The sequence below is a fragment of the Haliotis rubra genome, unplaced genomic scaffold (assembly GCF_003918875.1).
Source record: "Haliotis rubra isolate DU_JTF1 unplaced genomic scaffold, ASM391887v1 Scf1178, whole genome shotgun sequence".
NCBI lineage: Eukaryota > Metazoa > Mollusca > Gastropoda > Lepetellida > Haliotidae > Haliotis > Haliotis rubra.
The window spans coordinates 185,991-258,079 of record NW_025765090.1 but is presented as its reverse complement, the minus strand read 5'-3'; the positions used below and the strand labels follow the sequence as shown (position 1 = coordinate 258,079).

The 72,089-nt window shown below is 42.2% G+C and overlaps 1 protein-coding gene and 1 long non-coding RNA gene across 2 annotated transcripts; one reads left to right on the top strand and one right to left on the bottom strand.

Moving 5' to 3' along the window:
- The first annotated feature begins 20,505 nt into the window (after window positions 1-20,505).
- LOC124258948 (replication factor C subunit 1-like) lies at window positions 20,506-67,729 on the top strand. Its single transcript, XM_046693020.1, is given in 25 exon segments — window positions 20,506-20,550; window positions 20,752-20,839; window positions 21,658-21,729; window positions 21,884-22,071; window positions 29,669-29,767; window positions 46,270-46,306; window positions 46,606-46,724; window positions 48,321-48,479; window positions 48,852-48,944; window positions 49,832-50,011; window positions 50,284-50,397; window positions 50,933-51,137; window positions 51,140-51,214; window positions 51,490-51,590; window positions 52,059-52,170; window positions 53,160-53,254; window positions 55,777-55,905; window positions 60,258-60,476; window positions 60,976-61,074; window positions 61,498-61,652; window positions 62,095-62,212; window positions 62,386-62,531; window positions 65,907-66,120; window positions 66,617-66,814; window positions 67,556-67,729. Coding segments are annotated over 25 exon segments (3,234 nt in total).
- LOC124258912 lies at window positions 22,389-28,832 on the bottom strand. The gene is made up of 3 exons (XR_006893708.1): window positions 28,716-28,832; window positions 26,974-26,976; window positions 22,389-22,415 (listed from the first exon to the last, which is right to left on the bottom strand). It is a non-coding gene; the product is annotated as an uncharacterized LOC124258912 (long non-coding RNA).
- Window positions 67,730-72,089: the final 4,360 nt, after the last annotated feature.

Genomic DNA, 72,089 nt, shown 5'->3' with positions numbered 1-72,089 from the left:
ATGAATCTATCACGGTGAAAACCCATTTGCTAGCATGATCTTAATATATGATACTATCGCATTGAAAACACATTTGCTAGCATGATCTTAATATATGATACTATCATGAAAAACCCATTTGCTAGCATGATCTTAATATATGATACTATCACATTGAAAACCCATTTGCTAGCATGATCTGAATATATGATACTATCGTGAAAACCCATTACGCTAGCATGATCTTAACATATGATACTATCGTTGAAAACCCATTTGCTAGTATGATCTTAATATATGATACTATCATTGAAAACCCATTAGCTAGCATGATCTTAATATATGATACTATCGTTGAAAACCCATTTGCTAGCATGATCTTAATATATGATACTATCATTGAAAACCCATTTGCTAGCATGATCTTAATATATGATACTATCGTGAAAACCATTAGCTAGCATGATCTTAACATATGATACTATCATTGAAAACCCATTTGCTAGTATGATCTTAATATATGATACTATCATTGAAAACCCATTAGCTAGCATGATCTTAATATATGATACTATACGTGAAAACCATTTGCTAGCATGATCTTAATATATGATACTATCATTGAAAAACCCATTTGCTAGCATGATCTTAATATATGATACTATCATTGTGAAAACCATTAGCTAGCATGATCTTAATATATGATACTATCATTGAAAACCCATTTTGCTAGCATGATCTGAATATATGATACTATCACGTGAAAACCCATTTGCTAGCATGATCTTAATATATGATACTATACGTGAAAACCCATAAGCTAGCATGATCTGAATATATAATACTATCACGTTGAAAACCATTTGCTAGCATCATCTTAATATATGATACTATCGGTGAAAACCATAAGGTAGCATGATCTGAATATATAATACTATCACGTGAAAACCCATTTGCTAGAATCATCTTAATATATGATACTATCACATTGAAAACCATTAGCTAGCATGATCTTAACATATGATACCTTACGTGAAAACCCATTAGCTAGCATGATCTGAATATATGATACTATCGTGAAAACCCATTTGCTAGCATGATCTGAATATATGATACTATGCGTGAAAACCCATTTGCTAGCATGATCTTAATATATGATACTATGCATTGAAAACCATTCGTTAGCATGATCTTAACATATGATACTATCGTGAAAACCCATTTGCTAGTATGATCTTAATATATGATACTATCGTGAAAACCCATTAGCTAGCATGATCTTAATATATGATACTATCGTGAAAACCCATTTGCTAGCATGATCTTAATATATGATACTATACGTGAAAACCCATTTGCTAGCATGATCTTAATATATGATACTATCGTGAAAACCATTAGCTAGCATGATCTTAATATATGATACTATCACGTGAAAACCCATTTGCTAGCATGATCTGAATATATGATACTATCGTGAAAACCCATTTGCTAGCATGATCTTAATATATGATACTATACGTGAAAACCCATTTGCTAGCATGATCTGAATATATAATACTATAATCGTGAAAACCCATTTGCTAGCATCATCTTAATATATGATACTATCGTGAAAACCCATCAGCTAGCATGATCTGAATATATAATACTATCGTGAAAACCCATTTGCTAGAATCATCTTAATATATGATACTATGCGTTGAAAACCATTAGCTAGCATGATCTGAACATATGATACTATCACGTGAAAACCCATTAGCTAGCATGATCTGAATATATATAATACTATCGTGAAAACCCATTTTGCTAGAATCATCTTAATATATGATACTATACATTGAAAACCATTAGCTAGCATGATCTTAACATATGATACTATGCATTGAAACCCATTAGCTAGCATGATCTGAATATATGATACTATACGTGAAAACCGATTTGTTAGCATGATCTTAATATATGAATCTATACGTGAAAACCCATTTGCTAGCATGATCTGAATATATGAATCTATAATGTGAAAACCCATTTGCTAGCATGATCTTAATATATGATACTATCACATTGAAAACACATTTTGCTAGCATGATCTTAATATATGATACTATCACGTTGAAAACCCATTAGCTAGCATGATCTTAACATATGATACTATCGCGTGAAAACCCATTTTGCTAGCATGATCTTAATATATGATACTATCACATTGAAACCCATTTTGCTAGCATGATCTGAATATATGATACTATGCATTGAAAACCCATTAGCTAGCATGATCTTAACATATGATACTATACATTGAAAACCCATTTGCTAGTATGATCTTAATATATGATACTATCGTGAAAACCCATTAGCTAGCATGATCTTAATATATGATACTATCACGTGAAAACCCATTTGCTAGCATGATCTTAATATATGATACTATCACGTGAAAACCCATTTGCTAGCATGATCTGAATATATGATACTATACGTGAAAACCCATTAAGCTAGCATGATCTTAACATATGATACTATCATTGAAAACCCATTTGCTAGTATGATCTTAATATATGATACTATCATTGAAAACCCATTAGCTAGAATCATCTTAATATATGATACTATATCGTGAAAACCCATTTGCTAGCATGATCTTAATATATGATACTATACGTGAAAACCCATTTGCTAGCATGATCTTAATATATGATACTATACGTGAAAACCCATTAGCTAGCATGATCTTAATATATGATACTATACGTGAAAACCCATTTTGCTAGCATGATCTGAATATATGATACTATACGTGAAAACCCATTTGCTAGCATGATCTTAATATATGATACTATCATTGAAAACCCATAAGCTAGCATGATCTGAATATATAATACTATCGTGAAAACCCATTTGCTAGCATCATCTTAATATATGATACTATCGTTGAAAACCCATAAGGTAGCATGATCTGAATATATAATACTACTATCGTGAAAAACCCATTTGCTAGAATCATCTTAATATATGATACTATCATTGAAACCCATTAGCTAGCATGATCTTAACATATGATACTATGCGTGAAAACCATTAGCTAGCATGATCTGAATATATGATACTATCATTGAAACCCATTTGCTAGCATGATCTGAATATATGATACTATCGTGAAAACCCATTTGCTAGCATGATCTTAATATATGATACTATACATTGAAAACCCATTAGCTAGCATGATGTTAACATATGATACTATATGTGAAAACCCATTTGCTAGTATGATCTTAATATATGATACTATCATTGAAAACCATTAGCTAGCATGATCTTAATATATGATACTATCACATTGAAAACCCATTAGCTAGCATGATCTTAACATATGATACTATCGTGAAAACCCATTTTGCTAGTATGATCTTAATATATGATACTATACGTGAAAACCATTTGCTAGCATGATCTTAATACATGATACTATACGTGAAAACCCATTTGCTAGCATGATCTGCACATATGATACTATCACGTGAAAACCATTTTTGCTAGCATCATCTTAATATATGAATCTATCGTGAAAACCCATTGCTAGCATGATCTTAATATATGATACTATACGTGAAAACCCATTTGCTAGCATGATCTTAATATATGAATCTATACGTGAAAACCCATTTGCTAGCATGATCTTAATATATGATACTATCATTGAAAACCCATTTTGCTAGCATGATCTGAATATATGATACTATCACGTGAAAACCCATTTTGCTAGCATGATCTGAATATATGATACTATCACGATGAAAACACATTTGCTAGCATCATCTTAATGTATGATACTATACGTGAAAACCCATTTGCTAGCATGATCTGAATATATGATACTATCATTGAAAACCATTGAGCTAGCATAGATCTGAATATATGATACTATACGTGAAAACCCATTTGCTAGCATGATCTGAATATATGATACTATCACGTGAAAACCCATTTGCTAGCATGATCTTAACATATGATACTATCACGTGAAAACCATTAGCTAGCATGATCTTAACATATGATACTATCACGTAAAAACCCATTTGCTATACGCGATTTTAATATATGATACTATGCGTGAAAACCCATTTGTTAGCATGATCTTAAAATATGATACTATACGTGAAAACACATTTGTTAGCATGATCTTAAAAATGATACTATACGTGAAAACACATTTGCTAGCGTCATCTTAATATATGAATCTATACGTGAAAACCCATTTGCTAGCATGATCTTAATATATGAATCTATCGTGAAAACCCATTTTGCTAGCATGATCTGAATATATGAATCTATACGTGAAAACCCATTTGCTAGCATGATCTTAATATATGATACTATACGTGAAAACACATTTGCTAGCATGATCTTAATATATGATACTATACGTGAAAACCCATTTGCTAGCATGATCTTAATATATGATACTATACGTGAAAACCCATTTGCTAGCATGATCTGAATATATGATACTATACGTGAAAAACCCATTCGCTAGCATGATCTTAACATATGATACTATACGTGAAAACCATTTTGCTAGTATGATCTTAATATATGATACTATACGTGAAAACCCATTAGCTAGCATGATCTTAATATATGATACTATACGTGAAAACCCATTTGCTAGCATGATCTTAATATATGATACTATACGTGAAAATCCATTTGCTAGCATGATCTGAATATATGATACTATACGTGAAACCCATTAGCTAGCATGATCTTAACATATGATACTATCATTGAAAACCCATTTGCTAGTATGATCTTAATATATGATACTATACGTGAAAACCCATTAGCTAGCATGATCTTAATATATGATACTATACGTGAAAACCCATTTGCTAGCATGATCTTAATATATGATACTATACGTGAAAACACATTTGCTAGCATAATCTTAATATATGATACTATACGTGAAAACCCATTAGCTAGCATGATCTGAATATATGATACTATACGTGAAAACCCATTTTGCTAGCATGATCTTAACATATGATACTATACGTGAAAACCCATTTGCTAGTATGATCTTAATATATGATACTATACGTGAAAACCCATTAGCTAGCATGATCTTAATATATGATACTATACGTGAAAACCCATTTGCTAGCATGATCTTAATATATGATACTATACGTGAAAACCCATTTGCTAGCATTATCTTAATATATGATACTATACGTGAAAACCCATAAGCTAGCATGATCTTAATATATGATACTATACGTGAAAACCCATTTGCTAGCATGATCTGAATATATGATACTATACGTGAAAACCCATTTGCTAGCATGATCTTAATATATAATACTATGCGTGAAAACCCATTTGCTAGCATGATCTGAATATATGATATTATACGTGAAAACCCATTTGCTAGTATGATCTTAATATATGATACTATACGTGAAAACCCATTTGCTAGTATGATCTTAATATATGATACTATACGTGAAAACCCATTTGCTAGTATGATCTTAATATATGATACTATACGTGAAAACCCATTTGCTAGCATCATCTTAATATATGATACTACGGTATACGTGAAAACCCATTTGCTAGCATGATCTGAATATATGATATTATACGTGAAAACCCATTTGCTAGTATGATCTTAACATATGATTTTATACGTGAAAACCCATTTGCTAGTATGATCTTAGTACACAGAATTACACCTTGGCAAATGACGTGCAAACGATACATGCAGCCACATCAAAACAATCTACATTCAGTTCTAGAAGTTCCACTTTGGTGGATTCGCATGTATTATGACTGATGTAATTGTCTAACTTGTGCCATTTGTTACCGTGTTTTTCAGTTGAAAAATTGACTAGCCCTTGCGTATGTTTGTGACGGGTGCCACTGGTGGATGATGACTAGGTTTTTCGTGGTTTCTAAACTACCAGAATGTTTCATTGTTTGTATGTAGGCCTGTTACTTCCATGTGCTTTGTTTACGATGTTAACTATGTAAGGTCAATCCGGTAACTCGGGTAACTTTGTCCTGACCTCGCTCGCTCTTGACCTTGGCCTATAAAGTGACCTTGGCCTATGAGGTTTTCTCGTTTAATCCGCGCTTTACATAATCGGTTACAAGGACGATATCCAGCCAAGACATTATGATATACCTACTGGTGTATTTGTTGAAGCAGGTCAACCCCGACTCTCCCAGGTAAAGATGTGTACGTTGTACAGGGTAAACAAAACCTGTGGAATATATAATAACTATGGTGCGTTGTGTGAGTCTCTGGACGAGTGAGTGAGTTAGGCTTAACTCAAGGCCGATTCGAACTTATTTCACTCATCTTACGTCGTGTGTTTAATGTTTAATTTCATGACCATGCCTTCACAGGAAAAGAAATATACTGTCTCCGTCGGAGAAATCTGTATTGCCTTACGACAAATACGTGTAGGTTAATTAGCTTATCTTGTCTCGAACAATTTTAGTTCTGTAAACTGTGACTAGATATACGAGATGCACACAGACATTTATATCTTTAGTTGATAAAGCACCGTTTTAAAGGTGTGTTGTTGAGACAGGTTACATGTGCTTTCCGTATTTTCATGTTCCATAAAACGTATTTTAGTTGTCTTTGTTTCTACACAATGGGAACGTTACACCACCTTGACAAACTGAGGTGCCTTACCGCCCAATAAAGATTCTCAGATTTCAAGACTGTACGAAATGTTACGATGATTTACGACTTCGTATGTACCTGATGGCTGCACAGGCATCTTGAGAACTCAGATAGACAGACATGGGGAACCCGTTCTTGTATACTGAATAGTTATGTGTGTTCTGAGTAGAAAGGAGGCCAGGGCATCACTGTCATCAAAGGCATCGCAATGAACTGAGCAGAGTTGCGTCCCTTGAGCATGCCAGAAACGTATGACGTTGATTCGAATCCAGGTTCGGCCCGATTTTTGTTTCTTGGGTTGTCAGCATCATACCGTGCTCGTGGGTTCCCCAGTGTTGTACATGTCTGAGGACTTCATCACATTAGGAGGTGCTCCATTTGTGATCTGCCGTCACCTGCAGTTACCTACTCTGTCTATGTGGCATCTGCCGTCGTGCCATGACGTCACGTATATAGAGGATACTAAACGATCAGTCGTGTAATACCATTTTTATTAAACGAGTTAATGATTTGGTATCAAACGAGCGAAAGCGAGTTTGATACTAAATCTTTTACGAGTTTAATAAAAATGGTATTTCACTGGAAGCGAGTTTTAGTATTCTGGACCCGGTTGTATCAAACTTTAATGAAGCATTAACGTGCCATTAAACGTTCATTAACTAATGTATCATTAAATTCTGTTGTACTAACGTTTTAATGATGCTCTGTTGTCATTAGTGCGTCATTAACTTAATGAAGGTCCTGGGGTATCATTAGAGCATCATTAAACGTCCTGGAAAAGTGAACATTGCGCCAGAATTTTGTTTGCTCCGCACTGGATCTACCTACAGCTATAAAATTACACAGAAATGTAGAGTATTCAATGTACTATCTCATGGTATAAACTCAGTTTGAAAAGTAGACATTGCTAAATGTTACGCCTAATTTTGTTTTGCGTTAAAAACAGTAAATTTCTCTGCTGTTTATCGTGCACTGATAAAAGTACTGTGCTACTATATTTTCAATTTGGCATCTTTACGGAAAGTGTGAGCGAACAAAATTCTACCTGATACCTGAATGACATAGGTATGTATTGAATTAGTTTGTGTGCTTATGTATAACGTTATACGCTCAATCTTAAAAGTGACTCGCAATATGTGTTGAAAATGGATTTTCCCCTGACGTAAAATGGCTACATAAAGGTCACACGCTTATAAAGATAAAGGGGCCTCACTCCGGTATGCTTAATACTAAGTCATTGTAACTCAGATCACTTGGCGAGAATTTGCTGTGAATAAGGACACAATATTTTCGTGATGTTTTTGTTCACAGAATTATCGAAAACAATGATACTCAAAACATTTGTGACAAAACACGCACCTGGCCAATGATTATACGCCATTGTTTTGTCTATAACACAACATAAACAAATTCAATGAACAAGACATATCCTTTAAAACGTGTGCATCTATATTTCATGAAATAAATAAATCATTTTAATTTATTATGTCAGTTTTACTTAGGTTTAAAATACTAAATGTTGATAATGAAATTAGTTTCATGAAACCATATGTGAACGATACGCAAAGTATACATTAATAATACAAGTGTAATCCGCAGGGCAGTGTGATTGTGTTTACTCTTATTCAACCGACCTTCACCTCAAAGAAATTGCCACATACGTCCAACAATGTTGATGTATGACATCGCTACCGATGACCGATTTCGTGTGAATATAGGAAATTTCAGTATTGTATCTGTTTTAAGTTTTCTAGTTCTTGCTACGATACTCTTTCCGTGCATATTCTAAAAATATTGAGCTCATGCATGCTACGAATAGACGAACTGATGTCTAAAAAATTGAGAAAATGCTGCACAGTATTTATTTTTGCTTTGTTTATATTTCTAGCAAGCGCTGTGTAATGAGCACAACGTCTCGTTTTCACACCCAATATGTTTCGTTTTTTCTTAGACACTTTGTTATAGTGACAAAGACCATTTGGAATTTGATTCTAAAATGTATGAGGAATTCAGCGATGCATTTGTCACAACTGAATATGAAATATACATGATGTAATAGGCGTCCTATGACTGGCCTTAGCGAAACTTGATTTTGTAAACACTATCCAATATGGCGGAAAGCTCACTTCGGCGTTCGTGTTCGTGTATATTCCAAAACATCCCAACCGATTCTAGGTTTATCGGCGACGTTTCAGAATTATTTAGACGTGTTTCTTCACAGCAGTCGAAATGTTTGTTATTGTTCGAGGTTTAGCCCAAAGATGCCATTTTGACAGACGACGGAGAGTAACACTTACATGTTTACAGCACGGAGGTGTGGGAAAATATTAGGGGGAATTCCCAGATTTAATGAAAATATTTACATTAGGACGTCATTAGATAATGATACACTAATAAGTGTTTGATACAACCGTTTTTAATGATGCCATTAACTAATGATGCATTAAGGATTTAATGTATCATTAGGGTTTAATGTTGACATTAGTTAATGAAGCAATGATACAACCGGATCCTGTTTATTACTCTCCAACATGAATTGATAGAAACAGCCTACAGTGTGATGACTCTCAGCTTTCTGTGAGTCAAGCAAGATCTCATACCATTGTGACAGAGGTATTAGCATTGTGACGTCATGACTGTAAATCGTTATGACGTCATGTATATCTTCCACGGGCGAGTTATAACAGGATTTATTACCTACGAGGGCGATCATATCAGGGTTCATATTTTTCAGACTTTGTCATGGTGACGTGACGTCATGAACAATGCTATGACGTCACGTTTCTTCTGTGACGTTGCGTTTTACATGCGGCGACGGCGGGTAGACAGCCTATGTTTGAAAGTAGATTTGGGATATTTTCCTCAATTTCACGACTTCGGTAATAAACAGAATATTATATTCGTGCCCATATCATGCTATGTTTACGACACTCGTGCCTAAATATCGGTATATCACTCGCTCTCGCTCGGGAAATACCAACATTTAGGCACTCGTGTCATCAAACATAAATATTTATGGTCACTCATATAATATCCTCAATATATCTACCGTAACAACGTTATCTATTATATCTACTGTAACGATATATTTTCAACTGTCACCAACCGTATTCTCAGTCTCGACATTAGGCATGTCGTCTAATATAACAACGATTCAGCATCTACGGTAATGATATGATATCCAGGGTTATGATATATCATCTACGGTAACGGCATGACATGTAGCGTAACGACGTGATATCTACTTTTACGACAAAGGGATCCTCTGCAACGGCATAACATCTACTGTCATGATACACCATCTGCTGTCACCATATTACATCTATAGACAGGATGCAAAGGGGACGTTGTAAGTTGTGGCAATATCACAAAGGGGTTTATGAGGGTAAGTGCAGGTTTACGTGTTAGGTCTTACACCACGAGGGTGCGTACTGCCACATATATACCCCGAGTGGAACTGCTGTAACAGATGTGTCATGATCGCATGTTTCACTCTGCAATTATGAAGGATTTCAAACAAACTGAATGGTGTTCGATAGAATTTAGGTTAAATTTATGCTGCGTGACGTTACTTTCGGCGACAAATGTCGCTTACGACCAGGACACTGGGTCTACGTAGACGTTTAAAATGGCGTCGGCATTTCAAAGAAGAGAAGAGGAGATAAGTATTGAATAAATCAATCTGTTTGGATCTAAATTTTAATATAACTGGTCGGTTTGAAGCCACCTTGATATGACACAGATTGCTTTTGTCATGTAGTTCCTAACGTCCCTCACAACACCTAGATACTGCTATTATTAGATATCACATTAGTTTTTACTTTCATCTGCTGCAAAGGTGGTCTCAGCAAGACCAGGAGTCTCCACAAGAGCTATTCACACATGAAAATAGACTTTGAAAACATCTGGTTAAAATATTGATGAGAATGCAGACCAAAATTTCGCCCACAGTTTGTAAAACTTGCAAATTCGTTTGCAAAATTTTTCAATGATTGTGAAATCGCGCCCGGTGATGTTATAATGGTACAGTCACTACAATAATACATGCAGGCACAGAACCTGTAGAGACGTGGGAGGAAATCACACATGACACCTCTAACGCCCTCTATGATATCGTAATGCACATAAATACACTGGTTGAGGAGCCACACCAACTAACCAGAGTAAACTATAACTATCAGATTTGATCGACTGAAAATATTGACAGAAATTGAAAAGTTGATTCCGTGATAAAGGAAACCATGAAATCTTGTGGCCATCTTCGAACCTTTGTATCGCTGCCTAGGAAATTAAGATTTGTACCTTTGGGTGATAAAATATGTCTCTGGGGTTAGATACATATTGCATAATAAACATATACTTACAAATGAGTCTCCAGGAGATCTCCAAAATCAGCCAAGCTCTCTGTTGCCATCATAGCCTGGAGAAGAGAGGCTCTTTAATGACTAGCTTTTAAAAACGAGGGAAAAGAAGATGCTGCAAGTAAGCCCTCCTCATCATCAATTCTATTGGTTTTCAGGCCATGGGCAAACTTCAACATGAGTTCACATCTTTGTGTTACTGTGATGCGTTCCTGTCATGAAAGCTGGACCTATCTTGTTTCTCCTTTGATGATACTTGACAACTCTGTTCACAAGTATTTGTGTGTATTTGGATCAATATGTGAACTGTGACGCACGGTGTATACATATTAAGGCCCGACATTACGTATGTCCTATTACGTGCCGATTATGTTTTGTTGCTTCTGTTTTGAACTGTATGACTAAATGCGTATTAAACGTATTCTATTGCACACAAAAGCAATTTCAAAACGTCATTGTTTATATGATTAATTTAAATCAATAAATTGACAAAGGATTGCTTCAATGAAAGAAAACAGAAACAAAAGAGACGATATGAGGCCTTTGGAGAAATCATACGGTAAAACCTAAATTGTGGATTTTGTCGGTTTTGCTAATTAACAGAAAAAGGAATGACATGTAACCATAACCCAATATCTCATTCAAAATGACTATATATTTCTCTATGACGTTTTAAAACAAATCTTCGTCACAGAGTGATATGAAAAAACATGCTTCCGACATTATCTTGTAGTGAAGTAATATGTGGTTCAAGAATTGTATATATTTGGCGTGTTGTTACCCGTGAACACGAAACTTTGTTGGTTTCACATGCTCAATGTTTTACACCCAATCTGAGCACAGGAATGCTGAGGATTATCACGTAAGGACGTCGGTTATATTAACGTCACTAATGACAAGTATCGGATACCTAACCTTGACGATGACGGTTTACAGATGAGGACAATGCCAAGACAAAGTCTATGGAAGGATGAACAGCGATGGCAGACATAAACTTTCATGACTGTTTTACTGGAACTGGAATAACGCTGGTGAAACACGATACAACTTCAAACGTACGCCACCTTAATGACTTACTGTAGTGGACAGTGTTGTGTGTAGATGTTTATGGTCTTATACGGCAGACAAATAACACGGCACTGAAATAGTTGTGACTTTAAACCTCCCTCAAACTAACCCATCTTTGGTACATCAACACGTGGGCACTGAGAGACAAAGATGTTATACTGCAGTACTGCTTCATATACCACATGGATAGCTTTGTTACGAATATACCATGTTATATACGGGAATAAGAGGAATATTCGTGCCCTGTCGCGTCAAAGAATATGGACATCAGTAGTATATGTCATGTTAAATCACAATGACTACAAATTTAATATATAGCTTAATATATCAATGAATCAGGACAAGTGTAGTATCTGCCACGCTGTATCAATGGATGAAGACGGATTTAGAATATGCCACGCTGTATCAAGAATAAGGACAATTTTAGTATTTGTCATGCAGCATCAATGAATAAGAACCAATTTAGTACGTGCCACGCTGTATCAATGAATAAGCACAAATATAGTATATGCCACGCTATATCATAATGACGAGACATACATGTATACATGTACACACGAATCTTTACAATAGCCGATGCCAGTAACACCAGGAGGATAGCAGAGGCCTATATTTCTCTGTCAGTTACAATGTATTTACCTCAATGAATGATTCCTCTGTCAGTTCTTTAAGGATAGATTTTCTCTCGGAGTCTTCCCAAAGGGAATTTGTTTAACAGTCAACCAGACATTTGGGCCTAATGACAAAAGTACAAATCACTTTACCTTCCAGCTGTAAACAGTACAATATTATTTGAGTGAGTGATTGAGTGGGTTAGTTTTACGCCGATTTTAGCAATATCATCAGCGCGGGGGACCGGAAATGGGGTTCACACAATGTACCCATGTGGGAATCGAACCCGGGTCTTCGGCCTGACGAGCGAACGCTTTAACCACTAGGCTACCCTACCGCCCCTACAATATTAAGTGAATGAAACTCACTAAAACGGCAATGTGACCTGAAAACACGTGTTTTAAATAAACAAGGACACTGGGGAATTTACTTTTCTGCTTTGACTGTGAAATATTTACAAGGTCCTGTTTACATTGATAGTAAGAAGGACAAAACCCTTTCCATATTCATGAGAAATACCGAGTCCATTGTGCAATTTCGACTATAATATGAGCATGCGTTTATGAAAACTATCTAATAACGATTACAACAGGTACCCGTCACGAAAAAGTGGCACCCGTCACAAACACAATAGACAACCGTACACTTGAAAACACTTGAGAACATATGTCAAAAGTCAAAATAGTGTATTGGGACAGCATAGTGGCTCGTCGTCACGCCGAAAACGAAACCTATTTCTCAGTGTCCCCGTCGTGATTTTGCTGGAATATTACTAAAAGCGGTGTAAAACAATAATCACTCAGTACAAGTCAAATCGGAATATGACGTCACTTTTACCACGGATGCTTCTCATCTGGAACTATCTTCCATATCTCTCATGAAAATATGACACATGTAAAACTCATGAGGCCATGAATGATGTAACCTTGATCAAGCAGCATCTTAGCAGGAGTCATTTAACGGTCTCTGAAATCTTGGTGGAAGCAGCTTGCTGTATCTGGTACATATTCGTTTGGTCACAATGTATATCTTTTTAACTTTTAAAAAGAATGTTACATTCATTCTTAATTTCACATCAGTCGATGCCAGTGACACCATGGAATTAATATACTGTCTGATGATGTCTGTTTGTCTCAATGAAAACCTCTATCTCGCGTAACGAGCAGTTTCTCTCGGAGACATGCACCGCAACACAAATATATTTCATAGTATCAATACTAGTATGTTACCATTAAACATAGCAAATGAACTTATCGCTGACGGCCCTTAACGTCATCAATTTGCTGACGTTTTCAGGCCAATGATGGATGACAAACCAACATCTCTTGCAATAGACCTCGATGACATCCCAGCATTCCGCATACCATTACCTTGCCATTATTGTGCAGTTGTCAGTTGAGAAGCAAGCCCCACATTTGCTTATCAACGACGAAATCAACTGATTTTCTATGTTATCGATCTGTGAGAACAGTTTACTGAAACTTGATATTGGCATAATGAAGGGTAGACTATTGCACGCGACGCTCGCCTTTGATCGTAGCATGTGCATATCTAAAAGCAATGTATGGTGCCCCGAAGGGTCATAATAACCTAACAAACAAACATAATTATGACATGAATATATGTGTCTATATGGGGTTTAAAAATTAGGGCTGTAACGATACATCGAACTATCGATGGGTTGCAATTGTTGAGTCTCCGATAGCAATTAATCGATGGTAGAAACGAAAACTATCGATGCATCGACAGTATGTGTGACTATCGATAGTTTAATAATTGACTTCCGTTGATAAATTCTCAATCCAAATGGGTATTTGGATGGTTATTTATTTTATTAAATATTTATGTTTTTTCGTATTTTTTTTTAATGTTTGGGTGCAGACTTGCATCTTCATTGAGTTTATGTCTTAAAGGTCACATGCAACGTAAAACACAACTTTGCAGATTCTGATACCTTTCGGTATGGACTTACCGAAACAAATCGTCAAAAATGCAAATTCAACTTATAAAGTTGAAAAATAACGCGATGAAAAAAAACGCGCGAAATCGGAGTTCAAACGTTTCACTAATTTTCCCCAGACTTTTCTGGGGAAAACGGTTTTCAACAGCTGGGCTGCGCTTATAGCACGTGCGCAGTGAAGTAGGTTCGCGCAGCTTGGAAGCGGTTGTCCGGTGAATACTCGGTGAAGGCTTTGGTGTGAGCTATTTTTCTAATGTTTTGTTGATATCTCACAGGCGCGAGCTTTTTATATGTTATGAAAGTAAATTAACTGTTTATATAATTTCATTTTGTCTATTTCACCACACGTTCTTCTTACCGAGTCACTTTCTCAGTTCGATACTTAAAAGCAATGCCATTATTTGGCGTTAACAGAATTTCCAACTGTGATATAGATATGTCGTTGTCACAGACTAAACTCAATGTCTTGTTTTATTGACACCTGTGTGTCTGCCTGCCTGTCTGCTAATGACAATATTCAATACACAGCTGCTATCACTGACCACATGCAATTTGAACTTAACACCAATCAGGCTATACACCATAAACAAAATGCATTGATTTATGGCCCGAGTTCGGTCTCTGTCACATTATGTAATTACACAGACAGGCAGGTGTGATACTTGAACACATGACATGTTATGATGTCTGTTGATTGCAAAATGTTATACACAAAAAATGAGCATGTATTTACAAAACCCAACATCTCTATATATACACACACAATCAGCAGTGAGAGCATCTGCAAATGAACCAGCCGTTACACTTGAGTGCACACCCACCCGCTCTGACTGGGTTCGGTATCCCGGCTGCTTCGTTTCTTGGGAAGTAAACCCAAAGTACACAATATTGCACTTTTGATTTGCGATTGTACGCTTATAATTTTGTTTATATGTTTTTTCATAACCAGCAATGTATATTATATGTCATGAATAAGTGATAATTGTGTTTTAATTATGTTTGATTTTTTGGTTGCATGTGACCTTTAACTGTTTACTTGCTCTGGGTTTCAAGAAAAATATTGCAATAGTATAGTATTGTAATGGTTGGTCGCAATAGACTATCGATATCGCAATAGTATGTTGCAATAGACTATCGATATTGCAAAGTTGTTTCCCCCTCAATAGTCACTCCTATTAAAAATTATAGGTGTTGCGAAACATTTTTCCAATATACGTTCCCATGTTAGCTCAAAATTGCGACGCGACGTTCGGCGTAGATCATCATACCGCAGTTAAACAACTCAAGAGAAGACCTCCTGAATACTCTACTGGACAACAGTCACATCTGTTTAAAAATCAGCTGTCTGTATACTATTAGCCTCATCTGGGAAATGCCAGATAGGAATCTCAGTGAACTACTGATCCCACACAAACCGACGCGCTGCTATTTCTGCTAGCCACGGGCCAAAGGACCAAAAGTTGGGTCGTCTACTTCCGTTCACATTGTCGACGCGTATGGAATCCAGGAGTGGTGTCAGCGATGTGAGTGCACGCCTATCTTGATGGAGGTGAGTGAAGTGCTCGTAATATATGCCATGCTGCTGCAGTAAATCTTCATTGAATAGGAAAGGTCAGTTGCCATTCATATTCATGGGAGAGTAACTACAATAATTGTCCAAGAGATCTAGACATGTCCACAGGGGCGTGTCACGCTTAGAAACAGCGTTAGAAAGACATATAGGTATATAGACCCTACCCTAGTACTATATAAAAGGAAAAGGATGTAACGACGGAACCACCCCCTCCTCAATCTAAGTTAGATTTCACCACGTAAACTATTTTTAAGGCCCCGTCGAGGCCTTCGGATCAAAAGCGAGATGATTTCCCTACAAAATGAGCTATAAATGGTCACAATCGGATCATTATTTCAAAAGTTCTACGCCACGACTCACCGAAAACAGCTACCTCCGCAATTCCAAGCCAAAATCATGGATCACCCAAGACAGCGAAAACTCACCTTTAAATTCGTTTATTAATTCCAGCCACGTTGACAGCACCTATGTAGGGCTAGATTCGATCGGCAGCGGCATTCCACGGGTCAAAAACTTATTGCAACATCTACAAATCATTTCCTCGACAGTAAGCAGGCATTTTCTCCAAAACCATCGGCAATCATATACACTTGTCGGCCTTAAGCTGTTAGCTGTTTAGGGGACTGAAGACGTTATGGAGTGCATGTAAACTACATACACAGTCGGGCTCCTAATCTTGAGACGGCCACAAACTCAAAGCCGCAGGAGTACCACAATAGCGAATCATGTACTCCCGAGTTGGAAAAGATAAGCAAAGTTTCCTTGAACGTATACGACGATGGCTGTTTTTAAACAAGTTACGTTTATTTTGAGTTCCGTCAAAACACATTTCACACAATATTTCATGAGTGTGGCATTTATTAGAGTCGATGATACAGATTTCTCAAGAACACATCAGAACAATCACACACATCAGACATACAGGAGTGTGTCAGTGAGTTTGGTTTTATACCGCTTTTAGCAATATTCCAGCCATATAACGGCGGGGGAAACCAGAAATGGGACTCACACATTGCACCAATGTGGGGAATCGAACCCGTGTCTTCGGCGTGACGAGCGAGCGCCTTAACCACTAGGCTACCCCACCGCCTCAGACTCAGGAGAAAGGTCTGGCAGAGAGTTCGGTGTATTACAATTTCTAGTATGGTCAGTGATACAAAGTAAACTGTCTCTGGTGATGCATGAACACACAGATTCCCCTTGCGTTATTCAGGAAGTAGTGTATATATGCGCGTCTGGACCTCTGGAAAGTCTGAACGGTTCAGTAAAATGTTAAAGCGGGAACTCTTTGGTGTGCGTGAAGTTTTGTGTCAGGTTTATCATGGCCTGATCGCTTGCTTTGTGGAAAGTCCAGGCTAGGTGGGTTGTTTTGTTTTTTGTTTCGTTTTTGTTAGTGTGGTTTTTTCTGGTACTACTGTGGTTTGCAGGATTACAAAATACCAATGAGGAAAATCTGGTATACTTTTAAGAAAACGAAACACATTGATCAACTGGTCTGTAGGTTCAGTTTGGGTTGAAAATTCCTGGCCCTCCAGAATATTCTACTGGACAACAGTGATATCTATTTAAAAATCAATATACCTTTCTATCACCATACCATATCCTTATATGTGAAATGGCAGATATGAATATCTATAAACTACTGCGACCCTACAAGGGTGTGAATATTGAATTCTGCTTGGCCGACCAGACCATTGCCTGCATACTACAGCAGGTCCCCGGAATAGAAGCAACGTGCGTTAATGTCTGTTCACAATGTGTCTTGGGGGAAATCTGAAATTGGCGTGATCGAGGGGAGGGCACTCTTGTCCCCATGTCCGTCACCCTCTTGTCAATGGAAACGAATAAAGCGCCCGTAATATATCACATACGGCAACACTTTTAGGTGTTCCTCCAAAGAAGAGTGACTTGAGTTTTACGCCGCACTCAGCAATATTCCAGCTATATGGCGGCAGTCTGTAAATAATCGGGTCAGGACCAGACAATCAACAGCATGAACATCGATTTACGCAATTGGGATGGCGCTTATAGTCACTGAATATATTATTTTGATAGAAACAAATAATTGTGTGTTAATTTTAAATAAGCTCTAATGAGAAGGCAGATTTAGAACCCAAACCTCAGGAAATCTGTTTCGTTTAGGGCTTTAGTATTGCAGAAAGGACTAGGTAGAAGGGGAAATAATGAGGTTCTGCGACCGTGACTGTGTGAGACAGAAACACAGACCCGTGGTTTATCTAGGGTTTATCTAACGTCACCACAAGATTTTAGAAGGTCCCCGGCTGTAAAGTAGGGTCATGTCTGGACTGTCGGACCCAGCCACGGTTCTCGGTCAGTCGGTCCAGACTGAGCTACCTACTGGCCGCACTCCTTGAACAATAATATTTCTGAGTTTGGAGCCCAACAACACAAAAATCTTGCTTTGCTAAAAAACAACACAACCCTTTGGGGGCCTCTTACATGGACTTCCGGGTCCGGGGCATGCGTAGATCACAATTTGGCGCGAATGGCTGTGTACATGAAAACAAACTGATGCCTTGACAGTCATCATTCACATCAAATAATGGTACATTTACTAATTTGATTATAGAGCCAACAAGTTAGGTGTTGAATACTTTCACGGCTCACTGGTCAGACCGTGTCTCGTTAGGAAAGACGGCTTTATGCCTTGCTTAGATTTTCCGACGGTAATTGGTAATGTCTTACAGTTTTCGTTCATACTTTTGCTTCATGTCGAAGTGTTTATTCATGATCGACTGTGGTTAAAACAACGATCAAACTTAAAGGGAAGCTGCATATGATGAAACAGAACTATTTCGGCAGTGTGGTTGAATATACAGCAGCTTCGAGACTCCAGTCCGAGAAATGTTGTTTTGGTAATTTTGCCAGGCTTGTATTCTAGTAAAATATACTTTACCGAGATGTGTTCAGGAGTCTGTTGCAGGTGAATATATGAATGAGTTTTGATCTTTTAAAGCACAATGGTAACCATGATTAAATGCTTTCTAAAATCAGCAAAATACAATGTGTAATAGCAGGGAGACTATATGTTGTAGATTATCCCTGGTAATAGTCACTAGATTGTCTGGTCAAGACTTGATTGTTTACTGACTTCAATCATGTAACTGGATTATTGGTGTTTAACTGACAAAGACATTAGACAAAATCACTCGGGCTAATGCCAGATTCTGTACCTGATAATGAAGTTTTCTCCCTATCACGACAGTGTGTATTGAATGGTAGACCTAATGCCTGTGGTTATTAAAATTGTGATCACTCGACAATGTGAGATACTAACTGATTGTCAGTGATGATTAAAGATCAGATAGAGCTAGAATGAGGAAATATGATGGATAGTATATCATAGTAATACTTTTTCTTTCACATTGGAACATCTTCAGACTTCATTCACCTTGTTTATTTGAAACCATGAAATGTTTGAATAATATATTTAATTATTACGCAAAAATGATTGCCAGTGAGGTTAGTTTTACCCTGCACTCATCAATATTCCAGCTTTATGGCAGCGGTCTGTAAATAAAGTGTGGGCCAGACAATCCAGTGATCAAGAACATGAGCATCGATCTACACAATTGGGATAAGATGACATGTGTCAACCAAGTCAGCGAGTCTGACCACCCGATCCCAACTCTTACGACAAGCATGAGTTACTGAAGATCAATTCTAACCCCTCCAAAATTTAGGTGTAGTAAGGAATCATATTGCAGGATGACTGAAAGATGATATCTACTTGCCCTAGAGGACAAGTTGTCTAGTTGAGGAATTTTGAAGTATGCAAACTCAGGATATACCATGTGTACAGGACTAGTGGCTACATGCTACAGAAGAGGATGATTGGACAAGTTGGTTTCTGGTAAAACATGCTACCTGTATTTCTACTTTTGATGATATTTTCTGTTCAGGATATAAGGAATTTCTTTGGCCCAGTCGGGGTAAAGAGAGGCAAAGACACTGGTAATGATGAAAAGAAGAAACATTTGTCAGAGTCCAACAGGAAAGGCTCAAGGAAAACGTCTACAGAAAGAAACTCCAGAAAAAGACAGTGGAGACTCCCATAAAACTGACACAAAAACAAGAAAGGAAAAAGAGGTAACAAGTTTATCTTATAATATGATAGAATATATGATGATATGATGATATGATACAACATATTGTAACATCTTAACACCAGCCTGTAAGCTATGGCAAATAATCCCCAGGACTAGATGAACCAGTGGTCAGTAGTATCAACATGAAGATATCAGTGTTGTTTGATGTCCCAAGATATATCACAGCAGTCAGTGTCACACAATGTAACACAAGGCAGCCTTGTTGAGTTTCCTTGGCAGTTAACAATTCAGTACTTTGTCAGAGTTACTTTGGATGCCCAGATTAATGCCTGCTTCCTGAGATGGCACTTTCATGAGTTAGTAAAATGGTTATTCTTTTTGCACGCGATACAAGAACAAAGTCGTCATTGTGTATATTGTCATTGTAGAGCACGACTGAAGAGGAGGCTGATGCCGAGGATGTTGTACACAAGAAGGGAAAACCGAGATCCAAGAAAACACAAAGAATAGAATCAGGTGAGTGTGATCTGAATCTTTCGATGTTGTCGTGGTAACTCTATTTTCATGCCTTGATGCAGCATATGTGCTAACAGCATATGAAAATGACCACTGTAATTGAGAAGTCCTGAGATGTGTAATCCCAAATATAGTGTATGCTAGATACTACTAAACATCTGAGATAAATTCATTTTAGAATTGTCTCTCAACGGGGGCTATTTCAACTATATTCCGTCATGATGAAACTACTCCTTCGGTACCTATGGCCTTACTTCAGTTTGAAAAATGTTTTGAAATACAGTGGAAACCGCCTAAGTAAAGACCACTTAACTAAACAGACCCGATAAGTAAACACTTTTCTTTGGTCCCGGCAAATTTCTTCATTAATTATCACTATTAGAGTCCTGTTAACTAAACTCAGATAAGTAAACAATACCGCTTAACTAAACATCTTCTCACGGTCCCTGGAAGTAGATTACTTAACAAAAGAGACCGGATAACTAAATTAGTGATTACCACATAATCTGACATGAGAGGCACGTGTCAGTCTCCAGTTAAACAAACATCCTACTTACAGCTCGCTGGCGTCATGCAGTTGACAGTACACTGACAACTGGAGGCCAGCCCTGATAAGTTGTTCATTGTTACATATGCATACATATATACATGCATATGGTTGTCATTAGCTGGTTTTTATAAGTTTGAATAAGTAAAATACCTGATAAGTAAACAATTATGGCGAGTCCCTTGAAATTTGACTTATCAGGTTTCCACTGTACTTAGCATAGCAAGGGTACTGATCCTGAATACATGTCTGATCTGTTTCACTTTTTCAGATTCGGATGAGGAGCCAATTCCAAAGAAAAACAAAAAGAAGAAGGAAGCTGTTGTATTCATTGATGATTCTGGTAAGACCGATAACTTGAGATCTGAATATGGATTTGTCCAAGGACACAGTACTAACAGCTTTATTTCTGGTGTTATGCTATCATTTCCACAAATTATCCAGCAAGAAAGTCATTTAAAAATGGCAAAAAATACAGAACATTTCTGTATTTACAGATGAGGAAACTGATAGACCCAAGAAGAGATCATCATTAGATGGCTTTGTGACAGTAACACCACCCAAACCTAAGCAATCTAGTGCTAAAACTCCTGAGGCAAAGACACCAATCTCTGCCTCGGATTTCTTCGGAAGTAGTTCTGTGCAGAGGAGTGATCGCAAAATAGCAGCAGCAAAGAGGAAACAGGTGGGTTTTCATTATCAAAATATAATAATGATATTATATACAGACAGAAAGTGTGGCCCCTACAGCAACAAAGAGAGTGATACTTACTGCAACATCCAAAGTGTTCACAAAACAAAACAGACCAATCACCATCAGTTTTACAAAACATTTCATTGTTTCTCATTACTGCGATTTGTAGGCTTTGCACTGTCATTCGTACCAGTCGTAGCCAGCCTAATGTTGAAATTGATGTGCTGAAAGAAGGTTCGATTCCCCACATGCACTATGTTTTAAGCATTTCTGGTGTCCTACTGATATTGCTGGAATATTGCTAAAGCGCGTAAAACTAAACTCAGTCAGTCAGTCTAGCATAAACAATGTTGAAATTGATGTGCTGAGCAAAGGTAGCACTATGTTTTGTAACAAAACCTACTGAGTTTGGAATTCAATCCCACATGGGTACAATGTGTGAAGCCCATTTCTGGTGTCCCCACCGTGAATTGAAGGAATATGCTAGTTTGGTTTAAACCAAACTCAGTCAGTCAGTCAGTCCAGCTACATGGTGGCGGTCTCTAAATAATCGAGTCTGGACCAGACAGTCTAGTGATCAACAGTCTTGTGACAGTCTAGTGAGTCCATCGATCTGCGCAATTAAGGTACAATGACATGTGTAAACCTAGTCAGCGAGCCTGACCACCTGATCCCGCTAGTCGCCTATTACGACAAGCATTGGTTACTGCAGATCAATTCTAAGCCGGATCTTCATGGGTCAAGCATAACCAAACTCTTAATGCTCTTCAGATCTATCGTTTTTGAAAGCATCAACATGAGCCGCCATTGCAGTGCCCTATGTTCAATGTTGCTTTAGTTGTAAAATCTGGAGATGCGGTTCAGGAAATACGCTTTTGGTACATCTAATTCAAGGGAGGTAACTCTCATTTGGATTTATTACTAAATTCTGTTTGCTGAATTTCGGAGGTTGATCATATAAAGATAATTGCTTCCAGACAGCAACACCTTTGAAATAATGACTAAATGATGTCAGGTACCTTTTTTTCATTTTCACAATGCTGATAAGTATTTATTTTTCCTTATCCTGACTCATGCTTATTGCTTGTCTCCTTCCTCTTGCGAACGTTAGTGGAACACTTGTATCTTCTATTGAAGCTCCCTTCAATAAAAACATACGTAAAATCACTACTTACCATGAGTTATCCGTCTGGCCGTTTTGGCGGGAAAAGTGGCGCCACCGCTTCCACATGCTTCACTCTCTTCTTCTTCGCCCTAGTGGACAGTTGGGAAAGCGCCTGTGTCTTCTATACGGCACTATATCCTTTCATTTATTAGTTATTACCCTATACATTACCTTTATAGGGGTTTAGGGAGTATCCTTCAACAATATGGTTTGAAATTAATTAAGTAAATTTCACTGTTTATTCAACGGTTTTGTCCGTGTTTGTTCAGTTGTTTACATTTCATGAAAACCTGTTCGTTGTGAGTTTAGGTTAAGCTACTGCAGACCCGCATTTATTGTGCCCTAGCTGCACAACACCATGTACTTCCAGCTCTGCTGCAACCTTTGTCAGCATTTAACCAATTTTGAATTTAATAAATATATTTTTGCGTGCCAGAGGTGCAAAGACAGATCCAGGAGACTTGTTCAAGTCATGGATAAGCCCGGCTGAATCCCTCACGTGTCAACTGATGTCAGATGACCCTCTTCCCTCCAGTGATCCGCCCGGGATGTCCTCGGAGGATGAAGTGGGGCGTTGTCCGCCACCTGCGCCAGAAGAGGGCTGCCGCCGAACATCCCTTCATAGCGAGCGAAGAAGAAGAAGCCATCCTCGCCAGAGGCGGCCGCGCACCCTAAGGCGACGAGCAGCTCCGCGGGAGGTCTGCGCGACAGCTAGGACTTTCGGCCGAGAATGTTCCGATGGAGGAAAGAACTCTATGATGGCGGCCGCTCCTCATCCCGGATACATCACCCCAAGAAGAAGCAGGCCTCAGCAGCGGTAACATCAAGCGCCAGTTATCACGCGCAGTCGAGGTATCTACACTGGCGGCAGATGGCGATCACTGGACCATATAAGCTACCAGCGCCCAGAGGTCAGCTCATCTATCACCGCGAACATTCAACCCGGAGCCTTCATGCAGCGAGTTCTCACAACAGATCATGGAAATGATGGAGAAACTTCCGCAGGAAAGAGATCGACAACCAGCCTTGGACACCACTGCGCAGGGGAGGACCGGACCTGCACAAGGACCCCGCCGGCGGCGCGTGGAGAGGCATTCCATGGGCAGCGCAGATGAACAGCCTTGGCGAAGGTCTTGGAGACAGCCTCAGGGCGTCATCAACATCTCACAGATCGTCGAGGATTAGCGAGGGCCTTCCACGAACCAAAGAGCGGCTCACCTCCGCTCTGATAGGCCCTACAGGCACAGCTCTACAGGCTCATCTCCCGCGAAGGTCTCCGCACGAGGTCTCCACACAGATCCCCAGCGGAGGATGTTCAACGATCTCCGATCAAGCGCCCTTAAACAGAGGAGGATGGCGGTATTATCTTCTCCGGCGCGAGATCAGATACTGGATGGCCAGCGGACTGGAGTTAGCGTCACCCTCTAAGGAAGAATGCAGCACTCCGCGTTACCTGATGAAAGGCGATGATGTAGAGACACAATCACTCTACCGCCAATTGATCCCATCTTGGAGGTTCCAGAAGAACGGGCGCCTTCCACAGAGGCAGCGAAATCCCAGGCGCCGAATATTCCACAGTTCAATGCTAAGAAGTTCTCTCTGCACAATATGGACCCCTTCATGGCGCAGGACATCGATGATAACTACAAGGTCATCAAAAGCGCCGCCCGGACCAAGTCTTACAAGATTGACGACAAAAGCTGGCGCCAGATAGAGACTATGACCAGAAGGATGTTCTTCGGCCTGAATAGATCCAGGGCAGTGAGCGAGGCGTTCATCGCCATGAAGTTCAAGGACTCTACGCAGAGGGAGGACGGATGATCTACTCTGCTCTACTCATGCAGAAGAAGGACCAGCAGTTTATGACGGACCATCTATCATCCATCTCAGCAGGGTTGACATTGGCGAGGCGGCAAGGTCTACTAGCATCCTGCAACTGGAGTGAACGCTTCACAAAGTCGATGTACACAGCCCCATGGTCGACGCCATCCATCTTCGTAGGGGAGATTGACAACGTCGCCAAAGAAGTTACCAAAGACTCCAGAGAGGTCCTCATGATAAAGTCCATCGATACCCTAGCCAGTGTCATCAGGCAGACGTCCCAGCGCTACTCGGGAAAACTGGGGAATTCTTCAAGATCCTTTTGTATCCAGCATCCTAAGAGACGGATATCGCATACAACTTCAAGCAACTCCGCCATTGACAGACGAACCCCAGAAGTTCAACTTCACGACCCATCGGACAGAGAGGCTACGACAAGCGGTCACATCTCTACTAGAGAAGGAAGCCATAGAAGTGGTGGACCAGGACCAGCTCTCACCAGGATTCTACTCCCCAGTTTTCCTAGTACCAAAGAAAAACTCCAAAGAAAAGTTCCGACTCATCTACAACATGAGGGCCTTCAACAAAGATTATCTACGCAGACCACCAAAGTTCAGCATGATACATCTACCACAACACCTCGTCCGTCCGATGGACTACATGGCCAGCATAGATCTACAGGGCGCCTACCTGCATATTCCTGTACATCGGACTCAAGGAAGTACCTGAGGTTTATACTGGGCCGGGCTGACACTACCAATGGAAGGTCCTGCCATTTGGAATATCATCAGCCCCTGGTTGTTTACAAGGGTGGCCGAAGCCCATAGTCGCATACCTACCTGCATCATCGAGGTCTCACGCCAATGCATTCTACCTAGGCGGCGGGATTCAAGTACATCAAGATCCCAAGCATCTAAGACTTCAACTGGACTTCACCATCAGACTGCTTACACAACTGGGGTGGCTAGTGAATCTCCTCAAGTCGGACCTAGAACCTACACAGGACCTACAGTTCCTAGGAATCCGGTTCATCACAACACAGAACCGCATAGTGGTACCAGAGGACCCGATGGCTCAAGATACAACAGATGATCTGCATAGGTTCTACTCTCTCCGTGGCCACTACGACAATGGCAGAGTCTGTTGGGTCTCCTCACATCAGCGCAAGACATGACAGTCAGAGGGAGACTACAACTACGCCCTCTACAGGTCTTCGTCAATGCTCATCTGGACGACTCGGACTCCCGGACGCACTACGCCCATATCTACTATGGTGGACCCAGAGATCGAATGTTTGCGGAGGCACCTATTTAGCAGAGCGAGGAGTGCGGCGCATCTCGTGTGGGCCACTTTATCACTCCAAGGTTGGGGCACACATCTGCGACAACGGCGTGTCAGCTGGGACATGGACCAAGAGGAGGAAGTTCTGCACATCAACATGCTAGAAATGAAAGCAGTAGTAAGCGCCATACTCCCCTGGACCAACATTCTGCAGGATGCGCATCTGATGGTACATACGGACAACTCCACAGTGGCGTTCTACATCAACAGGCAAGGATCAACAAGATCGTCGAACCTCCTGGACCTCTGCTTTCAACTGTTACGGCGCATAACAGGCGACCTGAACATCCACATAAGAGCATGCCACATTCCAGGAGCCAAGAATGTGATCGCGCAGGCGCACTGTCCGTCCAACACAGCCGTCCCCAACAGAATGGATGCTACACCCAGAGATCTTCAAGCAGATCATACAAAGAGATGGGAGCACCACTAATAGACCTCTTAAGCCGAGATTCAACAATCAACTGATAACATTAGTCTCACCAATACCAGATCCACGAGCATGGGCAGCGGGCGGCTCTAAGCATCTCCTGGGAAGGACTAAGCGGCGTACGCGTTTCAACCACCAGCTCTAATACCGAGGGTGTTGCAGAAAATCAGCCAGACGAAGGACCTACAACTGATTTTGGTCGTGCCCTACTGGCCAGCGAGAATATGGTTCCCCATTCTCATACAAGAATTAGGACAACCTCAACTGCAACTACCAGAGTGGACGAATCTACTAGTACATCCTCACACAAAGCAGGTGCACGGCAACCCAGAGGTGTTCCGACTACACGTGTGGACTGTATCAAGGCGTGCTTGAACAAGAGAGGATATTCCGCCAGGGCAGCGAAAGCAGTCACACTAGCTCTACGCAAGTCTACACGCACCTTGTACGACGACAAGTGGCGAAGCTTCGAGACATACGCTGCGAGGACAGGTTTTACAGCTATAAAGGCAACACATCCTCAAGTGGCGGACTACCTTTGTCACCTGCGACAAACAAAGCGGTTAAAAGGGTCAACACTTTCAACATACCTAGCGGCATTGAGCTCAGTCATCTCCATGAGGACGAAAGTACCAGAGTTACTGGCCTTACTACGCTCTTATAAATTGGAGGACCAACAACAGAGATTTAAAGCTCGGGTGGGACCTCAAGCGTGGTTCTCGACATCTCACCAGCGGCGTCTGAACCATTAGAGAGGACATCCTTCAAGTTCTTGGCGCCAAAAGGCGCTGTTCCTGCTGCAGCCCTAGCAACAGCAGCCAGGATGTCAGAAATACATGCTCTGGACTCTCTGAGAGAACCGCGATTTGATGAAAATCAAAACACTGTGCATATGGGACTGCGATGGGATTTCATCGCAAAGAATCAACTGCCAGGTCAACCGGACAGACAATTCCACGTCCCGGCATGATCATCCGTTCTTGGACCACAGGATATGCAGGACCTATCCTTGTGCCCAGTGAGAGCATTGAAAGTCTACCTACAAAAATCCAGGATCAGGAGGCGGAAATTCAAGCGTCTTTTAGTCCGATATCAACAGCGGCAGCAGACAGGGTCTCCCTTTACGATATCAATCTGGATCAGAATTGTCATACTCACGGGCCTACAAAGCAGCTGGACTAGATCCTCTAAGAACCTCCAACCCACTGCGAGATTAGAGCTCTGGCATCAACACTCGCTCTACATGGGAATTGCTCTATCAGGACGATAATGGACGGCTGCTTTTGGAAATCAGACATGGTGTTTGCCAACCATTACCTGAGGGACATCGCCACCGAGGGCGTCTCTGGCATTCACCGTTTCGGCCCGCTGGTTGTTGCACAACAGTTGACAGTCCCTCAAAGGCGTTGAGGCGAAGTCTGCGCCCTTTTATCACATGACTTGATAAAGCCTACACTTTCGGAAGAGTTCAGCTTGGAGTCTATATGCGTCTAAGGACAGACTAGCATAAGTGATATGACCCAGTACTTGTAAGGATACTGCGTTACAGGAAAATTAAACTTCTCCACTTGATGCTTGCATCAAGAGATGGAATCATAAAATCCACATAAAATGTTAACAGAAGCCAGGACCAAAGTGAACTATTGTGGTCCCCGTCAGAACAGCTGGAAGTACAGGGTTACAGCAGCAGCAGAAAAACAGCAGTGCCAACATGAAGTTCCCATAGGGGGTATATAAGGCGTAAATCACTACATGAAATCCAGAAGTAACTTGACCAGCCTCCAAATCCGGCCAGTTCTACAAGCAATAAGCATGAGTCAGGATAAGGAAAAATATGTAATTTTCTGAATAAAATTGATATTTTATACTTATCCTGACTCATGAGGTAAGCCCTCCCAACCCTCCCGCTAGACACTTTTGGATTTCCTGCAAATTAAAGTGTCAGGCTCATAAATCGAGGAGTGAAGCATGTGGGAGGGCCGGTGGTGGCCACTTTCCCCGTCAAAAGCGGCCAGAGGGATAACTCATGGTGAGTTGTGATTTTTTACGTAATGTTTTTATTGAAGGGAGCTTCAATAGGGAGAAACACGTGTTCCACTATGTTTGCAAGAAGAAGAAGACAAGCAATAAGCATGAGTCAGGATAGTATAAAATATCAATTTTACTCTAAAATATCAATTTTCATTTTCATAATGCTGATAAGTACAATTTGTTTTGGGATTTGCAGATGATATTAGGCATTTTGATGCCTGGAACTTTAAAGAAATGAAATGCCCTGGCATTGAACATTTCCCCTTCAACTGCAAATCTCTAAATACATAGCGCTAACTAAATGATGACAGTTGTCTACTAAATGATGAAAATAGTGTACAGTACACAACCCTGGGCACTTAAAAGAACCCACGAATCTGTTGGTATATGACCAGATGGTGGCCACATGAATACGTGCAAACACCTAGTTGCGGGTACAGCAACGTGCAGTGAAATTGGACAAAGTACTGTGACTATGTGTCCCAGTTCACTCAGCTGTGAATGGGTACCTCGTTAGGATGAGAAAGCCACAATAACTCGGTGCGCCTAGTGGCTGCAAGAGTTGTATACTCCCCGGGAGCTGAGATTGATGAAACGATGTGACGTTGAGATTGACATCCAATGATCGAGGGAACAAATACCAGAGCCTTGAGCATGTATTAGTTGCCTGGATATGTGCGCTATATAAATATCCTATAATTAAAAAAATTGATTTTTTGGGGTAAAAAACACTGTTGCAATCATGCCATTTATACATCCCTACATATTATGATGAAGTGTTATTGTTTGTAACTTCATAGTCGACTGAGAGAAGAAATTCCAGTGATGTAGAGATGCATGATGACGATGACTTTTCGAAGACTCTGTCCCAGCTTGATGACGAAGTGCTACCCAAGAAAGTAAGATTTGCCATCTTTGTTAAAAGTGTAAACATATTTATTCAAGGTAATTGGGCCTGTAAGTCTTGCGAGGTGCTACTTGAAACTAAGATGGTTCCTGGCTCACTTTGCATGCACCATCTTGCGATCTGCGTGACAGGGCCCTGCTTACTTCCAGTACCAGATTTCCAGTGACAAGCATATATTCAAGAACCAGTTCTGGTTCCAAATTGTGCAACCCCCAAATATGACTTTACTTGACCGTACCAAGTGTACAACCATGCTTGGCTGTCATCGCTGTTGACAGTCGTAATAGTTGGCTAATTTTGGGAAATTTGCTATTCCTGCAAGGATTATCGGTTCCTTGCTGTCAACTGACAACCATGAGACCATTTGTAAGGGTATGAAACATTTGTCAAAGGAAGTACTAAGGTCTCGCGAAGTGCTGTGACCTACTTATTATACGGGCCCTATTATTATCTTGAAACTTGAGCTGGCAGGCATTTGGCTTTTTCTGACTTCACTCCCTCTCAATGGGACTGTCAATATGCCAGTGTTTTTTCTGCAGCTAATATATATATATATATATATAAGAAGTACTTTCTGAAATAATTACACAACAGGAGAAGATCCGTGTAATTAGCTTCATTATAGCGACCATATAGGTTCACTTTCTTTATACATATATGCTTCCTCAGGTACCCATTTTGAACAACTGGGTGGACTGAGTGCAATGTGGACTGAGTGCAATGTGAAGCGAAGCAAGTGCCAGGGACTCAACACAGTATGAGATCCATATATATTTATTTATGTGGAGCACAGTGGTGTAGTGGTTAGCATGCTGGCCTCTCACGTCAAAGGCCCGGGTTCGAATCACGGTGGAGACACCAAAATTTGTGACCTGAGTCTCATACTGTGTTGTGTCCCTGGGCAAGGCACTTCGTCCACATTGCACTAAGTCCACCCAGTTTAAAATGGGTATCTGAGAAGCGAATGTACGGCCGCGCAAAGCACTTACTAGCGGCTTTAAAAGTACAGTTCCGTCAGGGTAATAATGTAACGCCAGAGAGCAGCATTGTGTTGGATTCTAGGTGCAAAATTTATCATTATTATAATTATATTGGTGACTGCCAACTTTCCATGTTTTTGTCTGTTTTTTTATATGTATTATATCAAAATGGAGTCTGCCTTTGTTAAAAATTGCTTCAAGATTGTGACTGTCAACTTTATATCCTTGTTAATATTCAACAAATATATACATGATTTTTTCTTATCCTGACTCATGATCTTTTGCTTATCTCCCTTTCCCTTGCAAATGGTAGTGGAACACTTGAATCCCTTGAAGTTCCCGAAGTGGACGTAAAAATACACTCACCCATGAGTTACCTCCCTTTTCCTGCGCAAACAGTCATGTGACCAGCCTTACTTGTCACTCTCTCCTGAATTTTCTGCCCAAGCACTTGGATCTGCTGTGCAATCCGAAGTGTTTCCAGCGAGGAGGTCGGAAGGGCTTGATCTCATGAGTCAGGATAAGTATAAAAATATCAATTTTACTTGAAAAATTACATATTTTTTCTTATCCTGACTCATGATCATTAGCTTATAGAATCCGGCGGATTGGTAGTAGGTCAAACCACTTCCTGGATTCATCAGCTGTCCTTAGATACGTCCTGTATCCCACCCATTGGAACTGTGTAGCGGCATGTCCGAGATCCTATTCTTCCAACTTCCGTTATAACACGGGGGGAGCACTTCTTGTCTTACTTCCATCTCAGACAAGTTGAATCATCTTGATTCATTCGGCTTCAGATAAACTAGTATCTTGGGCGAGCACTGGAGTCCCGTATACGGCATTATATCCTTTTTATTTAGATCCTATTCTTCAAAATTACACTATGTATGGTTTTGTCAATAACTACTATGTATTATATGTAAAAAAATTGTAAAAATTATTTGTATTTGTGTCATAATTTCATCGTTATGTAACTTCGTTTACATTTCATGAAATCTTGCAGTGATTGCAGGCACAGGTTATCCGTAGCTGATCCTCACCCCCAATGCCCTTGACTATGCCTCCGATTGAACCTATATCCAAGGTACCTTCTAACCTATGCACAGCTTTGAGAAAGTTGCAGACATCTAAAGGTTCCAGAACTCTCAGATCTACAGGCAGATAACAGCAACGAAGACATCTACAGGGTTCACGAACCCTAGGGTTAACATACTCTTACATTAACAGGCAGGATGTTGACGTCGACTCTATTACCATACGGCTGAATAAAACGAAGCAATGATGAAAACGGATGGTTTTGTCAGAGTTTAAAACTCAACAAAAAGATCTACAACATGTGTGATCTCTACAGTTTACAACCTGCACAACTCTACAACCTGCACAAACCTTACACCTGTAATAGGTTCAGTTTCGGACGACAACCTACTTGATGAAAGGAATCCCTTCATCTACGCGGATGCTGAGGTCTTATACCGGGTAGCAGATGGCCTGCGGATATTATCGTTCACTCACTCACTCCAACCCAACAGAGGCGTCACGGCATATACGGCTGATGACTTACGACTCCCAATATGATATCACCCATGAAGCCCGATATCTCAAGTACTGGAGAACCTCAAGGCGACCTTTGTAAAGGGCTTAAGGTTAACAAGGCCTTCAAGAATACTTGAACGGACGTACAGATGATATTATTAACACTCGTCACTCAGCATGGGGATTAGGATTTATATCCTATCAACTAGATTCAACATCGGTATTTCTTCAAGATCCATACAGACGTACGTCTCAACAGCCTCCTTCGTCATGCTGGTTTATATTATCCACAATGGGAATACGTGATTTATACCACTGAACAAGAATTTACACTTGGAGCAACCCTTATTCAAGAGGTTTATATGAGTGGCGTTAGAATTACGCGCGCTTTTACTCAACCAACTTATTGCACCAGAATTTGTGGAGGCCAACTTGCTACAACACCGGTGACGTCATGCTTGAAGCTGATTGGTCCACGTCAGACAATGCCTCCCATTGACAGAGCAGGCACCAGCAAGTTTACTGACTTGTAAACAAACTCGTGATACGGGGAAATACTTCATCGGCAGCCTTGGAAACAGTATACAACTACGGCCTGTTATCCTCATGGGAATCTAATAGATGTCTAGCCTTGACAGCAGGATAAACGATGTTTATTTTGGAAGTTGTCGCTGATAAAAGTCGGTATCAGTACCTGTCCCCTGCGATGCTACACTGGAGCCAGCCTTGCTATAAATAGACAACGCTTCGATGTATGCTGATCAACACAGATCGCTGCGTATATAAGGGGAAGAATGATGTATCATCACTGCAATCAGAGGTTAGCACTTACAATGGAACGTCCTACCGTTTGGAATATCATCGGCTCTATGATTATTCATACAAATAACCAAGCCTATCTGCACCTATCTGCAGCATCAGGTCTACGCAGTGCCGGTTATCTGGACGACTGCATACAGGTTCTTCAAAGTGCCAATCAACTCAGACAGCAGCTGAACTTCACAATTAAGTTGCTCATGCAACTAGGATGGCTAGTGAACCTGATGAAGTTGAAGTTAGAATCAAACAAGATCTTCAATTGTTTGGAATAAGAATTACCACAACACAGAATCAAATTGTGGTCCAGAAGATCATTGGGTCAAGATACAAGCCATGTTCCACAAGCAGCAACACTACGAACATGGCAATGTCTACTCGGTCTACTAACCTCGGCACACTACTTGACTCGCACAGGAAGGTTACAGCTAAGGCCGCTGCAACAGTTCCTGACAAAACATCTAGACAGCGTCGACCCTATCTTGCTGCCAGACAATCTTAAGAGTTACCTACTTTCGTGGACCCACAGGTCGAACGTCTGTGGAGGGACCTATTTACAAGAGCCGGCCTTTGACACACATCTCTACATAGGCGCATCGATACAAGGTTGGGGTGCACATCTCAACAATCTAGTTCCATCAAGGAAGTGGTCCAAACAGAGCAGCATCTTCACATCAATCTGCTGGAGATGAAAGCTGTGATCAACGCCTTGCAACTATGGTCGAGCTCGCTGATCAACAGAATGCTGATGGTCCACACGGACAACTCTACAGTGGCATTCTCCATAAATCAGCAAGGATCTACAAGATCACCAAGCCTGCTACAGCTCACATCCCAGTTGTTTGACATCACGGAGGAGGCAAACATCTGGATAAAGGGGTGTCACATACCCGGAGCCAAGAACGTACTTGCAGACGTCACCTACGGAATGGATGCTCCATCCAGAAGCCTTTCGGCACATCATAAGGGAAATAGGATCCCCACGCATAGACCTGTTTGCCACGAGGTTCAACAAACAACTACAGACGTTTGTCTCACCAGTTCCAGATCCTCAAGCCTGGGCAACAGATGCACTGAACATATCATGGGAAGGACTAAACGCTTATGCGTTTCCATTACTGATATTACTACCGAAAGTACTGTTGAAGATCAAACAGACACAGGGGCTACAACTGACCTTGGTCGCGCCATACTGGCCAGCGAGAGTATGGTTCCTAGACCTAATAGAAGATCTTGGAAGTCCAACAATCAAGTTACCAGATTGGCCGAACCTACTCATACATCCGCACACCAAGCAAGTCCACGAAAACCCAACACTGCTCCAGCTACACGTGTGGACCGTATCAAAACATGTTTGAAGAAAAGAGGATACTCCTCCAGGGCAGCCAAGGCAGTTACGCTAGCGTTACGCAGATCTACTCGTAACTTGTATGATGACAAGTGGCTGAAGTTTGAGACTTATGCAAGGCGGAAAGGCTTCATTGCTATGAAAGCTACTCATCCTCATGTGACGGAATACCTGTGTCATCTTAGACAGACTAGACATCTGAAAGGTTCGACATTATCTACATACCTCGCTTCCATCAGTACAGTGATTACCATGAAAACAGGCATCAAGTTGACCCAGAATTACTTGCTCTGCTGAGATCTTTTAAACTGGAGGACCAGCAAAGAAGTTCAGAGCTCCGGCCTGGGATCTGAATGTAATTCTGCGTCATCTTACAAGTGATGCCTAAGAACCTCTAGATCAGACTTCCTTCGAGCTGGTGACACAGAAGATTCTGTTCCTGCTTGCGCTAGCCACGGCAGCTCAAATATCAGAGATACATGCGCTGGACTTTGGTCGAACCAGATTCGACACGGGGCAACCTGCTGCAGTTCATCAGGACTTAGATGGGATTTTATTGCCAAGAACCAACTACCTGGTCAGCCAGATAGACAGTTCCACGTACCAGCGCTATCTACAATCCTTGGACCAGAGGATATAGAGGACCTATCCTTGTGTCCGGTCAGAGCCCTGAAGATATATCTTCAAAAGACAAAGACAAGGAGACGAAAATTCAAGTGCCTGTTCATCCCATTATCCACAGAGACATCAGTAGAAGTCTCAAGAACGACGATATCGTTCTGGATGAGAGCCGTCATATTGAGAGCCTATAAAGCAACAGGACTAGAACCTCCTAGAGCTTCCAACCCACACAAAGTCAGAGCACTGGCGTCAACATTGGCTCTGCATGGAAATTGCTCTATATCAGCAATTATGGAGGGCTGCTTTTGGAAGTCGGATAAGGTGTTTGCCAACCACTACCTCCGAGACATAGCCACTGAAGACGTCTCAGACATTCACCAATTTGGGCCTCTCATTGTAGCACAGCAACTAATGGTTCCTCAAAGGCGCTGAGTTGGAAAATCTCACCCTTTATCACATTGACTTGTTGATAACTTTTACTAAGGAAAAGTATTAGTTTGAAAGTCCATGCACACAGTCTAGGACAGACTAGCATGAGTGATTAAAGATCCTGTATGGGTAAAGATCTTTTACCTGTACGTGAAGGGGTCGCAACTCATTTATGATAAAGATCTTATCATAATCTGTGGGTTGTTATAAGATATCTAGTAATAAGAAGATACTAGTTTATCTGAAGCCGAATGAATCAAGATGATTCAACTGGTCTGAGATGGAAGTAAGACAAGAAGTGCTCCCCCCGTGTTATAACGGAAGTTGGAAGAATAGGATCTCGGACATGCCGCTACACAGTTCCCATGGGGGAGATACAGGACGTATCTAAGGACAGCTGATGAATCCAGGAAGTGGCCTGACCCACCACCAATCCGCCGGATTCTATATGCAAATGATCATGAGTCAGGATAAGAAAAAATATGTAATTTTTCAAGTAAAATTGATATTTTTATACTTATCCTGACTCATGAGATCAAGCCCTCCCGACCTCCCCGCTGGAAACACTTCGGATTGCACAGCAGATCCAAGTGCTTGGGCAGAAAATTCAGGAGAGAGTGACAAGTAAGGCTGGTCACATGACTGTTAACGCTGGAAAAGGGAGGTAACTCGTGGGTGAGTGTATTTTTACGTCCGCTTCAGGAACTTCAAGGGATTCAAGTGTTCCACTACCATTCGCAAGGGAAAGGGAGATAAGCAAAAGATCATGAATCAGGATAAGTATAAAAATATCGATTTTTACTTTATCGATTTTTAGATGATAATTGCCTATCCTTTAGATAAGTTATTATGATATGATATAAGGTATCACTTACAGAAAAGGCATAAATCCCAGCTCTTGAACCATGTTTAATCAAGGGCATATAATCAGGGAGCTACTGCCAGGCCGATAATTGGGTAAATTTTGTCGGGTTTCAGTCCCTCCTGGCAAGTTGGCCTGGCGCATTTTACCCTTGCCAATTTAGCCAAGGATTAGAGAGACAATGGCAGTGGGGGATTAAATCTGAGGGTACATGTCAAAAATAAGTTGGGCGAAAAGTTATGTACGGCTGGCAAGATGATGTGTTTATTTACAGTATATAATATTTTCATTACATCATCACACAAACATGTACATTTTATACACTTAAGGTCCTTGATGGTCTCAATGGTCTGTTTCAGCTGTTTAAAGGCAGCGCTGTAAACTCCTCGCCTGCCCGACCGTCCGGACGGATCTGTTTTTTTGCCCGGACGGTCATTTTAAAAAGTTGCACCGATGATCTGGCTGTTGAATCAGCGTATTTTGTAATGTATATAATGACTAAAAACATTTAAAAACGTGTTATTGTGACAATAACCTGACATTAAACAGTTCCCTCCTCCTATTTACCTCCTTTATATTTTATCTTAATCCTGAAAATTCTGGGCTGGTATCTTTTCCAGCTGGTCTGGTAACTTTTGAGAGTTACCAGACCAGTTGTCTGGTTGAAAATTTTGGGGAGTGTACAACACTGTTAAAGGAACTGAAAATGTTTTATAATGTCATGAGAGAGGAAATAGTCTGATAAGTGTTATACCCAAAAATGTTATACCATAGCCCAAAAACTTCAAATTAAGATTGAAAACAAATATTAAAATGATATACATTATGACCATCTTACCATTATATCAACATCTACCCGTTGATGGTTATGACTTGCTCATTGCTTGGTCAAGATGTTGTTTTCTGTGGACAGTCTTACAGGACAGGTCTTCAACATGTATTCCCACTATTGCCAGGAATGTCTCTTCTTATTGCACTTCAGCATGTAACCTTGATTCACTAATATTCTTCCTCCACGGTGGGATGAAATGAACTCAAGATCTATGTGTGCTTGAGTCATGATTGGGAATGCATGGTTTTGTAAATGTATAATTCCTTTATTTGTATTCTTTGTGAAAAATGTTCACTAATAAGCATTCAAGTGTTGAACTCAAACCCTTTCCAAAGTAAACTTATTAAGTGGTGAACTTGTTTTTAAACTAAACTGGTGAGCTCAGACTCAAGCTCAATATATTCAGTAAGTGGTGAACTCGTCATGAGCTAAATTCACTGAAATGTCATACTGTCAAAACAATGATAATTGGCGTTAAATGCTTCAAAGGATACCGGCAAGTCGGCCTGGCGCATCTTTCCACATGTCTATTTGGTACAAATGTTGGCCTCGTGGGATGCCCCCACAAAATCCAGCTCTTCAACCATGTTTACTCAGGGGCATAAATCCCTACTCTTCAACCATGTTTACTCAGGGGCATAAGTCCCTACTCTTCAACCATGTTTACTCAGGGGCATAAATCCCTACTCTTCAACCATGTTTACTCAGGGACATAAATCCCTACTCTTCAACCATGTTTACTCAGGGGCATAAGTCCCTACTCTTCAACCATGTTTACTCAGGGGCATAAATCCCTACTCTTCAACCATGTTTACTCAGGGGCATAAATCCCTACTCTTCAACCATGTTTACTCAGGGGCATAAATCCCTACTCTTCAACCATGTTTACTCAGGGGCATAAATCCCTACTCTTCAACCATGTTTACTCAGGGGCATAAATCCCTACTCTTCAACCATGTTTACTCAGGGGCATAAATCCCTACTCTTCAACCATGTTTACTCAGGGGCACAAGTCCTACTCTTCAACCATGTTTACTCAGGGCATAAATCCTACTCTTAAACCATGTTTACTCAGGGGCATAAATCCCTACTCTAAAACCATGTTTACTCAGGGGCATAAATCCCTTTTCTTCAACCATGTTTACTCAGGGGCATAAGTCCCTACTCTTCAACCATGTTTACTCAGGGGCATAAATCCCTACTCTTCAACCATGTTTACTCAGGGGCATAAATCCCTACTCTTCAACCATGTTTACTCAGGGGCATAAGTCCCTACTCTTCAACCGTGCTTACTCAGGGGCACAAGTCCCTACTCTTCAACCATGTTTACTCAGGGGCATAAATCCCTACTCTTAAACCATGTTTACTGGGGGCATAAATCCCTACTCTTAAACCATGTTTACTCAGGGGCATAAATCCCTATTCTTCAACCATGTTTACTCAGGGGCATAAGTCCCTACTCTTCAACCATGTTTACTCAGGGGCATAAATCCCTACTCTTCAACCATGTTTACTCAGGGGCATAAATCCCTACTCTTCAACCATGTTTACTCAGGGGCATAAATCCCTACTCTTCAACCATGTTTACTCAGGGGCATAAATCCCTACTCTTCAACCATGTTTACTCAGGGGCATAAATCCCTACTCTTCAACCATGTTTACTCAGGGGCATAAATCCTACTCTTAAACCATGTTTACTTTCGGGGCATAAATCCCTACTCTTAAACCATGTTTACTCAGGGCATAAATCCCTTTTCTTCAACCATGTTTACTCAGGGGCATAAATCCCTTTTCTTCAACCATGTTTACTCAGGGGCATAAGTCCCTACTCTTCAACCATGTTTACTCAGGGGCATAAATCCCTATTCTTCAACCATGTTTACTCAGGGGCATAAATCCTATTCTTCAGCCATGTTTACTCAGGGGCATAAGTCCCTACTCTTCAACCGTGCTTACTCAGGGGCACAAGTCCCTACTCTTCAACCATGGTTACTCAGGGGCATAAATCCCTACTCTTAAACCATGTTTACTCAGGGGGCATAAATCCTTACTCTTCAACCATGTTTACTCAGGGGCATAAATCCTATTCTTCAACCATGTTTACTCAGGGGCATAAATCCTACTCTTCAACCATGCTTACTCAGGGGCATAAGTCCCTACTCTTCAACCATGTTTACTCAGGGCATAAATCCCTATTCTTCAACCATGTTTTACTCAGGGCATAAATCCCTACTCTTAAACCATGTTTACTCGGGGCATAAATCCCTACTCTTAAACCATGTTTACTCAGGGGCATAAATCCCTATTCTTCAACCATGTTTACTCAGGGGCATAAATCCTATTCTTCAACCATGTTTACTCAGGGCATAAATCCCTACTCTTAAACCATGTTTACTCAGGGGCATAAATCCCTACTCTTAAACCATGTTTACTCAGGGGCATAAATCCTTTTCTTCAACCATGTTTACTCAGGGGCATAAGTCCCTACTCTTCCACCATGTTTACTCAGGGGCATAAATCCCTACTCTTAAAACATGTTTACTCGGGGCATAAATCCTACTCTTCAACCATGTTTACTCAGGGGCATAAATCCCTACTCTTAAAACCATGTTTGCTGGGGACATAAATCCTACTCTTCAACCAAGGTGTCTGCCTATCAGCTGAAGGCCGGGTTCGAACCCTGGTGGGGGCATCTAGGTTCATGTCCCGAGCTGGGCACATTGGTGTAGTATCCTTGGACACGGTACTCAGATCTACATTGTCTCAGTTCACCCAGCTGTTAAATGGGTACCCGTGAGGATTTGCTGGCAATGTAAGTGTTTAGTTCATTGCGCCTAACAGGCAGCATGGCTGCATGATCCCAGGGAGTTGAAAGAGTATGGGAAAGTACGATAGTATCCTATGACCGGGGAATGGGGATAGTAATGTACGTAATGCCGTGGGAAGGCAATGTGCCTGGATATGAGCGCCATGTAAGCGGACTATTACCATAAGATATACAGTTGAGTTTTACTGTTTCTAATTAAAATTTGAAAAAGCCGTAGTTCATTACTGTAGTAAAAAAACTCCTGACAGACAATCTTTTGAAGTTATGATGTGATATGATGTGTCTTTGTTAGACTGTAAAGAGTAGATTCAGTGACTCATAGTCACAAAGGCAAATTATTATTATTATAGGATATTTATATAGCGCACATATCCAGGCAAGTAGTGCATGCTCAAGGCGCTGGTATTTTTCCCTCGATCATTGGATGTCAATACTGTAGTATAGTAAGGGAACTTTGGTCAAACAGTGAAAGCTATTAATACCCATGTTTGTACTGTGTTAGCATAATACAACTAATTTTGAGACCCAGCAACCCTAGCTGTATCAAACAAAAATAGAATGCTACCCGTTACTCCTCTTCAGCTAATTTCAAGAATATGTAATCCTTAGGGTAAGAAAATGATCTAGATTACTCTATATAGTAGATCAACTTAAAAGTTATCAACTCCAAAGTGTTTGAAAAAAGGCTCGTTATTAGTCATTTGAACTAACTGATATTTTTGTTATACCAATATTTTTAAATTTTCTGTAAATGACAAAATTTCATTTCCCTAGGGCCAAAGAAGGTTCTTAAGCCATCTTATCATTTAAAAAAAATAATCTCAAAAATTAAAAAAACATGTTCCACATTGTGAGACTTGAACCCAGGAACTGTTAATTTGAACAATACCCCACATGAAACTTTCTTTGAAAGACCAATGACCATTAAAATCAGTGAAAGCATGGCACTTCCATAGTCACCTAGTCTGCACCCAGTTTGACCCAAAAAGACAGGACAGCGCCAGTGGGTTCTACACCTCCCCAAGGGGAAGTGGTTACAGTTTCAACGTGTTTGAAAGGTTCTATAGGAACGAAGTACCCACACAGCTACGCCTGCCTCAAGCTAGCTGGGGCAATGTTAGTCTTATATACACCACGCAAGAGAGCTAAATATAGACTGAAGCTAGGGCACTATAGTCTGTTTCAATTTCATGTCTCTATTCATTGATTTGTTATGGCAGGGCTCGATTTAGCCATGTCAAGAATGCACCTGTGCTAGATAATATTGAAAAATACAACCTATTATTTTGTCAACATACAAGACACTTAAACAAAATTGAATTTTTGTCTTATTAACCCTTATTTGTCAACTCAACCTAGATCTTTGAAGAAGATCAGTGCCTGGCTTTTACTACATAAAAAATCCTTGTGTTGTGTATAATTCATGACACGAAAGAGTGTATGTACGGATAAAAAATATACACGATACGGTAGGAAATAATTTAGAAAAAGTAGCAGATACGCACCACAGCAATGATGTATGGTCTTAGAATAATTTACAGACATATTTATCTGAAAAAAGTATTGTTTTATTGTTTATTGACCTGTTTACACAAGAGTAGCAATGTTGTGGTGCATACTGTAAGCGTATTATATTTAAGCTCAGGTTTTATTTTTCCGGCACCCAAAAACATTTTAGCGCGAAAATTTATACACCGCGAATAAACCTGTCATTCATTCAGTCTAGCCACGCTCGCCCCTGAGTTGTTACCATAACACATTAAGTTTGAAGACAGAAATCTACGGGAATCTTAAAATGACGACTGATAGTAGCATAAAGAATCATACTTAACTGTCGCTGTAATGGATTTCCCAAAACATAATTAAATAATGAGCGAAATCCCATCGCCGAATTAGCGAAAACAGCAATGTGTGTTGTGGCCGCCATGGAAATTGGTCACATGACAGATGGTTTGATACAAAATGAAACGACTCAGAAAGAAATAATACAGCAGTATTTTAATTTATTCATTAAGATTTTATTTACCAGTACATCATGAAGCGTATAGTCACTTAACACTCAATCATCTCATTCACAACAACCCGGCTTGTTTGAAATCACAAAGAGCTTCATATACAGTAGAAGTTAATTCGTCAGATCGTCAGAATTCGGAACATAAGACTGATGTGTTTTTCATCTCTTCCGTGAGCAAACGGATTACTGTGTACTAGTATATCGCACAGATAGGGATTTCCTGTGAGTAAGCAATAAACGCCGCCCTGACAGGTTAAGCCACTCTGTTTGTTTTCACTGCTATTAGTGGCGCTGACCAAAGAGACAGCTGGCAGTTCCGGCAATTACTGATTAGCTTGAATAATTGACCTTGCGATGTAGTCTAAACTGTCAATTCAGCGAAAATTGCACCAGCGAAAATAAGTGCGTTTACAGTATATGAATTGCTGATACTCCATTAAATTCCATTCAGTACTCTAAATGTACTCTTAAGATTTTCCAGTACTCTTATTTTGAAAAATACGGAGTACATACACCTGTTGTTGAAAAATTATCTGGAGCTACATGAAAGAAGTTAAGTATATTTCTACCCACTGCAAAGTTATGGGTGCTTGTTCAGCTTAAGAGAATTTCTTACATTAAACGTGTTGCCTCAGGTTCTAAATACAAATTAGAGGACGGATGGCAAAGGGAAGGAAAACATATGACTGGTAAACAAAGTTGTCAGAAATACTTTTGCTTTTACTGGACACATGGCTCCAGTAAATGATCAATTTGGAAGGAATGATGTAGCTGCGTCTCGATAATGCTTTTGAATGGACAATGCCTTTTACAGAGTGGTCAAATGTAACATGTTGTATTTGGATAACTGTTTGTTTCTAAGTGAAGTACAGACACTAGTACTGTTTGCATCGATTCCCATCGGTGGCTACCATGTCGTCACGGGCTGCTGATTAGGTCCCTTACTCCGAGAGGGTGATTTCAAATCCCAGATGGCACTCCTCCACCAAAAGTACTAGAATTTGTGTTTTACTGAAAGAACTGTTCTCCAAGATAAAATTATTATTCTCATGTTACTATTTGTCATATTTACAGGGATTGAAATGGAAGTATGATTTCATGGGAAAGTGATGCTTTTGTTGTAATCTTCTGATTTTATGATGTTGTATTGAGTTTTGAAAAGAAAAACATCATCAAACATTGCCAGTCTCCCAACTTATTGTTGTAGGTAGATTATCCACAGTGATAGATAGATAGATAGAGTGTAATGACGTGTCAGTGTTGGCTCTTTAGCTGCCTTAAGTGTTCATTGATGTTTTGGAGAAATGTGACGACACAGTGTCTATCTTCTCATTCCCCAAACGAAGATAGCCCAGCAAGATTACCATAATATCAAGCGCAAATATGTCAATGATTCCCCCACAGTAAAACTATTTCTGATACTTGACATTAGTGAGATACTGTAAACGTATTATATTTCGCGCAGGTTTTATTTTCGCGCTTTTCGCGCAAAACATTTTAGCGCGAAAATTTATACACCGCGAATAAACCTGTCATTCATTCAGTCTTGCCACGCTCGCCCCTGAGTTGTTACCATAACACATCAAGTTTGAAGACCGAAATCTACGGGAAACTTAAAATGATGACTGATAGTAGCATGAAGGATCATACTTAACTGTCGCTGTAATGGATTTCCCAAAACATAATTAAATAATGAGCTAAATCCCATTGCCGAATTAGCGAAAACAGCAATGTGTGTTGTGGCCGCCATGGAAATTGGTCAAATGACAGATGGTTTGATACAAAACAGATTACCATGAAACGACTCGGAAAGAAATAATACAGCAGTATTTTATTTATTCATTAAGATTTTATTTACCAGTACATCATGAAGCGAATAGTCACTTAACACTCAATCATCTCATTCACAACAACCCAGCTTGTTTGAAATCACAAAGAGCTTCATATACAGTAGAAGTTAATTCATCAGATCGTCAGAATTCGGAACATAAGACTGATGTGTTTTTCATCTCTTCCGTGAGTAAACGGATTACTGTGTACTAGTATATCGCACAGATAGGGATTTCCTGTGAGTAAGCAATAAACGCCGCCTGACAGGTTAAGCCACTCTGTTTGTTTTCACTGCTATTAGTGGCGTCCAAAGAGACAGCTGGCAGTTCCGGCAATTACTGATTGCGCGAATAATTGACCGCGCGATGTAGTCTAAACTGTCAATTCCGCGAAAATTGCACCACGCGAAAATAAGTACGTTTACAGTAGTAGGTAGATCAGATTATTGAATACAGATAGTGCAGGCTCAAGTTGACAGCACCACATACTTCACTGTTAAAGTAGAACAAGACAATGTGATAGTAGGTAGCCCAGATTACTAAATACAGATAGTGCAGGCTCAAGTTGACAGCACCACATACTTCACTGTTAAAGTAGAACAAGACAATGTGATAGTAGGTAGCTCAGATTATTAAATACAGATAGTGCAGGCTCAAGTTGACAGCACCACATACTTCACTGTTAAAGTAGAACAAGACAATGTGATAGTAGGTAGCCCAGATTATTAAATACAGATAGTGCAGGCTCAAGTTGACAGCACCACATACTTCACTGTTAAAGTAGAACAAGACAATGTGATAGTAGGTAGCTCAGATTATTAAATACAGATAGTGCAGGCTCAAGTTGACAGCACCACATACTTCACTGTTAAAGTAGAACAAGACAATGTGATAGTAGGTAGCTCAGATTATTAAATACAGATAGTGCAGGCTCAAGTTGACAGCACCACATTGGTCACTGTTAAAGTAGAACAAGACAATGTGATAGTAGGTAGCCCAGATTATTAAATACAGATAGTGCAGGCTCAAGTTGACAGCACCACATACTTCACTGTTAAAGTAGAACAAGACAATGTGATAGTAGGTAGCCCAGATTATTGAATACAGATAGTGCAGGCTCAAGTTGACAGCACCACATACTTCACTGTTAAAGTAGAACAAGACAGTGTGATAGTAGGTAGCCCAGATTATTAAATACAGATAGTGCAGGCTCAAGTTGACAGCACCACATACTTCACTGTTAAAGTAGAACAAGACAATGTGATAGTAGGTAGCCTCGGATTATTGAATACAGATAGTGCAGGCTCAAGTTGACAGCACCACATTGGTCACCGTTAAAGTAGAACAAGACAATGTGATAGTAGGTAGCTCAGATTATTAAATACAGATAGTGCAGGCTCAAGTTGACAGCACCACATACTTCACTGTTAAAGTAGAACAAGACAATGTGATAGTAGGTACCTCAGATTATTAAATACAGATAGTGCAGGCTCAAGTTGACAGCACCACATACTTCACTGTTAAAGTAAAACAAGACAATGTTTTTGTTACGAACAACACACATTATTTACCTGTATTCTTTCTGACATCACAATAATGGTCTGCAGTTGTATAATTTTCTGCCTGTATTTAAGGTCAAAACTTTCAGTAAATCACTTTGAGGTTATAAACCGCCATCACAGTAATGCCGCCTTTTTTTCATATATCTTTTTAGCCTTGAGAGTCTTTATCATTTGATGGTTTGTCATTTGAAATTTTTATTCCAGAAATAATATGTTTGTAATTTGGTGAAAATGGATTTTAAATTCTAATACATGACAAGCAAAGACTGGCACTTGTAGAATGTATTAACAAGATGCAGGGCTCCAGATAATTTTTCATGGTCAGGAGTATGTACTCCTTATTTTATCAATACAGGAGTATTGGAAAACAATAAGAGTACATTTAGAGTACAGAATGGAATTTAATGGAGTATCAGCAATCGTGTGTTTTGTTTCATATATGCACCACAACCTTGCTACTTCTTGTGTAAACAGGTCAGTAAACAATATAACGATACTTTTTCAAATAAATCCGTCTGTAAATGATTCTAAGACCGTACAACATTGCAGTGGTGCGTATCTGCTACGTTTTCTTACTTATTTCTTAAGGCATCTTGCTTATTTTATATCCGTACATATGCCCCTTATCTGGAGGCCTGAGATGTAAACATGAACACTGGAGGAAATGAAAATCAGTTTCCTTCATTTCTTTTCAGATTGTTTAGATGTTCGAGACAAGTGAAAATTATGAACATGTTTATGGAATATTTCACTAACTGCTCATGATGCAGTCGGATTATAAGTTTTAAAGCCTTATAAACTACAAATAAATTATTAACAATCAGTTGTTTTGTCTCAGGTGAAGAAAGAGTCGCCCGATAAAGTAAATGGAGAAGGTAAAGTACCTTGTTTTCTACCTAACTTATATACCTTGTTCCACCACATTTGCAGGCAGGTAAAGTTTCCATAGTTTGTTTCAATGAATAGAGTATTCCCAGTGATCATTGCCTCACAGGGCATCTGGGTAGAGCAGACTCAAGTGTTTCTCACCCTGTTGGCCTGTATGATGTTGTGGATAAAATTTGATCAGTGTGGTGCAGACTTTAGCTGATTTGCTTCTACAGAGAAATATTAACTCCACTAATTCCCCTTTAGTCTATGGTCCCAATATTGTATTTCTTCTTCATGTGTTCAGGAGACAAGAGTCTGTCAAGGAAGCTGTCAAGTCGTATGAAGACCTTGGTGGAAGACACTCCAGAAAAACCCAGCAAGAAATCTACTGTCATTGTGCCTGACACACCTAAAAGTGGGAAGGTATGGCTGTTGCTAGATATTGCATAGAATTCACTTTGTTTGGAACTTGAACAGGTCGCTGGAAAAGTTTGGTTTTATGAGGGTTTTCTTATTGTGCTCGAGGGGCGAGGGGGTAGCCTAGTGGTTGAAGCGTCCACTCATCACGCCGAAGACCCGAGTTCGATTCTCCACATGGGTACAATGTGTGAAGCCCATTTCTGGTGTCCCCATGGTAAACCAAACTCCTGCCACTCATATTGCTGGAATATCACTGCTAAACGCTCCTCACTCGCTCACTCACTCAATCACTCACTCACTCACTCACTCACTCACTCACTCACTCACTCACTCACTCACTCACTCACTCACTCACTCACTCACTCACTCACTCACTCACTCACTCACTCACTCACTCACTCACTCACTCATCTTGACCGAAACACAAGTCAGTTTGTCATGGGCTGCCCGTCCAGTATCTGAGTCCTGATCCACAAGTGTTTGCAGCTCTATGACTTTCGTAAGTTAGCCTATGATAAGCTATAGAGTTACGACAGGTCAGAATGTTACACACGCTTTGTTGATTGGGACCCAGGACAGTTGGATAAATTCAGTGTCCATCTTTGTTTTTCAAATTGTGCACTACATATCCTGGTGAGCTGTATACTGACATCACACTGATTTTTTATCCCCCGCAACGCGTTTTGCGGGGGGTATTAAAATGGACTCCGTCCGTGCACATTTGTCTTTTCCAGAGCAGAACTCTAAAACCATTCAATATTTCTTCACCAAACTTGGCACATACATGGATCTGGTGGTGTACTGGTGCCTTTTGGTAGTTTTGGAATTCTGAATTAAATATTTTTGGCGTTTCCATGGCAACAAGTTTGACTTAGACTGAAATTGGTGGTTGTGCTCTTTTCCGGAGCAGAACTCTAAAACCGTTCAATGTTTCTTCACCAAACTTGGCACATAGATTGGTCTGGTGGTGTACTGGTGCCTTTTGGTAGTTCTGAAATTCTGAATAAAATATTTTTGGCGTTTCCAACAAGTTTGACTTAGCCTGAAATTGGTGATAATGCTGCTTTCTGGAGCAGAAGTTTAAAAACCTTTCAATTCTCTCCTTCCACTTTTCTATATACACACCTAAATATTTGACATAATCATAACTCGTAGACATAATCATGAAGAGTATTTTGCCATTGCGGGGGATATTGATGACTTTGTCTTCTTGTTTGTTTGGATTTGCAACATAATCCACAGCTTGTAGGATTGATAAGGAGTTAGTGTTGCATAAGCTGTTGGATTAACTGTGCATGACCGTGTTCATTTGTGTCATATGTTGACAACATGAATTGTTGTTCATGCTATACATCACTGGTTTTTCCTGGTCAGGACTCGAATGATTTACAGACTGCTGTAATGTAGATGGAGCATAAAACATCATTCACTCACTTGCATCTCTATCTGTGGTTTAAAAGGTAACAGATGAGAATTGCTGCCGTTGTGAATTGCTTCAACACTATCTCATTACCTCGACAGTTGACTCTCTGGTAATTGTGATCCCCTGATTGGTAGTCTTGCACTGATTTACATTCAAATATTTATCCTCCCATGTAGACTTCTCCACTCAAGAAGCCGTCACCCAAGAAGTCACCAGTCAGAAGCAACATGGTCTTCACACCAAAGAAATCCCCAGTGAAAACAGAAAGCAAGAAAACATCTCCCTCGTCACCTAGTCCTTCAAAGACTTCTCCCAAGTCTACCACCAGTCCCAAGGTGAAAGCCTGATGATAATTGCCACACATTTAGTACAACAGTTAACTTCATAAAACCTAGCAGAATATTGCGTTACATAGGTATCAAAATGTTCATTATCATGATTGCCTGTCTTTATTGATGTCCTGGAACTTCCAGGGTTATGTTTGCAGTGGGATATTTCATTATAAAGGGGAAAAATTATGGATGTCTACTTCTTTTATGAGAAACAAGATGTTTCAGAGTATGTTCTTACTCCTTCTTTGGGTTATTTCATGGGTCGATCAGTACCCAGCACAATGCCCAGGAAATGCCTATGAATGTTTGCAGGTACAAAAGTGCCTCCTGGAGAGTGTATTAGAGACATTAACATGATCTCTGGTTTGGTTTCAGGAAGGAACTCCCAAGCTGGTGAACCGAGCAAGCTACCGGGCGTACCTCCACCGAGAAGGTCCATCAGCCCTCGGCTCCAAGGAAATCCCAGAGGTAAGGCATGAGTTGTACATAGCCGGAGATGGGTCACAGTTTGGATTGTATTGGTACCCTACCGACATATTGCTGGGGGTAAAATTGGTACCGACATTGTGGGGAGGCTAAAATTGGCACCAGACCTATTGCTGGGGCTGGGGAGGCTAAATTTGGTACCCTAACCTATTGCTGGGGTGGGGCTAAAATTGGTACCCGACATATTGCTGGGGTGGGGCTGAAATTGGTACCAACATATTCCTGGGATGGGGCTAAAATTGGTACTGGGGTGTGTCTACGACCTATTGCTAGGGTGGGGCTAAAATTGGTACACGACCTATTGCTGGGGTGGGGCTAAAATTGGTACCCTGACATATTGCTGGGGTGGGGCATATTGCTCGAATGAGGCAGGGTTGTTATCCACATCCAGGATGAGGAAGGATTAGTACAAGGTGTGTTGTGTGGAGGGTCAGGATTACATCAAAATATTTTGGCCCATGTTGGACTTATATCATGTAGGGTCTTGGGTGTGGCTCAACCATGATTGGGTGGGACATTATTGGTACCGTGTAGATTGTTTTGTTAGTGGAGTATCCTGCATTACCCTGCATTACCCTGCAGGTTTGATGGAAGGGGCCTGCTTAGTCCCATGATGGTAGATACAGTCGGCAATTTTCATGCCAAGGAGAAGGTTGATGTACTTGGGGAAGGAATGAGCTGCTACAAAAGAATTGTGATACACATGCTAGGAATTTAAGATTGTTTCATCTAAGATGAATTCCAACTTTCTAAAACATTATCATTGTTGAGAAAAGAATTACCAGCCTTGTTTTCTCCAAAAGTTATGAATCTGTGGAATATGAGAATCCTGTAGGGACTCCGTGATTTTCTCTATGAATGTTCCCCAGGGAGCTGATAACTGTCTGGAGGGCCTGACATTTGTCATTACCGGGGTACTGGAGTCACTGGAACGGGAGGACGCCAAGAGTCTTGTAGAGAAGTATGGCGGCAAGGTCACTGGTTCTATAAGCAAGAAAACCAGCTACATTGTAGTTGGGAGGGATGCTGGAGAGAGCAAACTAAATAAGGTGATTTTACCACTGTTGTATTTATTATTACTTTTAGTAGTACCCGTCTGTGAAGATCTAGAACTATGACAACTATATTTGTAAAAATGTGAAAGCCCAATCTAACTTGTCCATTTGTGATTTCCAGCCAACAGACAATGCTAAAAGTGAATTCATATGCATGAGGCAGCATAGGCGAATCCTCTCAAGAGAGTGCTTCCGCTGCCTTTATCGGTCAGTACAGAAACCCATTCTGATGTTATGACCTTGACCTTTTCCTTTGATTGATGCAGGCGAATCAGTTCAAGACACATCAGCTTGACGAGGATGGTCTCCTGGATCTGGTTCGAAAGATGCCTGGAAAAAAGTCCAAGTACCTGGTGAAAGCAGAAGAAGATGCCAAGAAGGTGAGAGTTGTCTTCAAGTTGGTGACAAAGGTCATAACAACATGTATGATTTTGGTAACTTTTTCAGCATTTCAAATTTGAAGGAACCCTTTTGAACACTTTGGACAACAGTAAGGGTGTATCCGAGAAACTGATGTGAAACACTGCTCACATGAGAGTATAGGTTTCTGCTCAAATTGTTTATGTCAATATGATACAGGTTCTATGAATTAGTGAGCAGAAGATACTCCCAATGGGTCTTCCAAACTGGTACTGGAATAGAATGGAGTGGTCATTGTGTGTATGTAGTTGTACCGTGTAGATGTAGCATGTTACTCATGCCTATACTCAGTGAGTCTCGGGCTGCTTTCAAATGATGGGAATATTGTTGTGGCCAAAAACAACATTCACTCAAACACCATGCACTCAAACATGATGCATATCTCAAGTATTTGACATTGTGTATCCTGTTTCCTAATATTGTCAACCATTGTTTACACTTATGTTCATTTGTCATTTAAGATGAATTTTAATGATATATCGTCTGCTCTTGTAGGAAAAACTAGAAAAACAAAAACTGGAGAAGAGAAAATCAGAAGAAAACAACAATGTTCCACATAAAAAAGAAAAACATTCTGAGGAATTAAGCAAAAAATCTTCAAAACCATCACCATCCAAATCTGACCAATCAGGAGAGTCGTTACTGTGGGTGGACAAATACAAACCAACCAGTATCAGGCAGGTCATTGGTCAACAAGGAGACAGAGCAATGCCAAGAAGCTTCTCGGTTGGCTGCGGCAGTGGCATCATAACAGAGCCAGTGGAACCAAGCCGCAAGGTGATTACAGTCATTGATGTTGTCTTGGCAAACACTCCAGTAGTTACACGCTGCACTGATAAAGTTGAGCTGTTACTAACAGTGAAATAACTTGCACGTCTATCAATATTCATAAAGAAGTTCTTGTCGAAGAAAATCTTATGACAGTGAAGAAAAATAAGCCTGACAGTCAAAGGGTTCTGTGTCATCCACTCAGTGTTACAAGTTTAAGGGCCTAAATACTAAAACAACAAACTCACCCGATGAAACTCCTCCCCATACTTGTCTTCTTTCAGGTAAATTCTTTGGGAAAGATGATGGGTCTGGTTTCAGGGCAGCTCTTCTCTCTGGGCCCCCGGGTGTTGGGAAGACCACAACGGCAACACTTGTATGTCAGGTGAGGTCTGCAGCATCAGCATCAACAGAGCCATTACTTAGTCCTGTCTTGGCCTTTTCTCCATTACTTAATGAATCCTGCTGATAGGTACTAGTTTTTCTGACTCTAATGGAATTAATCTGTATATCAAAAATAATTATTGATCCTTAGATTGATTGAAAATGTTTAAACATCTGAATGTCAGGAGCCTCTAGTTTAGGAAAGCTGAAACTGTAAGTGATTATGATCATGCATAGAGTTTAGGATGAAGAGTGTTGGATTGTAACTATTTACATATACACAGGTCCTTGCATGACTTCTGCTTCACGGAACTACTTTGTATGCCAATGTGTTACTGTGTCTGTGTGTACCAAAACATGGGTCATGTCAGCTAGTTGGCCACAAATGTTGGGACTGTGTCCCTCACAGCTGTTCCTTGCACAATTCATGTCTATGTTCATTCAATGTACAGCTGTATAACTCTTTCAGGAACTTGGGTTCTCCTATATTGAGCTGAATGCATCAGACACACGGTCAAAAAGAAGCTTGAAGGAATTTGTGGCAGAGGCACTGAACAACACAACACTGGTGGACTTCATGGGTGAGTGAAAGACAAGTACAAAAACATAGAATACATCACAGCAGTTCCACATCCAGGCTATAACGCATCCACATCCAGGTCATAACGCATCCACATTCAGGTCATAACACATCCACATCCAGGTCATAGCGCATCCACATCCAGGCCATAACAGTTCCACATCCAGGCCATAACAGTTCCACATTTAGGCCATAACACATCCACATCCAGGTCATAGCACATCCACATCCAGGTCATAGCACATCCACATCCAGGTCATAACACATCCACGTCACAGGAGTTCCACATCCAGGCCATAACAGTTCCACATCCAGGCCATAACAGTTCCACATCCAGGCCATAACAGTTCCACATTTAGGCCATGACATATCCACATCCAGGTCATGACCATAACACATCCACATCCAGGTCATAGCACATCCACATCCAGGTCATAACACATCCACATCCAGGTCATAACACATCCACATCCAGGTCATAGCGCATTCACATCCAGGTCATAACGCATCCACATCCAGGCTATAATGCATCCACATCCAGGTCATAAGGTTCCACAACCAGGCCATGACAGTTCCACATCCAGGCCATAACACATCCACATCCAGGGCATAACACATCCACATCCATGTCATAGCACATCCACATCCAGGCTATAACTCATCCACATCCAGGCTATAACGCATCCACATCCAGGTCATAAGGTTCCACATCCAGGCCATGACAGTTCCACATCCAGGCCATAACACATCCACTGTTCCAAGCCGTAACACATCCACATCCAGGCCATAACACATCCACATCCATGTCATAGCACATCCACATCCAGGCCATAACGCATCCACATCCAGGTCACACCTAGTGAAGTGAAGTGGACTAAGATTAAGGTGTTAAAATTCAGTATAAGAAATGTCATGCAGGACACGATCTCTGAACATTTTCTAAGAAGTGTATTTGGTGGTGTTCTACAATTACAATATCTTCCTGTTCAGGTCCGTCCAGGGCTGACACAGGAGGCCACAAGCACTGCATCATCATGGACGAGGTGGATGGCATGGCTGGTAACCAGGACCGGGGTGGCATCCAGGTCAGTCGGGTCAGAATGGCCACACAATTAAAGCAGTAATAGATACAGCAGTAGTAGTCCTGTGGATGAAGGAGCAATGTTGTGATCTTGCTTGTGTGTGTTGTAAGCTGTCATCACCAGTCACTGGTTGCTCCAGGGTCCAGCCAACAAAGAGACCTTAGTCCTGCTACTATGTGACAGTACAGGTTATGATCAACTTTCCATTAAGACTGCTTTGTGGATTGGACCATCCTGATGTAAGTCACTGTGACAGAACTGGAGGCATAGATGGCCATGTCAGCCAAGACAGTCCTATTCGCTGTCCCTTAGGTTTGCTGTGTTGATTTTCCGGTTTTTGCAGTGATACTTGATACATGTGAGCACCTGTGCTATGGGTCTCGCCAAAGTGTTAAAAGTCTAAGAAAGAAATATTTCCAAGTTCCTGCCCACATTATATAACTGGCACACAGTGATGTAACCGAAGTAGAGTGGAAGCCCACATGTCTCCATACCACCAGTCCAGTGGGATGCCTTTCGTGAAAAATAGATATTACGATAAGTGTTCCATTTTTCTTCTGCCAGATGGTTTCCCGAATCAGGAAGTGAAGTAGGTCCACATTTGGCAGCCATGTTGGGTATCATTTAGTCACAGAGGATTAAGACGTCCTTTGGAATATTAGATTGGCTATCAATCTGATTAAAATTAGTCAGTATGTAGTATTGGGAAAATCGACGCCAAGTTGAAGTATAACTTTTGTCCAGAAGTAACTAATGAGATTGAAAATATTCTTTGCAGGGAAATATATGTAATTCTTTTTCAGAGAGATGCGTCCTTGGGGTACATATTATGCATTTTCCGGCTGAAAAATGTCCTGTGACAGTTGTATCAATGTTTTTGAATAAAAGATTGTACAATAAATAAACTCTTTTATTTATTATCACGGACCCTACCTCGCGGAGTTACCTCCCTTAAGCATGCGCACCAACTGGGTAGGCTCCTAGACCCGTATCATCATTCCTTCTGCTGTCACGGCCGTGAACAGGCGTGTTTTGAGTAACCCATTCATGAGCCGTGCGGTAGCTGTTAAAAGAGACTATGTCTGAGACACCACCTGTATGTATGGTCTTTATTTGTCTAAAACAAGAACAGTAAAGCTTTACAGTTGGTTGTTTCATAATTGTGACTTTGTATTAATACAAAATCGCGAACTTTCCGTGGTTTACGCATGCGTGTTGCTCTGCCATGGCGGGAAGTTTAAGCGTGCCATAATGATAAATAATATTGCATTATTAAAACCAACTATTACTTTCGTGGTAACCTTCCGTAGTTTTTCAATGTTTTCTCGTGTTTATCTGCTGCTGGCGCCGTTAACTAACATGTTTTTGCGTGTTTGTTTCAGGCCTTTTCATGCTGTTCGGTCTGTGAGGGAGTATCCCCGGGCCGACAGTCATACTAGATTGCGTGGCCTGTCTGGAGAAGACAGGCCATGAGGCTGACTCCTGTCCTATTTGTCTGGCCTTTTCCCCGGGCCCAGAAGAGGCGGGCTGCCGACACCTTGTTCTATCGCTGAAAATCGTGGCGGGGAGGGACCTGGCGCAGGTTCCCCGTCTAAGTCCAAGCGTGTGTCAAAAAGGAAAAAAATCCCGTGGCCCTTCCCCTCTCCTGCCACTTCGAGTGGTTTTGACATGTCACTGATGGAGTCTATGTTTCAGCAGCAGATGGACTCGATGAAGTCCTTCGTTAAGTGAGTCGGTTGGAGGTCTCCGGCAGGAGTTCCTCACCCACTCGGACGGGCGGAGAGAAGTCGAGGGTGGGATCGCCCGGCTCGGCTCGATCCCTCGGCCTTGGGCGTCTGTAGATCCGTTGCCTCTGGCCCGGATCCGGGCGCCTCGGCTGCTCGGAGAGGAGGTGCTCCCAGTCCCCTCTCGGGCTTCTGTAGCGAGAACGTTGAGTATTCCTGGTATTCCGGTCCTTGCGCACACCGCCCCATGAGGCCGGAGGCACCAGTTCTGCCTGGCCTGCCTCCAGCGTCTCGGACGAGGGTCCACGCCGCGCCCGGCTGGCGCTGGCGTGGAGCAGTCTGTCTGTTCTTCCCTTCCTGTGGTTCCTAAGCGTTAGGCAGTCCACGGGTCGGGGTTAGGGTCCTCTTACGGAGGAGACCCAGCCTCTGACTTCGGGCTCGGGCGCCGAGGCAATGGAGCTTGGGGAGGTCGAGGAGCATGGCGGCGGCTTCCGTTTTGCCGGCCTTGCGGGAGGTCCGGCAGAGAATTGCCGAGGGCCTACCCAGGCAGCGGTGCCTGCTGGTTGCGTGGACTCGACTGAGTTCCGCTTGCCTGGCGGCGTTTGCCCCTAGGCAACCCTCACAGGCGCAGCTCCGCATTCTGCCATCGTTGGTCTCGGGCGTGGTCGATCCCCTCTTGTCTGGTGCCGGTAAGGTTTGACTTACCTGAACTTCGTCTTGGCGCTACCAGCTTGGGGAGGATTCCCTGTTCGTTGTACCAATTGTTGACGAATGTGTTTTCACTTCCGTCGCCCTGGGGAGGCTTCGGCTTCCTCGAAGCAGCTCCGGCTGCTCGGCAAAGCGCCTAACTCCACCTTTGCCCTCGCCGCGGAAATCCCCTGCGGCAGCGTGCAGGACCTCGAGGAGGTCTACGGAACGCTGATGCAGCAGGTGCGGGGTGGTGGTCCATGAGGCCTACCTCACCTCGGTTCAGAGGTCGGCCCTGGAAGCGGAGGGCATGCTGGCGGCGTGTCGCCGCGTATGTCGTGCTGCTCCGTCAGCTTTTGAAGTGCAGGCTCACCTGCAGCGCGCGACTCTTTGCGGTCTGCTGCGTCGGCGGTGATGTCGCGCCCAGTCATGGGGATCGCGCCGGCTGTGGCTGTCGGCGTCTAGGTACCCGGCAGCAACACAGCAGACCTTGCTGGCCCTCCCTTTCGTCTGGGAGGCGACCCTCTTTCCAGGGGCCCAGCAGGTCATCACGGGAGGCTGCGCTGCAGCTACCTCCTTCAAGGACTCTAAGGCCTTGTTGGAGCACCCGCGGGTGTCTCGCCCCCGCGCTCCCGTGCCACCTTCCTCCGCCGGGGTGCAGCCTACACCGAGTCTGCCGGCTGGCCGGCGCCTTAGTAGGGAGTGGCGGAGGAACAGGTCCGCCAAGGGTAGGGGCAAGGAGCAGTCCTCGACTAGCTCCCAGCCTTTTGGCGCGGGGAGGTCTGCCCGACCTCCCGTTAACCCATCAGGCTGCCGCTCAAGCCGTGTGTCGCGCCCAGTCAGCTCCGCTACTGGGTCTACACGCTCCTACCCCCATATCCCAGTGGGAGGCCGCCTCTCTCTATTCCTGCCGGAATGGGAGAAGGCTACCAACAACGCTTGGGTGCTGGCCACGGTCAGCATAGGCCATCTCCCACTGTGGAAGCGAGGTCCGCCCGACTTCACCGGCATACGTCGCACTCCGGTGCCGTCATGTCAAGCCAGGGCGGACATATTGCGCGACGAAGTTCAGGCTCTGCTGGACAAGTCCGCCAATCGGCGCATTCCACCGGGAGAGGAACAGGCGGGATTTTTATTCCCGCGTACTTCCTCGTCCGAAGAAAGACGGGCGGGTTCCGTCCGATTCTCAACCTCAAGGGGTTGAATCGCATGCTCGAAGTACCATCCTTCAAGATGGAGACACTGCGCTCGGTGATCTCATCTGTTCAGCCCGGCGATTGGCTCACGTCAATCGACCTAAAGGATGCGTATCTGCATGTACCCATACATCCCTCGTTCAAGCAGTACCTTCGGTTCTCTTCGACGACGGGATGTATTACCAATTCAGGGTGCTCCCCTTCGGCATATCGACTGCCCCAAGGGTGTTCACCAAGCTCATGTTAGTCCCAGCTACCCTAGCTCGCTCGCAGCGAAGGCGTTGTTACCCTTACCTAGACGACTGGTTGCTCGAACACTAACACAGCCAGCGAGTCAAGATGCTACTCACACAGTGATAGACATTCTAACTCGACTGGGGTGGATCATCAACCTCAAGAAATCCGACCTGGTACCCACCCAGGACTTGGTTTTTCTTGGGAGCGATTCCAAACGAACAAGGATCTGGCTTTCCTTGTCGCCCGACCGGTCACCAGAGTTCGGGAGATGGTCTCTTCATTCCTCTCCCAGCCCCAGGCACCAGCACGGACTTGGCTCCGTCTACTGGGCCATATGGCGGCGACGATCTCTGTAGTGTGGCGGCGCGGTTGAGGATGCGTCCCCATACAGCAAGCTTTGGCTCGGCTGTGGACTCACACGGAGGATCTGGGCGCGAGTCTCACAGTCCCCAGTGGTTGACACCTCACCTTCAGTGGTGGACAAATGTCGGGAATCTCACCAGGGGTTCCCCTTGGAAATCCGACACCAGCTCTCACAGTTCAGACAGATCGTCCCTCACGGGCTGGGGGCGTTCTGGGCAGTCTGTCGGCTTTTCGGACTCTGGTCGAAGCGAAGCTCACCTTCACATCAACGTGTTGGAACTGAGAGAGCTGCGGTTGGTATTCGAGCGCTTCAGAGAGCATGTCCGTGGCCAGGTAGTCCGTCTTCAGTTAGACAACCAGACGGCCATGTCGTGACATCCTGAAGCAGGGAGGCATCGCGGTGTCCCCAGCGCTCCTCCGAGAGCGTGGGACTTTCTCCTCTGGAGCGACCAGTACGATTGTCAGGTACTCCTGTTTATCTCCCGGGGCTGGAGAACGTGCGAGCAGATGCGCTCTCGCGGATCCTGGCCCTTGCGACGTGGATGCTTTCGACAGGCAGATATTCAGTAATCTCCCAGTTGTGCGGCGTCGCTCGAGGTGGATCTGTTTGCGTCGGCGGACGCATGAGACACCCGCGTGTTCTGCTCTCGGATACCGGACCCAGGGCGCTGGCTGCAGCCTTCCTACTGGATTGGGCGGGCAAAGTGCTCTGGGCGCTCCGCCATTACCACTCATTCCCGTGTCCTTTCACAGCTGTCCACCCAGCCAGCTCGGCTACTTGTGCTACTGGCACCGCTTTGGCCGTCACAGAGCTGGTTTCCGGTAATTCTCAGGTTTCTGGCTCAGCCTCCTGTTCTATTACCTTTGGCGACGGACATTCTCACTCAGAACGGGCGCCCACCCAAATCCACGGATTCAGTGGATGGCTTGGCCTCTGTCAGGTCTAACCTCGAGGCACGCTGAATTCCTGCAGCAGTTGCAGACACAATTCTGGCTTCGGGCGAGGATTCGACAAACGTTCGAGTATCGAGGATAGGTGGTCCCGCTTCTGCGCGCTGGTGTTCAGATAAGGGGATTGCAGATCCCTTTCTGCAGATTTAGTCCGAGTATTGGAGTTTTGCAAGCTCGTTTGGAAGAAGGCCTGGCGGCTTCGACCATTATTCTCGCGGGCTACTCCACCGCTATTTCCACTTTTCACACCCCTGTCGATGGTGCTCTTCTGGGGCAGCACCCTCTCGTCATGGCGGCTTTCGCTGGCTTTTGAACGGTTCGACCTGCTCTCAGGCTTAACCAGTCCACCTTTGGGATTTGTCGATCGTGCTTTCGATTGGCTGTCCGGTCCCACTTTCTCACACCTATCGGCTATTTCCATTCAGTTGTTGACCTGGAAAGCTGTTTTCTGGTGGCGGTAACATCTGGTCGAAGGGTCGGCATTTACATGCTATGTCGTCCGACCGGCTGACTGTGTTTCACACGGATCGCGGTCAGTATTCGCCTCCCAGATACTTACCCGACCGAATCGGTCGATCCACGCTCCATGTGACAGCTCCTATCGAACTTCCTACTCTTACCCAGCCTTCCACATCGGGACCACTCCTGAGCACTCACCCGTTGGATGTCCGTGGAAGACGGCTCAAAGTCTATCTCAAGCGAACGCGGGGGATCCGTGACGGGTACCCAGCTGTTCTGTTGTTACGATGGCGGGAAGGCTGGTCTCCAGCCAGCAAGCAGACTTTGTCTCGCTGGCTAGTATCGTGTTCCATTTGTGCCGCTTATCAGGCTAAGGGCAAGCCTCTCCTGAGGGGTTGAAGGCTCACTTTCGGTCAGGGCAGTAGCCGCATCAAAGCTTTGCATCGGCACTCCCCATTGAAGAGATCTGCTCCGCCCAGCTATTTGGAGCCGGCCAAACGCGATTATCGCCATTATCAGCTCGATCGCATTCCGTGAATCGCAAACTTTGGCCGTATTGTTCTCTCCAGTGGACAGTGTCCTGCCACCCTGACCGAGTGAGTCTTGGTTTATTGGTTTGTTTTTGACGCCTACTGTACAATACAATAAGATTCCATTATTGACATGTCTCTGCTAATGTGAGCTCACTCAGAGAACCTATACCCCTCTTTCGATTCTCTCTGGGGTTACTGTATCGTTAGTGAGTGGTATTTTGTTTCCCCCTACGGTGCTCTCATGAAAGAAGCCACTTAGTGGGTCGGATTTCGTTGATATTCGCACTACGTGCAATGTCTCATTATGCTAGAGGTCGTCTTTGAGCACAAATCCTCCCTGTCAGTTCCCCTCCCATAATGCCTCTCGCGGAAGCGAAACTGGGTCGAGTGACAGGTGAGTGTTATGGCGTCTGTTCAATTTTTTTCCATGATACGATCGCTATATTTTGAGTGTGCTCATGCATAATATGTACCCCAAGGACGACTCTCTTCAAAGAATTGAAAACCTCTGCAGGTTTGGTTAAGTTTTACCCATTGAGTGTGTACTACAGATAATAAAGGTTGGCATGTCTATGTGTGTCTTGCAGTAACAAGGGTAACTGAAGTGGCGGTATACATGTTCTTGTATATTTCTCTGTAGCTATGGTAATGGATGTGAAGGTGAGGTGAAATTGGGTTTAACGTCATGCTTGAGAATATTGCGCTCATATGACGACTTGCATGCGTGTGTAAGTGCGGCTGCTTGTACTAGCCCAGACTGAAGCTGGTTTTATAGTGCTAGCCCACTGTGATACCATGCCGCAGTGAAGCATGAATACCCCACTCAGACACATTATACTGACTCCGAGCCGACCAGTCCTTGTTGTACCGTAAGTGCCGTGCGCCAGGCAGACTTACATGTACATGTCACTGTAGCAATGGTAACGGAAGTGAAGGTCTGCATGATGTTCGTCAGTCTCACTGTGGTATTGGTTCACAGGGAGCCATGATGTCCATGATCTACAAAGAGGGGTTGAAGATCGCTCCACCTGTTCTTAACGAGATCATCTTGGGAGCCAATCAGGATGTCCGACAGGTGAGCCACAGCATCAAGGGACAGACTCTTTTATTTAAGCTGAAGGGATTGTTTATTGTCTAAAAGCTGTGTTTTTAAAAAAAAACACCATTACCCAATAAATTTTGATGTGCTTGTGTGCAAATATTCAGGAAATATTTTATGAGACCAATGGTTTATTGTACGAACACTCAACGTGATTACACAAAGTAGCCTATAGAGATTGTGTACCTGTATTTCTTTATTTATTGATTGAATGCAAACATCACACAAACATGAACAGTTCTAAAATGAATATTGTCTAAAATGGGTGTTACATCTGTCTTGTTGTTGATTAAACATGTACATCCCTGTTGAGTTTATGAGACATGTTACACGCTTTGGGCAGCACATTTTCTCACACACTCACTCACTCTCACGGACTGACCTCACTCATTCTCACTCCCACACTCAATAACTTCATTCACATCACTTGTACACTTCATTCTCTCCAACACTCACTGATGACTTGCTGCTTCAGGTGATCCATAACCTGTGTATGTGGACGGCCACAGACAAGACACTCACCTATGAACAGGCCAAGAAAGACGCCAAGAATGCAGAGAAGGACTACAAGCTGGTCAGTACACATCATATTTCAAAGGGTATCAGTCTAGCCCACCATTGTAAGTAGGACTGTGCAATATAACCGGTTTACTGGTACTTACCGGTTCAGACATAAAAACAATACGTATTGCGATACGCTGATCGAAAACCGGTATTTTGACATGCATTCGGAAAACTTCGTACCAGGGTTTTCCGAAAGCAAGCCCAGGGCTTCTATGCAGAAAATAGGGGTTTTGACAAGTGAAATTTGACACCAGATAGAAGCCCGGGCTTATATTCGGAAACATGGGCTTTTATTCAGATTTTCAGTGTAATACATGCTTTCGCATTGCAATTTATCGCAATATGAAACTTCCCTGCAATACCCACCCCTAATTTTAAGTACAGGAAGATGAAATCTGATCCTGCATGTACATCTGTGATCTGTTGTTTTCAGAGTCCATTTGATGTGTGTCGGAAGGTGTTTGTTGGAGGAGAGGAGACGGCCAAGATGACGATCCACGACAAGTCTGACTTGTTCTTCAATGACTACTCCTTCACACCACTGTTTGTGCAGGAGAACTACACAAGTGTCATTCCATATTCTGCAAGGTAAACTTCAGGAAAATGGCTATTCATAGTAACTTGTTAAAGCCTGATTGTCATAATTTTTCTTATCCTGACTCATGATCTTTTGCTTATCTCCCTTTCCTTTTCGAATGGTAGTGGAACACTTGAATCCCTTGAAGTTCCCCTTTGCGGACGTAAAATACCTCTCACCCACGAAGTTACCTCCCTTTGTCCTTTTCCTGCGCAAAACAGTCATATGACCAGCCTTACTTATCACTCTCTCCTGATTTTCTGCCCATGCATTTGGATCTGCTGTGAAATCCACATTGTCTTCAGCGGGGAGGTTGGGAGGGCTTCTCGTCATGAGTCAGGATAAGTATAAAAATATCAATTTTACTTGAAAAATTACATATTTATTCTCTTATTTCTTGTCCGAATTCACTTAGTGATGACAGACTTGACAAACAATTTCCTGTGTTTGTAGAGGCAACACATCGCGGCACCTGTCGGCATTGGCTCGTGCAGCAGACAGTATCTGTGATGGAGATCTAGCCGACAGGAAGATCAGATCTTCTCAAAACTGGAACCTGCTCCCAGCACAGGTAGGCTGCTACTACATCCATTGACAATTGTACTTAAGGTATTGTCAGATTAGGAACTAGCATAAGTGCAATCAGACTGATTAAATGAAAAGTGACTTGTGTTTACTGTAAGTATAAATTACTACAGTAACCAATGTTTTGACTCCAGGTTAACAAGATGGTATATATTTCAGGCCATCTTCTCCAGTGTGATCCCCGGGGAAGTGATGCGGGGCAGCTTACCCCATATGGTGCAGTTCCCCCAGTGGCTGGGCAAGAACTCCAGCCGGAACAAGACCGATCGCATCATGCAGGAGCTCCGCACTCACATGAGACTCCAGTAGGTCACCTTCGACATCCAGCTTGTTTCAGTATTTACCTGACTGTCTCTGTTCTGTAGTGGATAGATAGTTTGCCCATGAGTGGAATGTCATAGTTCTATCCCTGGCCGCATCAAACCGTGAGATGTTAACATATGATGCATGTTGTTACCCTACCCGGGCCCTGTTTCACAAAGCTCTCGTAAGCCTAAGATCTCATAACTTTTCTCGTAGCATTCGTACCTCCTATACTGTAACATAGGAGGGATGAAAGCTACGAGAAAAGTTACGAGAACTTAGGCTTACGAGAGCTTTGTGAAACGGGGCCCAGGTATAGATGATGATAACACAAGGACTGGGGTCTGAGTGGGGTTCCCATGTTAACCTGGGGCATGGTATCTCAGTGGACCCTACCTGGCATAGATGATGATAACACAAGGACTGGGGTCTGAGTGGGGTATCCTTGTTAACCTGGGGCATGGTATCTCAGATGACCCTACCTGGCATAGATGATGATAACACAAGGACTGGGGTCTGAGTGGGGTATCCATGTTAACCTGGGGGTGTGGTATCTCAGATGACCCTACCTGGCATAGATGATGATAACACAAGGACTGGGGTCTGAGTGGGGTATCCATGTTAACCTGGGGCAGTGGTATCTCAGATGACCCTACCTGGCATAGATGATGATAACACAAGGACTGGGGTCTGAGTGGGGTATCCATGTTAACCTGGGGCGTGGTATCTCAGATGACCCTACCTGGCATAGATGATGATAACACAAGGACTGGGGTCTGAGTGGGGGTATCCATGTTAACCTGGGAGCGTGGTATCTCAGATGACCCTACCTGGCATAGATGATGATAACACAAGGACTGGGGTCTGAGTGGGGTATCCATGTTAACCTGGGGCGTGGTATCTCAGATGACCCTACCTGGCATAGATGATGATAACACAAGGACTGGGGTCTGAGTGGGGTATCCATGTTAACCTGGGGCATGGTATCTCAGATGATCCTACCTGGCATAGATGATGATAACACAAGGACTGGGGTCTGAGTGGGGTATCCATGTTAACCTGGGGGCGTGGTATCTCAGATGACCCTACCTGGCATAGATGATGATAACACAAGGACTGGGGTCTGAGTGGGGTATCCATGTTAACCTGGGGTGTGGTATCTCAGATGATCCTACCTGGCATAGATGATGATAACACAAGGACTGGGGTCTGAAGTGGGGTATCCATGTTAACCTGGGGTGTGGTATCTCAGATGACCCTACCTGGCATAGATGATGATAACACAAGGACTGGGGTCTGAGTGGGGTTTCCATGTTAACCTGGGGGCGTGGTATCTCAGATGACCCTACCTGGCATAGATGATGATAACACAAGGACTGGGGTCTGAGTGGGGTATCCATGTTAACCTGGGGCGTGGTATCTCAGATGACCCTACCTGGCATAGATGATGATAACACAAGGACTGGGGTCTAAGTGGGGTATCCATGTTAACCTGGGGCGTGGTATCTCAGATGATCCTAACTGGCATAGATGATGATAACACAAGGACTGGGGTCTGAGTGGGGTATCCATGTTAACCTGGAAGTGGTATCTCAGATGATCCTACCTGGCATAGATGATGATAACACAAGGACTGGGGTCTGAGTGGGGTATCCATGTTAACCTGGGGCGTGGTATCTCAGATGATCCTACCTGGCATAGATGATGATAACACAAGGACTGGGGTCTGAGTGGGGTATCCATGTTAACCTGGGGAGTGGTATCTCAGATGACCCTACCTGGCATAGATGATGATAACACAAGGACTGGGGTCTGAGTGGGGTATCCATGTTAACCTGGGAGTGGTATCTCAGATGACCCTACCTGGCATAGATGATGATAACACAAGGACTGGGGTCTGAGAGGGGGTATCCATGTTAACCTCCTGGGGTTCTCAGATGACCCTACCTGGCATAGATGATGATAACACAAGGACTGGGGTCTGAGTGGGGTTCCCATGTTAACCTGGGTGGTATCTCAGATGATCCTACCTGGCATAGATGATGATAACACAAGGACTGGGGTCTGAGTGGGGTTCCCATGTTAACCTGGGGCGTGGTATCTCAGATGATCCCTACCTGGCATAGATGATGATAACACAAGGACTGGGGTCTGAGTGGGGTTCCCATGTTAACCTGGGGCGTGGTATCTCAGATGATCCCTACCTGGCATAGATGATGATAACACAAGGACTGGGGTCTGAGTGGGGTTCCCATGTTAACCTGGGTGGTATCTCAGATGATCCTACCTGGCATAGATGATGATAACACAAGGGGCTGGGGTCTGAGTGGGGTTCCCATGTTAACCTGGGGATGGTATCTCAGATGATCCTACCTGGCATAGATGATGATAACACAAGGACTGGGGTCTGAGTGGGGTTCCCATGTTAACCTGGGGCGTGGTATCTCAGATGATCCTACCTGGCATAGATGATGATAACACAAGGACTGGGGTCTGAGTGGGGTTCCCATGTTAACCTGGGGCGTGGTATCTCAGATGATCCTACCTGGCATAGATGATGATAACACAAGGACTGGGGTCTGAGTGGGGTATCCATGTTAACCTGGGGCGTGGTATCTCAGATGACCCTACCTGGCATAGATGATGATAACACAAGGACTGGGGTCTGAGTGGGGTTCCCATGTTAACCTGGGGCGTGGTATCTCAGTGGACTGGCACTATTGAACTAGTAATAGTCTGGGCCTAGATTTTCGAAGCTCTCTTAGCGCTAAGATAGTCGTAAGTCCCATACATTAACATTAACTTATGACTGTCTTAGCGCTAAGAGAGCTTAGAAAATCTAGGCCCTGGACCAGAACAAGCTGCCAGACATTTGGCATACACATCGCAATAAACATGCAATATAATACTTGGAATGTTTCACTTTGCCTCGCTTTGCCTCACTTCACCTCACGTCGTGTCTCCTTGTCTCACCCCACCGTAGCCAGCCCCGCCTTGCATCACTTCACCTCACGTCGCGTCTCCTTGTCTCACCTCACCGTACCCAGCCCAGCTTTGCCTCACTTCACCTCACTTCGCCTTACATCGCGTCTCCTTGTCTCACCCCACCGTACCCAGCCCCGCCTTGCCTCACTTCAATAATAACCCATATTTGTTTAATGGCTACAATGTGGTTGCACTTGTATTCATCATTACAATAAATCAGTCAATTAGTAGATTTTTATAAATACTGCTAGTGTGTGTTGCTGGCAATGTCCTTGTACTTTCCTCGTCACAAAACTTTCCAGAGTTACTTTCACCTTATTCTAATAGTCCTATAGTATATTTATGTGCTCGGAGACTGTCCTGTCTTCACGTTAACACTTTACCTGTCCCAGAACCTCGGGCGACATGAAGGGTCTAAACATGGATTACCTGCCTGTGATCCGACACGTGATGACCCACCCTCTGGTGCAGCATGGCGGAGATGGGGTCAGGGAGGTCATCGACTTCATGGATAACTACGACATCATCAAGGAAGACTTTGACAACATACTGGAAATAACGAAGTGGCCAAACAGTTCCGATCCCCTCAGTAAACTGGATACCAAGGTCAGTGTCACTCTGATGGTGTAGTTTCACTGTAGATGATGGTTAAAGCAGCCATCTTTGTGTGCACATTTGCCTGTGAGGCTTGTAAGTTTCACTTGTTAAAGGGTGACACAAAGTATGTTATGTAGACCAACAGTTGTTTGGAAGCATCAGTGGCTGAGTGGTTAAGATCTCTGACTTTATGTGCTGGCAATTTGGTGCCTGGCTCTAAGGGTGTGGGTTCAACTTCCAGATGTGACTCAGCCCCCCAAAGTACAAGAATGTGTTCTTTTAAAAAGGAAGTGTGTACTCATTGTGTGTGATATTGTTTGTCATCAGACCTCAGGTATTGCTCATCCATGTTTAATTGGACAATGTTTGTTAAGATGAAAGCTGGCATAAAACACTATTTAATTCAACCCTACACCGTGATGTGTGGATCATTACACTTTTTTCATCCCAACTGTACACTTGCGTTGTCCACCAACTGTAAACCAACAGTCCACTTGTGTTGTAGACAAAGGCAGCTTTCACTAGGACCTACAACAAGGAGTCTCATGTGACGCCTTATGCCACGGGGGTCATGTCTAAAAAGAGGCGTGGTCGAGCCCCTATTGCGGAAGAGGATGACCTCATGGATGGTGAGGACAGGGCAGCGATGGCAGTCAGCTCCGATGAGGACAATGACGACTTGGAGGCTGACACCATGATCAAGGTGAGAGAGAGTGTGGATAAGTGAGGTTTTGTTTTTAACAAACTTTTGCAGACAATTGTGGAAGAAAGTGGTGTGAGTGCTTAGTGTGTGTTGCCCAGTGTTTCTAGTTGATCTGAAAGTATTCCCACACGTAGAGATGTTTAGAATAAATGCAGTTAATGTTAATGGGAGACAAAAATGTATATCTATTGGAATATTAGAATCATAGTATGCAAATTTAATAGGTTTTTGTATTCTCATAAGAAACACATCCAAGTTCAGACTGACCACAGGCCCATGTCCAATTTTCTTAGTCTCAGATGCTCGTGAAGAGCAACATCCTGACATATGATCAGGGTCAAGTGTCTGGCTACAGACCATATACTGAGACATGAAAGAAGGACATTTCAATACCAAGCTGGAATTCAGGTGGCGATCGGTACCAAATACTGTTGGGATTCCTGGGCCTGTATGGGTACCAAGTGATATCCCTGTAACATTGCTTATACCTATAGTCTCTCACTCACTTTACCAACATGCTTCAATCAACTTATTTGCACTGCACCTACGTAAAGGGCTTCCTATTTAAATTACCCTTGTTTTCTGATTGTATTTGTGTGTGTGTGTGTGTGTGTGCGTGCGTGCGTGCCTGTGTGCGTGCCTGAGACTGTTTTAGAACTTGTTGGAATTTAGCTTTGGCTTGTTACAACCTTCTCCCATATAAAAGGATTTAGCATACATTAATACACTATCTGTTCACAGAAGGGGACGTCCAGCAAGACGGCAGGGAAGAAGGGAGGTGATGCTGCAGGGAAGAAGGGAGGTGATGCTGCAGGGAAGGGGAAGGCTGGGGGGAAGGGGAAGGCTGGCGCTGGGGGGAAGGGGAAGGCTGGCGTTGGAGGGAAGGGGAAAGGCAAGGGGAAGGGCAAGAGCTGAGGGGTGGACAGGGTATCCAACCCAAAGCCCTTGATCCACAAGGGGAAATACCTACATTTGCTACAAAAATTGTGAATGATTCATGTCATTATTGATAATTCAGTCATGGATTGGAATATGTTTGATACACTGATGGTGTTGGCCATTCTATGGAGCTTGATTAAGTACGGACAATCAGTGTGGGTAGAGGCTCCATGTTGTTTACTTAGGAGCAGTACCGTGTGAAGTATTGACAGTGTAACATGACTGGTTAGGACGGTACAGTATGTACACATTTGCTGTGGACTCCCATGCAGTTGTAGCAGGATTGTACTCCTCTAGTGCATGATGAAAGTATTCTCTTCTCTTACATCTGCCTGAACCGATGATGAATACAATTACTGACAATTTATTGCACTTTGTTAGTGCTTATTGATGCAATCAAGTGCTAATCCTGCATGATCATGTTTGCTGCTTCATGGACGGGCGTTTCAGACCTGGATACTTTAGAAAACAATTCTGTGAGTTGTAGGAGACACGTGGGGGAATTCTCTGGAATGTGAGATGTGAAAACATCTTGTGAGTTGTGAGGGCTTAGCATAAGCCGGATTTGTAAATATGTACACTAAGAAATAAAGCCAGCTTTATACATCCTATGTGGGGTTTTGTGCTAGTATTGGGAGGCTGAATGTTGCAGTTACTGTGTTAATGTTCTTCATTCAGAAATAGTTACTTTCGCAAACATGTACAGGATCTTGTCCAATGAAAAACTGCCCGCTGATCACATGAACATTTCCTGATCAGTGGATAGAGGACATGAAATTGTAAAATAGACAAATTGTGATACTTAGCTTTGGTTTTAAGTAAGATTGGGGATTTGTAAAGTACTAGTAATCACCCCGTGAAGATACAGGTTAAAATTGGTCTTCAGTAACCCATGCTTGTTGTAAGAGGCGACTAACAGGTTCAGGTGGTCAGGCTCACTGACTTGGTTGACCACGTGTCATCGTATCCCAACATGTGTATAGTCCGTTTGGCTCAAAGCGGACCGATGAATTGCAATCTAACTTTCGAAAACTAATAAACATAAAATACTCAATGAAACTTGCTGATCATAATCAAAACATCATACCCTCTGAGAGGTTTTGCAGAATTTTGTCCTAAAAATAAAAAGTTGTTTAACAATCTATCATTAAAATATTGACACAGTTCACTATTTGTTATGAGGGAGGAGTGCAGAGAAAGGGACAGCCAGGTGTTCGAGAACGGATGGAGACGGCACAGCACAGGTTAATGAATAAATAACTTTGTCTGAACATGCTTCTCGAACATCTGGCTGTCCCTTTCTGATGTTTTGATTATGATCAGCGTTTCATTGAGTATGTTATGTTTATTAGTTTTCGAGTTAGATTGCAATTCATCGGTCTGCTTTTGAGCCAAACGGACTGTAGATTGCTTATGCTGTTGATCACTGGATTGTTTGGTCGAGACTCTGTTGTTTACAGACAGCCGCCATATAGCTGGAATATTGCTGAGTGTGATGTTAAACAACAAACAGTAACATAATCAGTACGTGTAGTTACTGCAACATGCAACAATGCTGGACTTCCATTATTTATGAGGTTAGCGTTTGTATTCCAGTAATGCCTTGTCACTTGCCTTTTCTGATGTGGCATCTCCTTTGATTGAATGAAAGCCACTGTCCAGCACTTTAACACCTCTGTAGTACAGGATATTTCAGTTACATCACCATATTTCAGCTTCAAGAAAGCAGAGACTGATAGTGGTCTAGCCGTGTTTGCCATGACACGGAAAACCTGCATAATTGATGCACGAATTATCTCAAATATGCAGTGAATTTAGAAGCTTGTGTAATTGTTGACGCAGTGTTATGGGGCCCTTAGATTAGATAATCTAAACATCTAAAACTAAATGTTTGCCAGTTAACTGCTCAGATCTGAGTAAATACCTGACCTGCCAACAATCACAGTTGATGTCTTGATGAAAGTTCCAAACTGAAATTGACTCCCAAAACATGCCCATGACTCCCCTCTCATGACACCAAGGAGTCATGATGTCTCCTAAATTTTTTTGCCAAGGGCAAATACCTGTCTAGGCGCTGATCACTTTGGTGTAACCCACTTGTGCAGGAATTAGGTTGGTGCTGACAAACTCAAAAGACAAATCTCAGATTTGAGAAAAAAACAATCCTAGGATTATGAAGTCTGTGTAGCCAGTTTGTCATTTGCTGTTTGTTAACTGACCCTTGAAGATCCAGGGTAGAACTGGTCACATCACTCCTGACATGATGGCTGTGTTTGGCGTTGATGGGCAAGGTATTGACACAAACTACTTGTGTGGTAGCAGAACATTATAAATATTCCTGTCTGGCACTGCGCTGTTCTGGTGTCAGAATTGGTTGTCTTGCATAGATGTCATCAAACTGCGACCACTACAGGGAAGGTCTATAACTTGATTGTTTGTTGCCATAAGTGGCAATGGTGTTTCTATGGACAAGCAACAAGCTACGTCACACTGCGAGGTACCAGGCTGAAACATACATATAGCTTTCCATCTTCCCCCAGATATGTCGAGTATAACTTCCTCCAGGGCAATGTCTACAGGGAGTTTCTGACTTCTGCACTGAGGGGAAATGATAAGCATCGATCAGGTTGCCTGGCCTTTGTGAAGTGAACATTGCTGGCCATTTTTCTTGAATATTATGTCAGGTTTCTTGTAAATTTCATGTAATTGAAACATTTCGACCATATTAAAACACTCTCTTTCTGGTTCAAATCCCAAAATTCATTCACAAGATAACCAATTAAAAACTTGCATGTGACAACAATATTTGCCAGTGAGTATATATGTCACTTATCCAGTAGACTATTCTGGTGAACTGACCAGTTGAACGAGTTTGGTTCCCTAAATGTATGCCAGTGTTTCCAAATCGGTAAAACATGTAAACGACCACTGTGGTTAGTTGGTTGTTGTTTAAACACCACGCTCAGCAATATTCCAGTTATATGGAGGCAGTCTGTAAATAATCAAGTCTGGACCAGACAATCCAGTGATCAACATCATGAGCATCTACCATTGTGGATATAAGCAACAGAACTTGACAGATGGAATGAAATATTTTATTTGGCAGCACCAACTTACCAGACAGTGCTGACGTTGCCTTACATCACAGGTAAGATCAAGCAGGTTACTCTCACTGGAGACATTCAACACCAAGCAACTGTCATAACAATGTAACATCATAAGGCAATAGTGGTCAGGGAATTCCTCGAGCAGGATCAGTTTATAAACATACACATGATAGAAAGGAAATAATTAAGAGTATTTTGTCCTTGTAGACTAGATTTGTCATAAATATTGTCAAAGTAGAATCACCCAAACTAATCCTGGAGTTTGGTAATGGCAAAAGCATAATCAGTCTTTTCAGACAAGTGGTTCTTGGGGCTGTGGGTTGTTTTGAATCAGTGTTCGAGATTCTGAGATGTGTGAAGGATCCATCAGTCCAGATTTTGAGAGAATGAGAAACTCAATCCTGATAAAGCATGCCCGCAATAAAGTATTCCTTAGATGAATAGCACTATCATTAATAATGCTGGCACTTGGATTTAAGAATAAGTACAATTAGAAATTATATTTAAAGAAAAATTAACATTGTATCATTAATAACAAAATGATTTGATAAACTAAATGACAACTCATCTTGAATACCTGTTAACGTGTACAGGACACATTCTTCTAAAGATGCACTTGAACCTAGGTACAAACAGCACATCTCAAACTAAAATCCATTTCATATATAAAATATGATGATACTCAACTTAATACATTTACATAAACAGAATAATTATTGTTTAAGAGTGAATGATAGAGATGCATTAAGGTTCTGTCTTCATAACAACTTTTCCACTTACTCGGTGCCTTGTTCAGCTTCACCAATATATTTACACATTATGCAGTCTCCTGAACATTCCAGTTAAGACAAGGTTTTTAGACAAAAGATCATTCCCCTTGACCGGTTTGAAAACTAGACGTAAGACACTGCCTTACAACCAATATTTTTACCTGTCTAGTGTGCAGAGACAATCCACTGACCCTTTGTGTCTAGTGGAAGAGGGGTCAAGTGCACAGAGGGACTAGGGTTGAGTGTCAAAGGTCGCAGATCCAACCAAAAGAATTATTTTTTTCTTCATTTTTTTTCTTGGTGAGAACAACCCACTGATTGTGTAAACGGAATAAGAATGTCTCATGGAATGATGATACATGTAAAAGAAATCAATGAGAATAAAACCTTGTACATTGTGACATGTCTTCCATGATGGCACCAAACAAACAGGACATCCATCCAATAAAATCAGGTTCA